The 71,374-nt window shown below is 39.1% G+C and overlaps 5 protein-coding genes across 6 annotated transcripts in view; 2 read left to right on the top strand and 3 right to left on the bottom strand.

Annotated features, from left to right (window-relative positions):
* The window catches only part of rab5b (RAB5B, member RAS oncogene family), a 14,653-nt gene extending 852 nt beyond the window's left edge, over positions 1-13,801 (bottom strand). The window contains exons 1-6 of one of the 2 annotated variants that reach the window (XM_059342673.1): positions 13,271-13,798; positions 10,329-10,622; positions 10,072-10,223; positions 8,305-8,427; positions 5,233-5,326; positions 1-1,660 (exon numbers count right to left, since the gene is read on the bottom strand). The exon at positions 1-1,660 is cut by the window's left edge and continues 852 nt beyond it. In XM_059342673.1, coding sequence (XP_059198656.1) covers positions 1,545-1,660; positions 5,233-5,326; positions 8,305-8,427; positions 10,072-10,223; positions 10,329-10,494 — 651 coding nt within the window. In that variant the 5' untranslated portion in view covers positions 10,495-10,622; positions 13,271-13,798 and the 3' untranslated portion in view covers positions 1-1,544. Of the gene's footprint in view, positions 1,661-1,728; positions 2,007-5,232; positions 5,327-8,304; positions 8,428-10,071; positions 10,224-10,328; positions 10,623-13,270 lie in introns of those variants that run through there. The other variant, XM_059342672.1, reaches the window with a different exon arrangement.
* Positions 13,802-14,044: 243 nt separating this feature from the next.
* Positions 14,045-24,860, top strand: lcmt2 (leucine carboxyl methyltransferase 2). The gene is made up of 14 exons (XM_059343053.1): positions 14,045-14,197; positions 15,379-15,503; positions 16,093-16,174; positions 16,961-17,141; positions 17,895-18,051; positions 18,376-18,565; positions 19,558-19,665; positions 19,771-19,858; positions 20,528-20,755; positions 21,932-22,177; positions 22,260-22,357; positions 22,964-23,151; positions 23,249-23,384; positions 23,917-24,860. Exons 1-14 carry the CDS (start codon positions 14,156-14,158, stop codon positions 24,079-24,081), a joined length of 2,034 nt encoding a protein of 677 aa, XP_059199036.1. The 5' UTR covers positions 14,045-14,155; the 3' UTR covers positions 24,082-24,860.
* A 160-nt stretch (positions 24,861-25,020) lies between these two features.
* On the bottom strand, positions 25,021-28,559 carry crygs2 (crystallin, gamma S2). The gene is made up of 3 exons (XM_059343172.1): positions 28,551-28,559; positions 28,046-28,288; positions 25,021-25,293 (listed from the first exon to the last, which is right to left on the bottom strand). The coding sequence occupies exons 1-3, from the start codon at positions 28,557-28,559 to the stop codon at positions 25,021-25,023; spliced, it is 525 nt and encodes a 174-aa protein (XP_059199155.1).
* A 3,383-nt stretch (positions 28,560-31,942) lies between these two features.
* On the bottom strand, positions 31,943-46,104 carry tbccd1 (TBCC domain containing 1). The gene is made up of 9 exons (XM_059342724.1): positions 45,850-46,104; positions 42,717-42,781; positions 42,361-42,627; positions 41,327-41,485; positions 39,967-40,083; positions 38,924-39,173; positions 38,357-38,543; positions 36,921-37,451; positions 31,943-34,048 (listed from the first exon to the last, which is right to left on the bottom strand). The coding sequence occupies exons 2-9, from the start codon at positions 42,777-42,779 to the stop codon at positions 33,835-33,837; spliced, it is 1,788 nt and encodes a 595-aa protein (XP_059198707.1). The 5' UTR covers positions 42,780-42,781; positions 45,850-46,104; the 3' UTR covers positions 31,943-33,834.
* Positions 46,105-49,861: 3,757 nt separating this feature from the next.
* Positions 49,862-67,076, top strand: dnajb11 (DnaJ heat shock protein family (Hsp40) member B11). The gene is made up of 10 exons (XM_059342727.1): positions 49,862-50,037; positions 50,901-51,057; positions 52,743-52,840; positions 53,396-53,528; positions 54,262-54,404; positions 56,586-56,668; positions 57,209-57,266; positions 57,353-57,464; positions 58,400-58,559; positions 65,995-67,076. The coding sequence occupies exons 1-10, from the start codon at positions 49,964-49,966 to the stop codon at positions 66,057-66,059; spliced, it is 1,083 nt and encodes a 360-aa protein (XP_059198710.1). The 5' UTR covers positions 49,862-49,963; the 3' UTR covers positions 66,060-67,076.
* The last annotated feature ends 4,298 nt before the right edge of the window (positions 67,077-71,374 follow it).

The following is a 71,374-nucleotide window of genomic DNA, read 5'->3' as shown; positions in this document are numbered from 1 at the left end:
TTCTATTGCATACTACAAATGAAGCTTTGAATGTCTGTTGTCATATTTTATGATTTAGTCAACAAAAAGAAAAAAGAAATCCAGAAAAAAACAACTCAATTTGTGTCCAGTAAGTGGGAGAGAAAACACTGTTTGACTGCAATATTATGTTAATTAATCATATTTTGAAGGTAGGGAATATGCTCAAATTTGAATATACTCCTTTAAAAAATTAAAAAAATACCTAATATTCAACATTATCTTGTGTTTTATCTTAACGTGAACCAAAAATATTTGAATATTTGAAATTAAACAATCCAGTTGCAGCATTTGTTAGCTAGATAACAACTTGGAAATTCACAAGCAATAAATAACTATGTTCAAAACATAAATTCAAAGTCTGGAGTGCCAATATAAATGGATTGCTGTGGGTATAAATAAATTCTGTACATTTTATTTTTCAAAGTTGCATTTATGGTAATAATTTAAATGTGATGTTAAAGGCTCCAGGAGTCTGGTGGAAAATGCTTGAATTTCACTTTTACATTTCTTTAACTGAATATTAATGTAACCTAATCTGAATCTGCAGCTGCACTGTGCAGCAATGCAACGTTTAAGCCGAATGAACAGACATGCACACACATGAAAAAAAGCATAATTTGAATTCAACGTTATGAATGAATACTTGAAGTACTCGGTACAGCCCTACATTTTCTTTTGACCACTCAGGCAAGGCATTAAAAATCCAAAATGTTTCATGAACACGGCACTTCAGCAATCCTTCATTAAATAAGCAAGTCTGTTTTATCGAGAAACACAAAGTTAAATCAGCAATCTCATAACTGTTTCACCCACATGATGAGTTTCTATCTGGACAAGAGGAGTCAAAAACACACAATAAATACGTACACATGGACTCATGTCGGGCAAACTGTGTCTAATCTAATGTGCGCCTGGACAGAACAGTGACACCAAAGGAGGTCAGGCAGGACAGGGAGGGATTACAAACCATGGGATCATTCCAGGAGTACAATATGTGGCATCATTTACAGCATTGGTTCAGGTCTAGGAGGCAAAGCAAGCGGGCGCCAGCTCTGACAAAGGGAGAAGAAGAAAGCAGTCCCAACCTAAGCATGTGGCTTCTTTGTTTTAACCCTTTTTTCTCCTTTCCTTTCTTGGCCCCGTCTGCTGCTCATTTTGTGCACGTTTTTTTTACGCAATCAGGGCTGTGACTGAAATGATGCAAGGCAGAAAGAAAAACGAACAAAAAAATTTCACAATTAGTGCTAAATACTACAACAGGCTTGCCACTGTCTTCCACATTCTTTATTTTCCTCCTCTCATTCTCAGTTTACCTCCCCGTGTACTGCTGTTGGTCAAGAGACGCAGATGAATGTGTCTTCCTTTTTCTCTTATTCTCTCCTTTTGTATTTCTGTCTGCTCTGACAGGAGGATGAATGGAGGGGAAGGGGGGTCAACCCCTGTAAGTTGGTAGAAGGAGACGGGGTGGTTGACGGGCTGTGGTGGTGGGTGGATGGTGGCGTACTGGTGGGAGTGGTGGAGGTCTAGTTCCCACCGCAGCAGGCTCGGGTGGAGTGGGCGTCTGGGTCCTGCAGGTTCACGCCCCGGTGTCGCGCTGCATGTGTCGGGTTCTGGGTGTCTGTTTTTGGCATCTTTTTTGCTGCATTAGGGAGAGAAAGAAGTATTTTAGCAGACAAGCTCAGTTAAAAAAAAAAAATATCAAAATCAGGGATGTTCTAATCCAATTTCTAATTGAATTTAATGCACAGTTAAAAATAAGGCTGTGATTAATTGCAATTAATCACTTTTTTTTCCTCTTTAGACCAATGGATATTTTTCTGTAAAGAGGAGACTCGAGGGTACCCATATAACCCATTTTCATTCGGATATCTTGAGGTCAGAGGTCAAGGGACCCTGCAGAAAATGCCAGTTTTCCCCAAAATTTAGCCTAACTTGTCGCGCTGCATGTGTCGGGTTTTGGGTGTCTGTTTTTGGCATCTTTTTTGCTGCATTAGGGAGAGAAAGAAGTATTTTAGCAGATAAAGCTCAGTTTTTTTTTTAAATCAAAATCAGGGATGTTCTTTTTTTACATTTTTTATTTTTATTTTGTGAGAGCATTATCATACAGTGCTTACTTTCAGACAATATACAATAGTATTTCTGCCACTAGGGCTGGGCGATATGGCCCTAAAAGAATATCACGATATTTCAGGCTATTTTTGCGATAACGATATTCTTGACGATATTAGGAAATACTTAAAAATATATAGAAAATATGATTTATTTATTTTTTAGTCTGTATAAATAAATAAAAATCTAAAATGTAGTGTGAAGTGCAAATCTCAACAGTTGCCAATTACAAAAACGTTTACTCTTGACTCTTGAGTATGAGCAAATAATAAAAAAAATAACCATTTAGGGGTTCCGGGGGCATATTTTAATGACATTTTGTAAAGGAGAATAAAGGTTCTTGTATGTTTTATTTAAGGCATCTTATTTTGACAGTCTTCTTGTAAGTTCTGTGGTGGATTCTGTTAACACACTGTGCTCTTATTTTGAAAGCTGCATGTGTTTAGCGACAGGGACTAAGTAGCTTTTTGTGATTAAAACAACTTTAATTGTTAGCTAATGTTAGCTCGTGGCTAACGAACGGCATAATGCAGCAGCTCGGTACATTCAGTTGTGTCACCCTTACGCCACTACATCAAGAAGTAGAAATGTTGCCAATATCATGATATGCATTTTTTTTAACCATTAAAAAAATATACCGATATTATCGTGAACGATACGATATGGCACACCCCTATCTGCCACTCACAATCAAGGTTTTTTTGTTTACAAAACAAACAAGATACAGAAAGTTAAGAGTTTTACATTTGAGAACTTTGAACAAACTGGGAAAGGTAGACATACACTACCGGTGAAAAGTTTTAGAACACCCCAATTTTTCCAGTTTTTTATTGAAATTCAAGCAGTTCAAGTCAAATGAACAGCTTGAAAGGGTCCAAAGGTAAGTGGTGAACTGCCAGAGGTAAATAAAAAAAGGTAAGCTTAACCAAAACTGGAAAATAATGTACATTTCAGAATTATACAAGTAGGCCTTTTTCAGGGAACAAGAAGTGGGTTAACAACTTAACTCTCTGGAGTCTTGGGCTATTTTGTTCATTTTTTTTATTATTTTCATGTCTTTGTAAGTCATTTTGTGTCTTTTGGTGTCTTTTTTTGTCATTTTGTGTCTTTTTTTGGTCATTTTGTGTCTTTTTTTAGTCCTTTAGTTCAACATAAAATGTGATTTTGAATCTTTTTTTTTATTTTCAAAACACTATCATGCTCAATAAAGAATTTTAAATGTTGCAAATATGCATTAATTTCAGAGTACACTGAGACATTAAACTGCATCATTTTCAATTCAATTTTGGAAAAGTTGGTGTGTTCTAAAACTTTCGACCAGTAGTGTATGTAAAAGAGCAAATAGAAAAAAGACAAAAGAAATTATCCACCATGGAGTTTCAAAATGGTATATAAGTAATACAAACTAATCATTAGACCCAATAAAACATAGTACAATGTTACAGTACAAAACAGCATTACAGGGTCATCCTTACAGTACTTCTGTCTGTTCCACATTAACATATTCAACCCACTTGGACCACAGTTTAACACATTTATCTTTGTGAAGGCGAAGGGAGAAGGTAATCCTCTCCATAAGATAAATGTCATTTACTATACCGATCCACTCCTGCACCGTTAGGTGGCTCAGGGAGCAACCAGCGCCTTGTGAGTGCTTTTTTACCAGCAGTTATCAAAATACCAAATAAATATTCATCAGCTTGCCTGACGTGTAAATCTAAATTTCCTAAAAATAATATAGAAAACTGAAAATCAGGGATGTTCTAATCCAATCTCTAATTAAATGTAATGCACAGTTAAAAATAAGGCTGTGATTAATTGCAATTAATCACTTTTTTTTTCTTTAGACTGATGGATATTTTTCTGTAAAGAGGAGACTCGTGTGTACCCATATAAGCCATTTTCATTCAGATATCTTGAGGTCAGAGGTCAAGGGACCCTGCAGAAAATGCCAGTTTTTCCCAAAATTTAGCCTAACTTTGGAGCATTATTTTTGCCCTGTTTCCAACAAGAAAGGTAGCAATAAATTCCTTAAATATTCTAGTTTTATATGATGCAAATATCTTCTCTATATCTTTAACACCCAGTCCTTTATTTTGCGTTTAATGTTTTTAAAAGCGAAAAATAATTAAATGATTGCAGATTACGATGTTTAAATATGTTGATATTGTTAAGAAACAATTGTTAATCCCTGCATCCACATGTGAATATAGATCCATAACCAAAAAGAAATGAATAATCATGGCTACATACACCAGATTTTTATAAACTAAGGATATCAAATACAATTTGGCTTGAACTGTAAATCCTGAATCCACACCCGAATTTGGAATTCCAAAGTCCACATTGTGAATTAGCATTCATGATGTACGGGTGACTCACTTTTATGAGTCATTTCTTTAGATGGTAATACTTGTTTTGTTGTTGTTTTTTAATCTTCATATATCTCAGTGTCTGGTAATACTTTGAGTATTTTTTGGATTTTGAAAAGCATCAAAAATAGAATTACTTGTTCATTGGCCTTTGGCTTAACTTCACTGTAAAAAATGTTTGTAGAAATAACAGTAAAACTCTGTCAAATACATCAGAAATAGGGCGTAAAATTAAAAATTGTACATCACCGTAATAGACACTTTTAATTACCACAAATCAAAGAATAGCACAAAACTTTTACTTTTTTCTGTCATAAACTGGAAGAAACACACAGTTTTGCTGTAAAAATATAACATTTTCATCCAAAATGTATGGAGAAATACCATGATGTGTGAATGAATGACCCAATTACCCTAAAAATAACGGGAATATTCAGTCTAAATTAAAGTTTTTGCTGATATTTACATTTAAATTTAGAATAGAAAATCCACTCACTGTCATTTTTACGGTGAAGTTCTGGCAACCAGAGCTGCCGGTATTTTTCCGTAAATTAAACAGAGTATTTTTTTACAGTGTTCCCAGCAAATATCTGTTTAATCTGAGCAGATTTTAACATGCTGTTATTAACACACACAAAAAAAACAGAACCATACATATAATATTTAATGGCTCCTGTGGCTTAAATCTCTTCCAAAGTAAAAAGTAATTTCTTAGTTGAAGTACACTCACCAATCGCCAGGAAGAGCTCATTGACGTTCATGGCTGTCTTAGCAGACGTCTCCATAAAGAGCAGGCCAGTGTCTTCAGCATACGTCTGGGCCTCCTGATTCACACAACACAAACAAAGAAACATCAACAGTCATTTCAAGAAACATAAAAGATAATAAAAGAGCCTCAAGCTGGAAAGAACTACACAGTTTCTTCTCTATCAGCAGCACTGACACAAATCTCTGAGTGGTGATGTGAAGCCTCTGCAGCATGTTTTTTATTGTCACATAGCTGCTGACTCAGGTGGACTTTATCACCAGTATTTGAATGCAGCCAAATAGGTATGAATGTGCAGCATTCTCTACTGCTTTTGTAAAATTGTGCACACAGGTAACACTTTATATTAAGGTCCTTGTAATAACCATTAATTAACAAGTAATAAGGCCCTTGTAAGTCCTTACATGATGCTTATTGACATTATTGTGTGTTTATAAGTGTTAATAATGGCATTACAAACACCCATGACCCACCCATTATGTCTTTGCCATGCCTTTATTAATCTTATTTTGTTTGCTTATTGATATTAAAATATACTTTATTGCTCATCTATTGCAAATTAACTATAAGTTAACTATGCTTTTTGCAACTACCGGATCTAAAGCGAGAACAATGCCTTATTACTTGTTAATTAATGGTTATTAAGGACCTTATTATAAAGCGTTACCTGCACACCCTGATGTTAATATAAATGTTCTTAATGTCAACATCTTGACCATTAAAATATCACTGAAAACAACTGCAATTTATTATCCAACATCACAAACACTAGCAGGCTTACACATGACTATAGCTGTTTCCACTGTATGGAACAGTTCCCATGTTGTGATACACTCCCAAGACAAACACTTTTTGTATTTCTACTGCAGGCAATTTCAACACTTTCTATTCATTTCCTATGGAGAGCAGGAGAGGCAGTCTCTGTGAGTATTTGCATGAAGTAGAGAAGTAGAAGTAGAAAAGACCTCAACTTTATGCAAACACGTCTGTCCAGCATGGCACACCTGAGACACCAGAGATATTAAGACCTTTGGTAATAATCAGATCTAATATGTGTCCTCTGTTATGTGTTGGTTCTGTGCCAAAGTTATCCAGAATATTTAAAAGTTCTTTAGCACACCCATCTTTAGGATTATCAACATGAATGTTAAAATCACCAACTAAAACAACACAGTCAAAATCCATGCACACAACAGACAGCAGTTTGGCAAAGTCATCAAAAAACCTTGCATCATATTTGGGGGGTCTGTAGATGTTCAAATAGATTGCTCTATAGGGGGATTTTAACTGAATGGCAACATATTCAAAGGAGTCAAACTGGCCATAAGACATGTTCTTGCATTGGAAGCTGTCCTTGTCCTTGCTTCACTGAAGAAAGTAAAGTTTGGGGGGGTTGACTCAATAAGAACTGCTGACTTAACCAAGTTTCAGTTAAAAACATAAAATCACGTTTGTGCTTATGAATAAAATCATTGATTAAGAAAGATTTGCCAAGCAGAGATCTGACATTTAAAAGAGCTAAATGTAAATCCTTAACAGGAGACGCTGGTGAGTTTGGAGGATGACATACTATACTCAGTAGATTGGCAGATTTAACTGAACTCTTTTTATTTCTCACCAGTTTGATCCCTTTTCTGTTACCTATTATCACAGGGATTGAGAAAGCTGACTGAACTCCATGGGCCCCTGACTGCTGCTGGAACAGAGCAATCTTGATATTGATATCAGGTCCTGCCGGGACTCGGTGAGACTTCCCTCGTTGGGATGTTGGGGCTGGTGGAGACTCCATTTCTTGGGGAGAGGATGATGACTCTGTCCTCCATGGTCGGTCCTTATCATAGCGCCCTCACCACAGCGACGTCTTATCCGTTGTTTGGGAACGTCTTGCCTCGTGTCCTTGACACAGGCTGCTTGTGTGACGCAAATTATAAAAAATGTTGGAGCTTAGCAGCTGTACTCCTGCCTTGTTAAGGCGAAACCCATCTGCCTTAAAGAGGTGTCTGCGTCCCCAAAAGATGATGAAATTGTCAATAAAGTTCATTGATTGAGCGGCACACATATCTTTGAGCCATCTGTTTAGCATCATCAGCCTGCTGAATCTCTCATCCCCTTGCCGAACTCCTGGTAGAGGTCCACTGAAAAACATCAAACTTTGTTGATCAGATCAGTGAAGTTTTGCTTTAATACCTCTGATTGTTGCTTCACAGCATCGAGGGCTCCTGTGTGTATGATGAGAGCATTAGCTGTTGGATGCTCAGCAGCAATGTTCAGGATCTTCTTTGAGATATCAGACACCATGTCGTTGGTAGAACAGAGTACTTTGGTGTTCTTGCTGCAAGAGCGTTTTATCTCATTCACAGCTCCGTCACCCACTATCAGAGTTTGGGGCCCAGTGGTTAGCTCTTTCTGTAGCCTTTTAGCATATGAATTAGCCTCATACCTTTCTCTGGAGCTGGAAGATGAGCCCACTTTCGGGGAGTCAGGATTCTGAGAGAGTGGAGCAAATCTGTTCTTCCGTAGAATTCCTGTGTCTTGGGGCAATTTGCTCTTCGTTTTTGTTGTAACCTTGGTCCATGGTTGCTTTCTCTTTGGTACTGGGGTTAAAGCGACATTCCTGTATGATGGTAGTGCAGGCCACTCGGTGTCATCATAAGTCTCCAGGTGCTGGGTTCTGCCTGATAGCCGTCTTCCCAAAACTGAGGGAGGTGATTTGTAGTGCTTTGGCTTTGCACCAAGAGAGTTCCAGGGAGGACTTGTTGGTTTATTGCCATTTACACCCAGCTCCTGCTGCGTCTTGGTGGTGCTAGTTAGCTTTTCTTAGCTTCTTCTTGGCTTCTTAGCTATTCCCGGAGTCAGGATTCTGAGAGAGTGGAGCAAATCTGTTCTTCTGTAGAATTCCTGTGTCTTGGGACAATTTGCTTTATATAGTGCCAATAACATGAATTCATTCATATCACATTAGCAGGGATTACCATCCATCTTCCCTCCTGATTAAGATTCGGTTTATTGCCCACAAACAGGCTGGACGTGTCTTACCTCGTACTCTACTAGTCTCCTCTCTGCCAGGTCGGCCTTGTTCCCGGCCAGAGCAATAACAATGTTGGGACTGGCCTGCCTCTGCAGCTCCTTCACCCAGGCCTTGGCTCTCTCAAAGGTCTCCTGCACAAACACACAGCAGCAAGGTCAGATAAAGCACCAACACACATGTAAAAATGACAGAGGTCATGGAAGCTATGCATGGATTAATATCAGTTACCTGGAATGTGATGCAGGTACAGTTGAGTAAAAATCATTTCTTATTATTGTCTGACAAACACTTGCAGCCTTAGTTATTACCCTGAATCATATTTGGGAAACATTTTGTGACATTGCCCTGTTTTACAGAACTAATGACTTGAGTTTGGGGACTGTAGTCATGTGAGGACACTGAAATGTAGAATGTTGTGTGTCATCGGCATAAGTATGATAGGAGATGTTGTGATGTTCCATAATCTGAGCTAGCGGTAGCATATAGATGTTGAATAGAAGCGGCCCGAGAATGGACCCTTGAGGAACCCCACATGTGATCTTAGTTCGCTCAGACTCACGGTTTCCAATTGACACAAAAAAATCCCTATCTTGTAAGTAAGATTTGAACCATTATAGCACAGTGCCGGTGAGCCCCACCCACTGTTCCAGTCTGTTGACTAGTATGTTATGATCAACTGTGTCAAATGCAGCACTGAGATCCAGTAAAACCAGAACAGAGGATTTGCCTGCATCAGTGTTCAGATGAATATCATTTAAGACAGCAGTGTCAAACTCAAATACACAATGGGCCAAAATTTAAAACTTGAATAAAATCGCGGGCCAAAATTGAACAAATAAACCTTTTAATATATACCAAACATGTTTTGCTTTAACATTAAACATGGAACCAGCAACGCTTATAAACATACAATATATAACTAAATAGTGCAGACATGCAAAATCAAATTTCAAATAAAAAACACATCAATGTCATTCATTTATTAAATAAAAATTAAATAAAAATCGTATGCCTCTTTTCTATTTGCATCCTTCTGATTTAAATATCAAAATAAAGTTTTTCAACAGGTTAATACATTTAAAAATAAAATAACAATAATAAATCTAGTATTAGCGGTAAATGCGCCGTATAATACCGGCAGGTCAGCTTTTATAGTACAATAATAATATAATAATTTGGTATTGCCACTGGCCAGAGTTTGACACCCCTGATTTAAGACTTTGATAAGTACCGTCTCAGTGCTGTGGTGACGCCACAACCTCAGAGATATTAAGACCTTTGGTAATAATCAGATCTAATATGTGACCTCGGTTATGTGTTGGTTCTGTGACATGCTGAGAAAGCCAAAAGTTATCCAGAATATTTAAAAGTTCTTTAGCACACCCATCTTTAGGATTATCAACATGAATGTTAAAATCACCTACTAAAACAACACAGCTCAACTAATGACTTGAGTTTGTTAATGTTACTATTAAAGAACTATAGGGGGAAAGTGTTACTCCGGTTAGGGAATAAGGACACCGTTTTGACCTTTTCTTCTTTATATTAAACTTTTCAGCAGCACCTCAGTACACACACATTTTTCAACACATGCTGATTCTAAAGACCCCGAACGTAAACATAGCTGCCCTGTAAACTGCCCGACTCAAACAGACTGAACTAAAAAGTGCCTAAATATAAATATTAACCTGTTTAAATCAACAATATCAATATAGTCAAATTAACAGATTAATAGGGTGTATTTGCTGGTCAAAAAGGGAATTTATAACAGTTACCGGCTTGGTGATGTCAAAGACAACAATGGCGGCCTGAGCGCCGCGGTAGTACATGGGGGCCAGGCTGTGGTATCGCTCCTGTCCTGCGGTGTCCCAGATCTCAAACTTCACCGTGGTGTCATCTAAACACACCGACTGAGCTAGGAACGCAGCTGGACATTAAAGAGAGGAAAAAATGACAGGTTAGCAGGCGCTCTGAAAACCTACTTTTAAAAATAACCTGATTAGCATTTCAAACCTCGTCCACGCTGACTCACCTCCGATGGTCGTCTCCTGGAACTCATCAAACTGGCCCTTGACGAAGCGGAGCACCAGGCTGGACTTGCCCACCGCCATGTCGCCCAGCAGCACCAGCTTGAACTGGCAGATCTTGGTTTGTGGTAGTGTGCCGTTGGTGCGGCCTCCACTCCCTCTGGAGCTCATACTGGCCCACGTAGGAAACGGCAGGGGGGCTGCGCCTCCTCCCTGGGGTGGAGAAAGATTGCTTCTGGGGAGTCAGTCAGTCACCTGCGCTGCCTTCCAGAGTGTTGACCTCTCTTCACTCCTTTTATCTGAACAAAAAAAGTGAAAGGATTTGTTTTGGTGCAAGATTACATCATGCTTTATCTCACAAACACTTGTTTATTTCTCAAGACAACAACGCCTCCTTCAGTGCATCTATAAAGTCAGAGATTTAAAGAATTATCAGAGGACTACAGGTCTGACATGAACTCAATGAGACAAGTTTGCAAAAAAAAAAAACAGGCCTGTCAAGATAACTATTTTTATCAGATGATTTATTGTCCCAGAAATTAGAATGATAAAGGACCAATTTACGCCACCGATATACTGATAATATAATTATAAAGCAAGTACAGCCTTTCATAGAGCGATTCACTTTTAATTCCTAAGAATATTCACACAATGTGAATTTTTAAAAAAATCTTTAGTTTTATTTCTGTTCCCTGTGAAAACATGCTTAGGCGCTGTGTCCAGGTGTTATAACAGTCTGTAAAACCTGCTGTCTGTCAAACATCATGTTGGCTGCAGTGTTGAAGACATTACTAGGTAAACCAACCTGCAGGAAACACAACAGACCATGTTGAGTTCAGGCACAATTATCCTGCCCATGTCCAGATATCATACCATAAATCCAGGTTATAATTATCGTGACAGACCTAATCACAACTGTATTACTGCTGTGTTGGTTAATGTGGATCTCTGTTAGCCACTATGAAGGTAGAAACTACTCATCCATATAATGTATTATTACATCACAATATAAAAAAACTATATATAAGTTAAAATACAAGGCAAGAAACAAAAGACAAGCTGCAAAACCAAAAAATAAATCAATAAAACTTCTGATGACAATAATAACAATGACTTCAACACCTAACCACAGTATATCTAAAATAGTAAAAGCAGCCTAACTAGTGGCTGTAAATTAATTTCTCACTGATGATCATATAGACTGATATTATGCAGCAGGAGATGCCTATTTAAAGAGGGCTTTATTTCACCTTAAATGTGTGACATCTGCTAGCAAAACATTCTATATTTATATTCCTCCCAACATAACATTGCCTTTCATTTGCTTTTGAAACAGGAATTACAAAACATATTGATGCATGCCTGGTATTGAAATTATGACCATTACTACTTTATTAAAGTTGATAGTACAGGAGACTTGGGGATTGTATTTATTTCTCAGAAAACAAATCTGAGAAATAACCATCCTATCCTTCATAAACTTAAGGTGACGATCTATTCTAGCTCTTTAGTTGCAAACCTGCAGCTCTATTCTGAAGTAACTGCAGTTTTTACAGGTCTTTATGTGACCACACTACTCAGTAATTCAAATGACCCCATGTGAGAGATTCATTGATGTGGTAAAAAACAAAATAGCACATCTCTTAATAGCTGCGACAGTCTTTTCTATCTGCTTTGACCACATCAATCTATTATTACTGTTTCACACATTACTTTGCCTTGAATTCACTTTTTAATTCCAAAAGGCAACAAACTCTCTCACAGGCTGCTCCAGCTCCGCTGTCATCGGGACAGATATAAAAAATCTTTCCTTCCACATGCCATCACACTGTACAATAACAAATAATAACCTGGTTCATTACATACTGTCTATGCACTTTATGTGTTTTTTATGCACACTGTTCATTGCACCTTATTTGTTTCATAGCACCAACATTTTTATACTGTATATTCATATTTATTCTGCACTGGAATTCTATTCTACTCCTTAATACATACTCTTCTTTAGACACTTTATTTTTTATTGTATTTTATTGTTTTTTTATATTTTATTGCTTGAAGTATGCCTAGGTTGTTCTTTTTATTTAATTGTGTTGTCATTGTCTCTGTGTGTAATGCTGCTGCTACACTGTAAATGCCAAAGACTACTACATTTACATTAACATTTAGTCATTTAGCAGACCCTTTTATCCAAAGTAACTTACAGGAAGAATAAAAACAAACAATCAAGGTATAGTGCAATAAGAGCTATTTTTTTAATTGTATTTTTATATTTTATTGCTTAGGTTGTTCTTATTTAATTGTGTTGTTATTGTCTCTGTGTGTAATGCTGCTGCTACACTGTAATTTCCCAGCTTGGGATAAATAAAGTATATCTATCTATCTATCTATCTATCTATCTATCTATGTATCTAAACGCTTCTTTAGGGTAAAAAAAACCATCAGGATTTTGTAAGAGAGGGTGGAGATTTCCTTGGCAGGAATAGACAGTTTGCATTGTAACTGCATTGCTAAACAGTTGTCAGTCCCTGAATGTGTCCTCTGTGTCCACTGATTCAGAGTCATGTTTGGGAATATTCCCCGTTGCCAGCTGTGTCCCATTATCCTGCAGTGAGCCTCATAACAGAGAGGTGCTGCGCCTCAGATTATTGTCTCCCACCTCACAGACATCCATCACTGCAGCAAATCATTAATCTGAAACATTACTCAGCGTGTCATTGTGAAGTGTGCAGCATTCCTGCACTGTTGGGGTTCCTCCCTCTGTCACTAAACGTTATCTCATCAGCAGCTCTCCTTATCTGGCGTTAAATGCTAACGGGACACCGCTTCAGGTCGGACCAGACAGCCCGCAATTTATATTTCGACGGGCATTTAAACACACAAATACAAGCTGTTTGTCTATATAACACAAAGCCACTGAGAGGAAAGTATAAAAAATATTATTCACCGTATTTTCTGTCGTTTCAGCGGCGCAGCTATTGCAGTCTCGACTGTTGACAATTTGGCGATATCAGCTGGTAAAAGAAAATGTTAACACTTCCTGTAAAGTTGCGCATGCGCAGTAAGTGCCGCATTGTCAAAGCTGTAAAAGAAGAACCGCATTCCCCAACGGTCCCTTCAGTGACTTCACAGTTTTGCGATCCTAAATGTCGACAAAATACTAATATGGACCCACATGTATGATCTTTTTATAAGCCGAAGACAAATTCATTCTAATTTACAACGATAAATACAGTCACCAATGTTCACCCAAACATATTATCACCGCACCCACAATATTCCCGTTAAACTGTAAATAATGTGAATGGGCTTTTGAACGGCATTCGTAGACGGAGCGTTTCGCCAGTGTGGCCTCCAGGCCGCAGGGGGCGCTTGTGCCGCTTTGTCAAAGCCGTAGAAGAAGAACCGCATTCCCAACGGTCCGTTCAGTGACTTCACATTTTTACCATCTAAATTTCGCCAAAATTACTAATATGGACGCAAGTTTGTCTTTGTTTTATCAGCCGATGTCAAGATCATTTTCATTAACAACAACACGTATAGTGACGCAAGTCTATTTAAACTTATTGTTACCGCATTCAAATAAAACCCTTAAAGTGTAAATATTCTGAATGGGCTTTTGAACGGCATTCGTTTTGCCAGTGTGGCCTCCAGGCCGCAGGGGGCGCTAACACGTCAAAACAAAGGCACTCAGCCGGAAGTCTTCAACACATGAAGGATGTTATTGTTTTTTGTGAACTCCTCAATAATGATAACTTTCACACTCATTTTAAACACTTTATAATGTTTGTTGGAGTTTATTTGCGAAGTTGTGTGACAGCTTACTGATAAAATGCCAACGACAAACCGGAAGAAGCAGGGGAAGGACATCGCGGTAAAAATCATTTTTATTTTTATTTTCTTTTACTGTAATTTAGCTAACAAAACCTAAGAAAGTATATAAAAATCACTTTAACCAGTGGCGGTTCTAGACCAGTTTTACTGTGGGGGCCAAGCAGGGGCCAGTGTTTAATCAGAGGGGCACATTAAAAAACGACGACATGATATTTAGGCATTCAAAACCTTTATTTTAGTTTATTTAAAAATATCATTTAAGTATATTTGGAAGATACAAATACACTGATTGAAACAATGAGACTTACCAACAATAATTATTTTTGTATGACAATGACATTTCTCATTTTTGTGCACAATTACTTAATTTTTATTTTGAAAGTGCAGTCCAGTGAGAATGATCTTCTTTTATATACACAAGCTTTTATTGCACAATTAAACTATTATACAATGGACACATTCTGGGTTCCTTTTGTGCACAATGAGATATTGTTTGAACAAAAAATAGGTAGGAATTGTTCCGTTGTTCATCGTTATACATTGATCATTTAAATATTAATTTGACCCACCGCCACTGACTTTAATTAATTACTGTACTTGATAAACGTGTACGATACGTACGTGTTCCTATTGAATGGAATGTTAAAAATCTTTTTACAATCAGTGTACATCTCTGTATCTTATTTCTTGATAATATGCATATATGTTTTAACACTGCATTCCCGTTTACATTCAGTTTAACATTATACCTTAACAGGTGTAGTAATTGCACAGTGAATATTCACTGTGATTTGTGATACTGGGCTTTTTTTAAATAGTATTGACTTCACTTCCTCCACCAGTGAAAAATAAATCAAACTGGTAGTAGCACTTATTGATGCACTAATAGATAGATAGATAGATAGATAGATAGATAGATAGATAGATAGATAGATAGATATACTTTATTTATCCCAAGCTGGGAAATTACAGTGTAGCAGCAGCATTACACACAGAGACAATAACAACACAATTAAATAAGAACAACCTAAGCAATAAAATATAAAAATACAATAAAAAATAGCTCTTATTGCACTATACCTTGATTGTTTGTTTGTATTCTTCCTGTAAGTCGCTTTAGATAAAAGCGTCTGCTAAATGACTGAATGTAAATGTAAATGTAGTAGGCTTTGGCATTTACAGTTATGATGGCTCTGTGATTATTTTCTTTTTTTGATTCAGGTTCAGGGGACCAACGACAGCAGTGTGGTGAGCAAGGTGTCTGCTGCAGCGCAGGGCTACTTCCATGATGTTTTCCTCCAACACTTTGTGTGCAAAGCAGCTAGGAGAGCCCCGCTCATCAACAGGTCAGCAGGGGTTGTAAATGATGTTGTGCTAAATCATTGATCTTTGTGTTTCATATTTTTATTGATGTGTTTACAAAAAAAAACAGAGGGACATACCTACATCAGGGTACATTGGTGTCGACATTAAACATGTTGTACACATCATTAGATTTAAATTGTATGATTTTAAGAACAAACAACAGTCACACAAAACGAAACCAAATAGACTATACAGTATTTAGATATTTCGACATAGTCTGTATAAAATGAATAAACTGACCACATAAACATAACAGATAAAATACATAAATAATTATAAAAGAGAGAGGGGAAAGAGGAGGAAGTAAAATATATATATATATATATATATATATATATATATATAATAAAATAAATAAATAAATAAAAAGGGACAAAGAAAAGAAAGGAGTGTGGGGGGGGTTACATCGTCACAAAAAAGTCCATAAACGGTTGCCATTTATCGTAGAATTCAATCATTTATCTTTGACAAAGAAGCACCACATACAGGAGTCATAGTGGTAAACTGGGGAACTCACTGCCTATGGTGTTTTGTACAAATAAAAGTCTGAAGTGTATTTGTGTGTTTCAGGGGTTACTATGTGCGTTGGAGAGCTGTGGATAGCTGTTTGAAGAAGTTCCTACACATCACAGAAAACTGTCCCAAGAGACAGGCAAGTTAGCAGCATACTGACGAACTGTTTTATAAAGAAAGTGGGAAAGTGTTGCATGTTCTAGATCAGCGGTTCCCAAACGTTTTTAGCCTCCCACCCCCTTCTACGTCCCAACTGTGTTGACGCACCCCCAATCCCCCACACCTTCAAAAAAAACAAAATGCAATAAGCTTTTTTATCGCCATATTAAAGGCGGCATGTTTAATCATGCTCAAATGAGAACACACATATAATAAAATAATCACCATCACAACAATGAGCTCTCGCATTTGAATTAACCTGAACACAGTTTCAATATAATGCAACAAAGTTATGAACAAGCTTCCACTTTTAAGAGCAAAGAGGATGATGAAGGCTCAGGATCAGAGGCAGAAAGAACATAAGTTGGAAAATGTTATAATATTTTTAGCCGCGTTGAACAAAAATTGCAGCAAGTTTAAATGAGCGTGGAGCTAAACAACCCGTCATCATAACACAGGCTGGAAACATGGAAGAAGAGAACTTCTTCTACGCTTCATTTTAAGATGAAGTGCATTTTGAATAGCCTGCATTTATTAATTAATAAATATTACAGTTTTTTATTTTACATTTTACAAAGGAAATGTTTATTTACACTTCTTTATTGTGTGGGGGAAAAAAATGTAATTGTGTAATTATCAGACCGCCATTACATTTTTCATCTCGCGCACCCCAGGGGTCCACGCACCACACTTTGGGAACCCCTGTTCTAGATATATTCTTTTGCCTTTTTCACTCCTGCCATCTTTGTCCCTCTCCGTTTGTTAGATTCTGTCTCTGGGCGCCGGGTTCGACTCTACGTATTTTCGCCTCCGTGCAGAAGAAGCACTTGACAGGACGCTTGTGTTTGAGGTCGATTTTCCTGATGTGACGCGACGCAAAGCAGCCCTGATCAACTCTAACATCACACTGAGGGGGATGTTGGACCCCAGTTTACCTCCTCTTACAGGTTTGTCATTTCCAATCCACATTTCACTGAGATTCAACAGATTTTCTTTGTCATGTGTCACTTAACCCTCCTGTTGTCCTCGGGTCAAGGAAGGATGAAGAGGGAAGGACGCAAAGGGAAGTAAAAAAGGATGGAGGAAAGAAGGAAGGAAAGAAAGAAGGATGGAGGAAGGAAAGAAGAGAGGAGGAAAAGGAGAAAGAATGGAAATGAGAGGGAAAGGAAGGAGGATGGAGGAAAGAAAGGGGAGGAGGAGAAGAAAGGAAGGAAAAAATAAAGAAGGAAGGAGGGAGAAAAGGAGGGAGGCAGGAAGGAAAGAGGGCAGAAAGGAGGGAGGAAGGAAGGAAAGAGGGCAGAAAGGAAAGAGGAAGGAAAGAAAGAAAGAAAGGAGGGAAGGAAAGGGGGGTGAGGGAAGGGAAGAAGGAAGGAGGATAGAGGAAGGAATGGAGGCAGGAGGGATGAAAGAAGGAAGGAAGGAGGAAAGGAGAGGAAATCAGGAGGAAGGAAAGAAGAGAGAAAGGAAAGGAGATAGCGGAAGGAGGAAAGGGAAGGAGGGAGGAAAGGAAGGAAAGAAAGAAAGAAAGAAAGGAGGGGCGAGGGAAGGAAAGAAGGAAGGAAGGAGGAAAGAAGAGAGGAAGACAGGAGGAGGGAGGAAAGAAAGAATAGTCAAAACAGATTGGGTCAATTTGACCCGGAAGGACGACAGGAGGGTTAAGTTTAGATTTTTAAAGTGTTTTTCTTCCTCTGTGTGTCCAGGACCTGTGTATGTGTCCAGTGGTCAGTACCGTCTCCTGGGAGTGGACATTAGGGAGGAGTCCCAGGTGGAGGAGGCTCTGGGTGCAGCAGGGCTGGACTGGGATGCCCCCACTTTAATTCTCTCTGAAGTGGTGCTCACCTACATGGAAACAAAATGGTAAGAACTGCAGCTTAGTCTATTTACATAACGTATCACCCTTTTTCTGTATGCATAATATATAAGCCAGGACTTTAAAATAATGTACTGTATTAGGAATTACATTATCATATCATCTAGCAAAAGATTCTTGATTTATGATGTTAGCTATATAGCTTTAATGTAAGGTTGCTTTGATCTATTTATCTTGATTTAAATCTATTTAAAACCTACTTATTGTGTTGCATTAATAATTTACTGGCCAAATGGAAATCTGTCTCTATTGTCCATCAATTGCCTCTCATATGTTTTGCTGATCAGCCTGTTGTGTTGTGTCTCTTCAAGGTCAGATGATGTCATCAGTTGGGCAGCAAAGCTCCTCCCACAGTCACTCTTTGTTATGTATGAGCAGATACGACCACATGATCCCTTTGGTTGGATCATGCAACATCATTTTGTTAAACTAAATTCAACTCTGCATGCTCTTCAGCAATACCCCGACACTGCTGCACAGAGGCTCCGCTTCCTGCACAAGGCCAGTATGCAGAAAATATAAACATATTACTACATCATGTAACTGTTGCTGATTGTTTTTCTGTGAAGTGTGCACAAATTGTTAAAGTAGGAAGAATTAAAAAATAAATAAAACAATAATAATAATAATTAAAAATAAAACACAGTTATAATGCCAATAATCATAAAGTCCTCAGTTTGAATTAATTTCTGTTGTTTTTTGGGGGGTTTTTTACAAAAATTGGTGTCTTTATATACAAAGTTTTTCCAAGTCCCATCAAGTTTTAACAACATTGGGATACATTTTTTGCACCACATGCTTTACATATGTACAGTACAGGCCAAAAGTTTGGACACACCATCTCATTCAATGCATTTTTCTTTATTTTCATGACTATTTACATTGTAGATTCTCACTGAAGGCATCAAAACTATGAATGAACACATATGGAATTATGTACTTAACAAAAAAGTGTGAAATAACTGAAAACATGTCTTGTATTTTAGATTCCTCAAAGTAACCACCCTTTGCTTACTAGAATATAAGACATGTTTTCAGTTATTTACACTTTTTTGTTAAGTACATAATTCCACATGTGTTCATTAATAGTTTTGATGAATTTACAATGTCAATAGTCATGAAAATAAAGGAAACGCATTGAATGAGAAGGTGTGTCCAAACTTTTGGCCTGTACTGTACATATATATATATATTTTTTTAACAACATTGGGGAAAATGAGGCAGGCAGAATAAATTGATTTATCACAATATCTTTTTAATTTTAAGATTAGATTTGGTTCTTTTTCCTGAAGGAAGCCTTTGTCCCACTTTATCTGTTCAAGGACTGTCGTAAAGTATATAATCTGACAATAATTCCAGTTTTTTACACTTTCTGGTTGGGATATAAGGTATCATTTTGGCGACTGTTTTGAAGAAAATGAGCCTTTTAAATCTGCTGGCGGTTGCAGGTTCAGATGTTTAATCCAACAGTGTCACGGTGTTTGTGTGTCCAGGGCTGGCAGCAGTGTGTGTGTCTGGATATGAATGACTTTTACCTCCAGCTGCTCCCTGAGGAGGAGAGACGCAGAGTGGAGAGCCTGGAGCCTTTTGATGAATATGAGGTCAGCTGTTTACATGTGTTTGCATCTTCTGTTTTTTTTTTTATTACAACAATGTTCCCAGTGATCATGTTGAACAGAGTGACCATATATCTTCTGAACCCTCAGGAGTGGCATCAGAAATGTTCCCACTACTTCATCCTCACTGCGTCTCGAGGCTCTTTGATGGCTCAGGCTTTACTAACACACGCTCCAGGTGGCTATCTCTTTAGTTCCCTCTACGAAAAAACACCTTTCCTACTTCCATCTAAAGCAGATGTGTCAAACTCTGGCCCGTGGGCCAAATTTGGCCTGCAGTATAATTATATTTGGCCCGCGAGGAAATACCAAAATATAATACTACAAATCCCAGAATGCTCTGCTGGTGTTTTGGCTAGAACACAGTAGATCAGTGTGTAGCAAACTGAGCAACAATTAAAGTTGTCTTTATTGTTCTTGCTAGTCCAAGGCTTGAATGGTTGCACATTCATTGAAGGATATTATTATTAGTCATTTGGTTTATTATTGTTATTTTATTCTTACATTTATTTTTAGCCTGTGGAAAAAGATGACTGTTAAATTTAAATTTAAAGAAGGCCGCATATAAAATAAAGGGACATACGATTTTTATTTAAATTTTATTTAGGAAATGAATGCCATTGATGTGTTTGTTTGTTTTATTTGATATTCGATTTTGAACATTTGCAATATTAAGTTATATCAAGCTTTGCTTGTTCTGTTTCGTTTGAACTTGTTTAGGTCCATTTTTTCAATAAATATCAATGTTGGCCCGCGACTTTGTCCAAGTTTAAAATTTTGGCCCACTGTGTATTTGAGTTTGACACCCCTGATCTAAAGAATCTTTTGTTTGTTTGTTTTACCTCAGTATCTCCGGTGCCATTGGTCGGCCCATCCTGGAGCCCTGCAGCTCTGAGTGTGCAGACCGTACCGGCTTGTTTGGAGGGTCTGGGGATGGCTTCCACCCCGGTGAGCCCAGGTCAGGTCCTGCTGACCGGAGGCTGCAGCAAAGGAGGCAGGGGGGCTGAGTCCAGGATCCTCATCAGGGGCCAGGAGGGCTGGAGGTCTGTCAGTGTGGAGACACCAACAGAGCTGGGTGAGGGGGCGTGCTGCTTCTGATTGTTTTGGATAGATAGATAGATAGATAGATAGATAGATAGATAGATAGATAGATAGATAGATAGATAGATAGATAGATAGATAGATTCTTTAAATGCAACAATTTTTTTTGTTGTCAAGGGAAAGAAAATGAAGCAGCAACTATTTCAATAATGGATCAATTGTTTTGTTTTTGTTTTCATTGGAAAATGCCAAAGATTCTCTGGTTGCAGTTTTTTTAAACATGTAGATTTTTATTTATGTCATAATAACAGAAAATCTAACATTTCAATTTTAGACTTTTGGTCGTAGAAAAAACACAAATTGACGGTATCCACATGGGGGCATTTTGTCAACAAAAATAAAAAAATCAATAGATTAAATGATTAATTGTGAAAAGATAGATGGATAGATAGATGGATAGATAGATAGATAGATAGATAGATAGATAGATAGATAGATAGATAGATAGATAGATAGATAGATAGATAGCTAGATAGATAGATAGCTAGATAGATAGATAGATAGATAGATAGATAGATAGATAGATAGATAGATTCTTTAAATGCAACAATTTTTTTTGTTGTCACGGGAAAGAAAATCAAGCAGAAACTATGTCAATAATGGATAGTTGTTTTGTTTTTGTTTTTATTGAAAAATGCCAAAGATTCTCTGGTTGCAGTTTTTTAAATATGTAGATTTTTATTTGTCATAATAACAGAAAATCTAACATTTACATTTTAGACTTTTGGTCGTAGAAAAAACACAAATTGACGGTATCCACATGGGGGCATTTTGTCAACAAAAATAAAAAAATCAATAGATTAAATGATTAATTGTGAATACACAGACAGACAGACAGACAGACAGACAGACAGACAGACAGATAGATAGATAGATAGATAGATAGATAGATAGATAGATAGATAGATAGATAGATAGATAGATAGATTGATTGATTGATTGATTGATTCATCCCCAAAGGGAAATTAGTAGTAAAATAGTCCTTTCTAGCTAATTATGCTCCATCAGATTACTTCCAGAGCACTTCCTCTGAGCATCAAATAACACAATAAATAAAAAGCACATAGTGATAATACTCCAATACTTTCTTTCTCTAGTCATGTGATCAATATTGTGCAAGTAAAATAAAAGTTGTGTTGCCTTCTTCCAGGAGTTCGACTCTACCACACGGCCTCCTCTCTCCCTGGAGGAGGTGTTCTGGTCTACGGTGGTCGCTCCTCTCCGCTCAACCCGATCAGAAGCCTTTACAGAGTAACGCTGGGCTCCGGGGGTCCTCCTGGTCCTCTGGACTCAGAGGAAGGAGACACAGAGAAGCTTAGTGTGGAGCAGATGGTGTGTACGGGGGATCCTCCACCGCTGAGATGGAGGCACACTGCTACTGCTGTCAAACACAAAGGTGACACGTCTTATCTCATTTCTCCTTCATTTTCATTTGTACTTATTTTGTAAACAATTAAATCTTCTTATACTTCCTGCAGGTAAAGACTTTCTGTTTGTGTTCGGTGGAAAGAACGAATCAGAGGCAGCTCTGGGTGGAGGCTACTTCCTGTGTCTGGAGCAGCAGCGCTGGACTCAGGTCAGTTGATCACAATGTTTTATCTTTATAAATATTTCTATTTATTGCACACATGCTGTGAGCACTTAAATTAGTTTCTGTTTCTTCTTTAAAATGCATTGGGTGACATGTAGATGCTAAGCAAAGTGCTACTGTAGACGGAAGCAGCAGCGAAACATGTTTTATACACCTAAATATGTTTTTAAAAGACTATATTTAGAATATTGTCACTGCTCAACCATGCTGTAAAATAGTCCTTTCTTTTTTTTTTTTTTTGGCCCACCACCACCCCCCCACTTTTGGAGGACAACTTTATTTTTATTTACATAACAAAAAAAGGTCAAACAACTTGAACAGAAAATAAGGTAAATAATTTAAAAAATAAAAATAAAGAGTAGATATTTACAACACCAGTTGTTGTTTACGTTGATTTCTGACAGTTAGTAGGTATGAGGAGGGTTATTGTGTGGCCATACATATATGCTGATAAGCAAATCAGCAGACGGACAGACAGACAGACAGACAGACAGACAGACAGATAAAATAGTCCTTTCTGATGTAAACAAGTAATGACATAATAGAAAAAGTGTGTGTGTGTGTGTGTGTGTGTGTGTGTGTTAATCCCAGATCCCAGTAGAGGGTGCTACACCAGAGCCCCGTCACACCAGCTCAGCGTGTCCGTATCGGGGCGGTGTGGTGGTGTTTGGAGGACTGGACCGATGGGGGGTCCCACTGGGGGACACGGTGGTGTTACGGCCCACTGACGGAGGCTTCTGCTGGGAGAGAATAGAGCTGCAGCCCCCTCCTGTTCCCAGGTCTGTGGTTTATACATCATTGGTTTCCTTTCGAAACAAAACTCCATGTTCTAAAGTTTCTATTGATGAAAAACAACCACTGTTGACTTTGTTTCAGGTACTCTCACTCTGCCCATGTGATCGGTGAGAAGCTGGTTGTGGTTGGAGGAGTTTGGCTGCATTCAGACGGAGTTCCAGGTGTCGTTATTATCGACCTCAGCACCTGCAGCAGTGTGGAGTTCAGGCTGGACACGGTCAGTCAGGCTGCTTTAATAAATGATAATGATATGTTGCTGCATTTTAGTTTTTGTTCACACTGACTTTTACAAACATGAGGAGGAGTAAACATGACAGAAGTTGATGCTGCACGTCAATACTTCTGATGTGATTATTTATGTTTTTTGGTGTTGGACAGAGCTTGCCAAGAAGCGTTACTGAAATGATTAGACTGAATGTCTATATAGTGTTTTTTCTGAGCGATGGTTTGAATGTTTGGTGCATATGAGCTGACCATGAAAACAGTTTGTCTTAACCAAACCAAACAAGCTTTCTTACTTTATCGGACCAAGTGGACACAGATGTAGAGCAATAGTTTTTTTTTAATTAAGTGGCTTTTACTGTATTTTACCTCCTGGATTTAGGGCATCAAGTGCTCCATAAAAAGCAATTTGTTAACAATGCATTTTAATTTATTATGTAACCTCAGAATAAACCTTTGAGACAACAAACTGATAGTAAGTTAAAAGATAAATCACTGTGATCACTGTTCTGTTCTGCCATCTTCAGACCTCCGTTCCCTGGCCACTGATGCTCCACTCCTTCTGTTCTGAGCTGAGTGATCCAGAAGAGGAGGAGCTGCTGCTGATAGGAGGAGGAGGAAACTGTTTCTCTTTTGGGACTCACTTCAATCTTCAGCCTGTCACTGTGGACCTCAGACCTGCGCTGGGATGAAGTCTGTGAAACTGTTAAGCCGTTGAAATCAATGACTGGACAGAGTTGATCCAAACTCCAACACCTCTAACATCTGGGACAGGAGGAGACTGATGAACTTGAATTCTCTGGAGCAGTTTGAACTTCAGATACACTACCGGTCAAAAGTTTTAGAACACCCCAATTTTTCCATTTTTTATTGAAATTCAAGCAGTTCAAGTCAAATGAACAGCTTGAAAGGGTACAAAGGTAAGTGGTGAACTGCCAGAGGTAAATAAAAAAAGGTAAGCTTAACCAAAACTGGAAAATAATGTACATTTCCGAATTATACAAGTAGGCCTTTTTCAGGGAACAAGAAATGGGTTAACAACTTAACTCTATGGAGTCTTGGGCTATTTTGTCCATTTTTGAATTCTTTTCATGTCTTTGTAAGTCATTTTGTGTCTTTTTTGAGTCATTTTGTGTCTTTTTGTGTCTTTTTTAAGTCTTTTGGTGTCTTTTTTTAGTCATTTTGTTTCTTTTTTTGCTCATTTTGTGTCTTTTTTTAGTCCTTTAGTTCAACATAAAATGTGATTTTGAATCTTTTTTTTTATTTTCAAAACACTATCATGCTCAATAAAGAATTTTAAATGTTGCAAATGTGCATTAATTTCAGAGTACACTGAGACATTAAACTGCATCATTTTCAATTAAATTCTGGGAAAGTTGGTGTGTTCTAAAACTTTTGACCAGTAGTGTATTTGTTACTGATGTTGGTTGTGGATGTCTTATTAAGTATGCAAGCGCACAAAAAGGTTCAAAAGACATTAAACAACATGTAAAATCAAGAAAGAAACGTCCTCCGTCTGCTTACTGGACAGGCTTTTATTCGTGAGACCTCAGTTCAAAATCACAATAATCAAAAATCATAGTCAAGTATCAACTTATTGGGCCGTTTTTAGGTTTTGGATGGAGGTGAAATCATTCGGTGAAGCGCCTGAAGGACTGGACCGCAGGACTGTTGGCTCCCCAGTCGCCAGGCTTGCGGTACTCTCCCTTCTCCAGGAAGTACTGGCGTCCACGGTAGTTAGGGTGCTCGTAGAAAACCCACCAGCCATCGAAGATCTTGCAGGAGTTGACCTCCCTCCAGCGGAACTTCTCCAGCAGAGAGGGGCAGTCCTCTGTGGCCTCGAAGGCCTGGCCCCCGAAGTCTGCCTTCTCATACAGCTGCATCTTGTACTGAGTCCCACTGGTCTGCAAGGGTACGGGAGGAGGCGGGGTCAGTGACAGGGGGGGGAGAGGTGGTTAGTGCAGGGGGTTGGGGAAGAACAGGGAGGGGATGTGGGGTAAGAGAAAAGGGGAAGGGGGGATATGTAGGGAGATGAGATTTACATCTAAGGCCCCGTTTACACCAGGACGCTCGCGGGTGAAAACGACAAAATATTTTATGTGAAGTGCCTTTCGTTTAGACGGTGACGGCGTTTTTGGGGCTTAAAGACGCAAAAATCTGAAACCACCCTCCAAAGTGTAAAAGTGTAATCCTCTCCTCCGTAGCGTGTCGTCTACACTGACAAGACACAAAACTCTGATCTGATCTGCTCACGTCACGTATGTGTTTACGTCACATACATGCTCCAGGACAGGAAATAAAGAAACGTGGGATTATTTCCATGGTGGGACCTTCAAGCTGCTCTGGCAGCTCTAATAAACTTACAGGAGTCTTTCCACCAAATGTCCAGGATATGTACAGATAGTATTAGTGAACAGAGAAGGATCTGGAATTACCTCCATCACATTCTGGATGCAGCGATTGGTGGGAGGAGCCAGACGGCTGTGAACGAGACCTGGGAGATCTAGTGATGGAGGAGAACTTTGTGGAAGGAGTAGCTGATGAAAATGTGTGGCGTGAAAACTTCTGCATGCCCAAAGATGCTCTTATGGCTTTAAGTGATGCCGCCTGGCTGCATACAATCACATTTCACACACTTTTGCGTCACCGTATGCAGCAGATTTCCTCCTGAAAACGCTCGACTAAACGAGGAATAAAAAGTGAAGACGCGACGCCACTTTTGCATCTTCTGTTCAGACCGTCCTCGTGTGAACGGGGCCTAACACTAGAAAAATGTTTGTAGCTCTGCATATAAAATGAGGCTCATCATCATCCACCGCAGCAATAAGACAACTCCTCCCTTCTGTTTCCTGCCTTTATAAACAGCTCAAAACTTCAGCTTGTACAAACTCTATTGATTTTTGTATGAAAGTGGTGTCCCTGGATCTGCCTGCAGAATGTGGGTCAGTTGGGCCGAGGCCTGATCATACGAGCAGATCGAGCCACGTATTGGTCTCCATCGACCAATACCAATACGCCCTGCAGCCACGCAGAGAGTCACCACCAGAGCACGACCTCTCATCCCTTAGTTTTACTCTCCTCTGCACTCACTGTGGCTGTTATTATGGAAGAATTATCCTATCTTTATTCAAGAGCGTAGATTTTCAGTTTGAGAGCATAATTTGTCTTTCTCGTGCTCAGATTTGTTCTCCTCATGCTCACATTTTGCGCTCGCACTCAGATTTCTGCTGCTTTCTTTCAAAATGTGTGCGTGCACTTAAAAATCACATGCTTGTGCTCACATTTCTTCTTCTTGGACACAAACATTTCGCTCGCACTCAAATATGTCCTGTGCGCGCTCAAATCTAAAGTCTACGCGCTCAGATCTCAAGGTATATCTCGGGTATATGGTCTGTTTGTAAAACTGCTTCTCTCTTAAATTTACACCAATTGACCATATTAGCCAGCTATTTGAATCATCACCTATTTAAGACGCAGCATATTTCTGTAGAATTAATCTTAAGTAGTCCTAAAAAGAGTTATCGTAGCTTAGATTATATATATATATATATATATATATATATATATATATATATATATATAGGCATGAGCATGAGGAGAACAAATCTGAGCACGAGAAAGACAAATTATGCTCTCAAACTGAAAATCTACGCTCTTGAATAAAGATAGGATAATTCTTCCATATGTTATTAGTGAAAACAACTTCTGACTGTCTGAAGCTCAAGTTTATAACCATAGCCTGTTGATTAGAAGTAAATGTAGCCACTGTGATGTGGACTAACTGTTTGAAGCCCTGATTGTGTATCGCATGGCATGATCCGCCATGCATAGTAGTCTAATTGGTCAGGAGATGGGACCTGAACAAAAAATTGGGTACTGGTACCTCTTCTGAGCATGGAGGTCTTGTCAGTCTTAGCACTTTAATGCTACGCAGGGTGGGCAAAGAAAAGAAGTGGGATCCATAATAACACATTTTGAAGCCTCAACTTTGGGCCTGATTATGACTCCTACTCCTTATCTGGACTAGAGCCACCCTGTGCAGCAGCCGGTTGGTTAAGGTTAGCCATTGACTTCAGTGGTTAAGGCAAGTATGGACGCCTGTCTAATTCAAGCGTTTGATTGCTACACAGGTTGGGTCTTACCAAGAAAAGCAGTGGGATCCATAATAATGGGGTTTTAAGCCTCAAGTTTGGCATTTTGGCCATCGCCATCTTGTTTTTTTGGAGCCAGAAGTGACCATATTTGGACTTTCTTACACACGTGAAAGGGTCAAAGTTCTAAGACCAAAACAGAAAGTTTATTTGACCCTAAATGGGACTATAATTTACTAAATAACCATCATACTGTTTTGAAGATGACCTGAAACTAATGATTGAGAGCATAAAGTCATTATGAGAATGTTTACTGAGGTCAAAAAAGGGTCATTTTCCTTTAGACTTCTATGTGATCTGACTTCTTTTTGCAGCCAGTGGAGTCGCCCCCTGCTGGACGTTAGAAGTAATGCAGGTTTAAGGCTCTTCTGCATTGGCTAACCTACAGAGTGAGGCTCCTCTGCTTCACAGCTGAGGTAAACCCTACTAGGAGTCACATTTGAACAGGTTAGTGGTGAATTAAGAGGCCGTACTGTGCAGCAGATCAGATCACAGGCTGACTTACAAAGTGGACCATCTTGCAGGAGCTGAGGCGGTCATTGAGGCCCATCCAGCGCTGGTACTCTGGGTACTCCCCCCTGGTCAGGACGTACTGGTAGCCCATGTAGTTGGGACGTTCGTACACCACCCAGGCCCCACTCTCCACCCGGATGGAGTTGCAGCGGCTCAGGTAGGCGTGGAAGTCAGAGCAGTCGCTGTCGCACTCGTAGCGACGGCCCTGGAAATTCTTGTCCTCGAAGAAGACAATCTTGGGGGGAAAACATGCAAAAAAATCTGACTGAAAAGCATTCTTTTGGCAGTTTCGTTTCAATGGAAAGTGCAGCTTTAACGTCTAAATCTAGCCACACCTAGTACTGCACTTTTCTCAGATGTAAACCAAATAAAAGCAGGTTCAAACCCCCAAAATCCCTCCAGAAAGGGCGCACACTCAGCCTTAAAGCCTCATATTGATGCTTCACCTGCATGCCACAGTGTTACCTGACTCTGAGTCCCATTAAGTGTGAACTCACCCTGCCCATCTTGGATGTACTGTGAGGGATATCCTTGGTGATGTTAAGTGATCGTGGCGTTGGTTCCCCTGAGGTCTCGATGTTGCTCTGGCTTCTCCCCCGTCCCTTTTATATCCCCGCGTTCCCACGTTCATAAACAGCAACAGTGGAGGCAAAAGGGGAACAATCGCTTTGTCATGAAAATGAGATCCAAAAATTGAGTCAGTGATTCTAGTGCTATTCAGTTTTTCCAGAAAAGCGAGGAAGGATTACGGCATAATGGCCGGGCATGGTGAGCGTCCATTGACCCCACTTCTCTACTGGCTGGCTCCAGTGCCCACCCCCCCGCTCACCATGTTACACATGCCAGCTCCACCAGCTTGCCCCCACCTGCCAACTCATGACTTATTTCTATTCTTCCTTATGGATGGATCCAGATAGAGCAGGGACCAGTGATGGAGGAATAATTAAATATCATTAAATAGAAAAGAAATTCACTTAAATGAGAATATTGCATTTTTATCTGCAATATATACACTACCGGTCAAAAGTTTTAGAACACCCCAATTTTTCCAGTTTTTTATTGAAATTCAAGCAGTTCAAGTCAAATGAACAGCTTGAAAGGGTCCAAAGGTAAGTGGTGAACTGCCAGAGGTAAATAAAAAAAGGTAAGCTTAACCAAAACTGGAAAATAATGTACATTTCAAAATTATACAAGTAGGCCTTTTTCAGGGAACAAGAAATGGGTTAACAACTTAACTCTATGGAGTCTTGGGCTATTTTGTCCATTTTTGAATTCTTTTCATGTCTTTGTAAGTCATTTTGTGTCTTTTTTTGGTCATTTTGTGTCTTTTTTTAGTCATTTTGTGTCTTTTGGTGTCTTTGTTGTCATTTTGTGTCTTTTTCTTGTCATTTTGTGTCTTTTTTTAGTCCTTTAGTCCAACATAAAATGTGATTTTGAATCTTTTTTTTTACTTTCAAAACACTATCATGCTCAATAAAGAATTTTAAATGTGCATTAATTTCAGAGTACACTGAGACATTAAACTGCATCATTTTCAATTAAATTCTGGAAAAGTTGGTGTGTTGTAAAACTTTTGACCAGTAGTGTACTTAAAATATCAAAAGTAGAAGTACTCATGCAGAAAAGCGCCACTGTTAATTGTCTATAAACAGGCACAAAATGGGATTACTGAAGTAAAATAGTTTTTACCCAGTGGTGGAGGAAGTATTAAGGTCTTTAACTTAGGTAAAAGTGGTGATCCTACGGTGTAAAAGTAATGTTACAAGTAAAAGTCTTTAAGAACAGGTAATTTTAGCATCAAAATATACTTAAATTTGGAAAAAAAGGACTCATGCACAATTACTTCAAAGTCATTATAGTCCTGAATTATATTTTATTCCTGGATTATAATTAGGTAAAAGGTAGAGTTAACTTTGTATACTGCTGAGTGGCTTAATCGAAAACAAAACAGTGGCATTATGTAAACCAACTACGATATTTAAAGGGTCAAAATTCTCAAAATGAAAAAAATATTTATGATCAAGAATTAAGTTAATTTAAAAAAAAAATTGAAAATACATTTTTAATTGAAAATATTAATATATAGTATTTTTATAGCAGTTTTAGTGAGATGTAATATTTGTCCCGACAAATATGCACAAAAAATAAAATACATCAAAATCAGTGTTGCTAATTGACATATCACAGTTGAGAAAATATAATTTCCCCCTTTTAGCATTTTTTTTAGCATTTAGCATACAAAAAAATAAACTTTCATCAGAAAAATCCTGAAAATGAATTAATATTTGGCAGTTATGATCAAGATTTATCCCTGTGAACATGTAAAATAATAATTTTCTGGCAATTTTCTTTTTTGACAGACATTATTGTACGTATTGACGTCAGAGCAACCTTCTTTTTTAAAGCTCTAATAATCTAAATTTGTAGCTAAAGCTGCCAGATGACAGTAGTGCAGTAAAAAGTACATAATTAGCCTCTGAGATGTAGTGAAATAGTTCTAAGTATAAAGCAGCATAAAAAACAAATAGTCATAAAGTACAAGTACCTCAAAACTGTACTTAAACACGTAACTAGGTAGGTAACTAAAAGTACTTTCATGCATTTCAGTGCATTTCTTTATAAAACTCAGACATGAAAGATTCAAATTCTTCCATATCTGGAGCGTATATGGCTGCAGTCAAAGATCACAAAGCAAAACACAGACTCATTTTAGTCAAAACTTTATTCATTTTTAGTTTTAAACATTCAAAAACTATATTGTGCTCTTCGTATAGTAGCTGCATAGAGGTGTATGTTCAAATGGAAGGGGATGTTTTCAGCAGTAAGGCAGTTTATAATGTGATCACATGAGACAAATCCAGCATTTTGAACCTTTACAGTAATATTCTCTAATGTGTAACAGCTTTTTAATTTTAACAGTACTTTTTAAATTCTATTTCCCCTTAACTTCCTTTCTTAGTAACTAAAATGCAGAAGTTTTTATATGATGTCCCAATCTGGAGAAAAGGTCGATTTATGAAAAATTATCTAACTATAATGCTAAAATATATAATGTATTCTTCATTCTACTGGGGAATTAATACAAAAATAAACATAGATTTAGACAACATCTTGTTCTGCATTTCATTTTGGCAGCTGGTGAAAACAACAACAGTGAGATCAATAATTAGAGTTTATTAGAGACTCAACCCATAGAGAGCACTGAAGTACTGTTGAATTTCACTCGACCTACATAAAATATAAAATGTTTGGAGGGTACCGATAATAAATTATAAATATTCCTTCCTTTTTCCCCCATAATGGTAAACACTTAATCCCTATATTTTATATTCTATTAATGCATATAAATACTATGACCTGAGCTAGTTACTGTGCACTAACATGTCTTTAATACCCAAAGTGCTACATTTATTCACCATCTACATTCTCCATCTTAAATGCATGTTTTTACAGAAAATAGCAGGTAGTTAATGTGGATCCAGCAGTCAGGGATCTCCAGGAACCACAGCTTCCACTACAGCTGAGACCAATCACTAAAATTATGTCTCTGAAACATCAGATTATGCTCAGTGAAGTATGATTGTATGAGGTTTTTATCCGTTATCAGCGTATTAACTACAGTAAAATGTATTTTAGCTACCTAAAAGAAAAGGAAAAAAACAATTTCAGTTTATATTTTAATCATTTTACCTTGCAATCAGACCAAGGTTATAATAGTTTTGGATTTTTCATTAGTTTTAGTTTTAATTTTGTGGTGAATTTTTGTTTTCAAATTCAGTTAGTTTTAGTTAGTTTTTAGAGTGAGTTTGCTAGTTTTAGTTTAGTTTTTATTTTTTGAAAATGCTTAGTTTTAGTTTAGTTTTTATTAGTTTTAGTGTTGATTTTAGTTTTTTTTGTAATGGGGTATTTGTTGGGTGCGTGATTCAAAGTGGTCATAATAAATGTTTCCTTTATTTCCTTTGGTTTATCATCTCAGCCCCAATAAGGTTATTAACTCTTACAGTTCTGGGTGTTTTGTATTTTGGTTCTAGTGTAAACATCCCAGTCTCAGTAAACATATTCACCATGTGTTGCATGTTCAAATAGAAACACTGAATTATGAATGAAAAAAGTTGACAAAAACGAAAACTAAGGACATTTTCACTATCATTTTAGTTAGTTTTAGTTAGTTTTGTAACCACAAAATACAGTTTTAGTTAGTTATCGTTTTTTAAAAACTCTAGTTTTTATTTTTATTTCAGTTAACGAAAATGTTTTTTCAATTCTAGTTTTCGTTATTTTGTTAGTTTTCGTTAACTATAATAACCTTGAATCAGACAGCCCTGTTTAAGTTTACGAGGTGGGAACTCAAGCCGTTATCTGCTCTCTTAAAAGTCACCAGACAAAACAGTCATTTTACCTCACAGAACACAAGAGTTGCTGGTCTACTGCTGCCTCAATTGGTTAGTTTGTTTGTTTTATTTGGAGACGTTGAGTTAGTTCACATTCACCAAAGTCTCAATAACACAGAAAAACTAATCCATCAAGGCAGCAAAGGCCAGCAACTCCAATGTTCTGTGAGTGAAAAGTAACATTTTTGGCAATGGAGTCTTGGCTGTGAAGAGAGCACAAATAATGGCTTCTGCAAGACCGAGTGAAGAAGATATTCTACATATGATGTTTACTTCAACTGACTGACTAGAATACATTTATCTGCTGCTGCCATCCACAGCAGTACATTGTTTATCTTCTGTATCCAACCTGGTCTCACAGAAATCCGTGAAATAGCCACGGATTCGCTTAACTCAAAATCCGTGGAATAGTCACGGAATCACTCAAATTTCCGTGAAACTGACACGGATTTCGCCACAATGCAAGTTAATGACAGTCATATCCCGTGGCTATTCCAACAGACAAAGTGATTATGTACATTCACTGAGTGAATATTTAGAAAATAAAACATATTTCTCGCTAGAAATGTGATCAAAATCCATTTTTATGCAGAAACTAAGTCAAAATATTGATTTTTTCACTAAAAATGAGAGAACTGTCCGCCATGTTTTTTGTTCTGACCGCCGGGACCTTGAAAGTCACGTGACTTGGAACAAACCAATAGGAACAAATATCCATGGAATAGCCGCGGGATATGACTGTCATTAACTTGCATTGTAGCGAAATCTGTGTCAGTTTCACGGAAATTTGAGTGATTCCGTGGCTATTCCACGGATTTTGAGTTAAGCGAATCCGTGGCTATTTCACGGATTCCTGTGAGACCAGGTTCTCTGTATCAGTACTGCTGCCTGTTTCTCCAAACTGGAGGCATCTCCTGTTGATAATACACTGGCTGTGGATAAATACCTCATAACCACACTTCAAAAAATACAAACCATTTCTTTAAAGAGCTATCAATGCTTTAAGAGAACACATTTTAGCACATGACTGACTTTGTCCCTCCTTAGAACCCTGCTGTCTTTACAGATGCTCCTCCCATGTTTTTTTGTGTTTATTTAGCTCTCACCAGACGAGTGATGCTTGTCATGTTGTTTGACAACATGCCAACCCACTCCCTGCTTGACTCACATGTTAAAAACTTAGCTGCCTTTTCTTTAGAAGGACTCGTAAAGCCACCAGTACCAGCCTTCCACTCCACAACGAGTGGGATATAAGATGCACTTAAAGCTGGTTCAACAGCTCCACAAACATACATTACTATAATACCTACAGTAAACATACTGAGCTGTCTGTTAGCAGCTGACAGGAGCTCCAAACATCTGGATGTGACCTGTTGGACCACCTTAATGTTCAACAAGCCATCGGGGACGGTCCCACCGGCCGTCCATTCCTAATCGGTTTGTTCTCATTAGCTCGGGGAGTATCCGTTTCAGTCCCGTTGGAGTCCTTTAAAGACGCCATGGTGGGCGGGATGAGGCTGTCCAGTTCCTGCCTGTGCCCCGTTTCCAGGAGCCACTCATGGAACTTGACCTCCACCAGCTCCTGGAACTGACGCTTCTGCTCCCTGAAACCAGAATGAGAACTCAGTGACAACAAATAAACAGAACAGGAGCACAGAGTTGGGAGGATGTGGAAGAAAAAACTGTTGATATAGAAAAGGATTTTTCCTTCATGTAAAAGCATCTATGTCAGGGGTGTCAAACTCTGGCGAGGCAATACCAAATTATTATATTATTATTGTACTATAAAAGCTGACCCGCCGGTATTATACGGCGCATTTACCGCTAATACTAGATTTATTATTGTTATTTTATTTTTAAATGTATTTACCTGTTGAAAAACTTTATTTTGATATTTAAATCAGAAGGATGCAAATAGAAATCATTCTTTCCAGCTGCCATAAGACTGTACAACACCAACACAACCTGAACATTTTTGCATAAATCTGCATTCTGCACATTTCTCCACTTAAATTTGCACTAAGTTGTATATAGTATATTATTATTATTATTATTATTGTATATTTGTATATTGTTAAATGTCTTTTCTTAGATTGTTTATTTTTTATCTTTATCTTAAAAATTGTGTGAAACTTTGCAGCTGTAACAAAGAAATTTCCCCACTGTGGGATTAATAAAGTCAAATCTGAATCTGAAAAGAGGCATACGATTTTTATTTAATTTTTATTTAATAAATTAATGACATTGATGTGTTTTTTATTTGAAATTTGATTTTGCATGTCTGCACTATTTAGTTACATATTGTATGTTTATAAGCGTTGCTGGTTCCATATTTAATGTTAAAGCAAAACATGTTTGGTATATATTAAAAGGTTTATTTGTTCAATGTTGGCCCGCGATTTTATTCAAGTTTTACATTTTGGCCCATTGTGTATTTGAGTTTGACCCCCCTGGTCTGTGTTGTTCCCAGTGTGGTCGGGGTCAGGTGGAGTGTAGAGCCTCCAGCAGCTTTCTGCCTCCATCACTGACCTCCATCATATCAGCAGCTGAGTGGCTGCCTCACTTTCTGATTGATTTTTGGAATGACTGTTCTGTTACAACTTTCCACTGATTAAAACAGCATGCTCACGCATAGACACGTTTTTATTGGATGGTTTTATCAAATTATTCCAAGTGGCAAGAAAACAATTTTTTGCTTTGACCTACCATTATGAGGTCAGGTTGATTGCACGATGTAATGGCTTTAGAATAATGACATCATCAATGTTTAAATAGGTTCTACAGAAGTCTAACTTTCACTAAGCTTTTCTGTCCGACCCTGGGTAAAACCTCCAAAGAAACTCAAAGCTCCAATGACGGCAAAAAGTGAGGCAACTACTGTGCAATCAAAACAAGAAGACGATACTGCTTTTGTTATACTACTTATGAAAAGGTAATCCAATAATAACATGGAGGCTCTGTAGTCTGAACCAAGACAGCAAACTTTTTTGCCCCCCACATCGTCAACGGTGGCACACAGCTTCACTCCTTCCATTCTTACATTTCACAATAAAAGCCTTAGCCAACTTAACCCAGAAAAAAATAAACATTGTATGTGTGACTACTGTCAAAATAATTGCAATTATATTTTTTTCCCCCAAAATTGTGCAGTTATAATACTCATTAATAATACCTGTTGTTTTACTCTGCCTTAATCAGAGCACTGGGATCTGGGTTTTTAGTTTAGATTAGGTCTCTTATGCTTGTTTCTTGCTTTGACAGTAGCCAGGCTGTGGGCAGTAGAGAAGTTAACGCTACCCCCAAGAAAAACCCAAAACCAGGAACAGCTAGAAACATCTATGTTTCTTCACAGAAATTTGATAATAAATATGGTGCATCCTGTGTTTGTGGCAGTTTCTAGGCTCTGAGGAACAGTGGCGGTTCTAGACTAATTTTCCTGTGGGGGCCAGTGTTTAATCAGAGGGGCACATAATGAAAAACGGTAAAGATGATATTTAAGCATTCAAAACCCTTATTTTAGCGTATTTCAAAATCTCTTAATTTACAAATGAATTGATTGAAACAATGAGATTTACCAACAATAACATTAATTACAATTAAACTATTACACAATGTACACATTCTGGGTTCCTTTTGTGTACAATAACAAAAAATAGATAAGAATTGTTCAGTCGTTCTTAGTTATAAATTGATTTTTATGTATTATTAGTTTGACACAGGGGCCACAGCAGGGGCCAAGGGCTTCTTCACAGGGGCAGTGGCCCCTGGAGGCCCCTGTGGAGAACCACCACTGCTGAGGAAAATGGAAAGTGATCCAGCTGTCTTTGAGACAGAAGCACCTAGAGCAGGGGTGTCAAACTCAAATACACAATGGGCCAAAATTTAAAACTTGAATAAAATCTAAACCTTTTAATATATACCAAACATGTTTTGCTTTAACATTAAATATGGAACCAGCAACGCTTATAAACATACAATATATAACTAAATAATGCAGACATGCAAAATCAAATTTCAAATAAAAAACACATCGTCATTAATTTATTAAATAAAAAATAAATAAAAATCGTATGCCTCTTTTCTATTTGCATCCTTCTGATTTAAATATCAAAACAAACTTTTTCAGCAGGTTAATAAATTCTGCCTTTCTTTTCTCCATTTTTGGGAAGGGGTAGCTGGGAGACAGCTCTAGCTTGAGGTTGCTATGACGACTGTCACAGAGGAGCGTTTCTGGGTCCTGTCCTGATTGACGCGCCAAAACAACAGCAGGGCATTGTGGGATTTGTAGTATTAGCTGTAAATGCGTCGTATAATACCGGTGGGTCAGCTTTTATAGTACAATAATAAGATAATAATTTGGTATTGCCTCGCGGGCCAAATAAAATTACACTGCAGGCCAAATTTTGACACCCCTGACCTAGAGTAAAACAGCAGAAAACAGTTTACAGTGTAAACAGGAAGTTATTTGTCACTCACTTGTTGAGCCTTGCGTCCATCACAGTCTTCTGCCAGTTCTGTATCCTCTTCTGCTTCTGATCCAGTGCTTCCTGATACGGAGGAGGTAATCCACCCGGCACCTCACACGTGTCCCCCTCCATCTTGAAAGGCACAACCAGCGTGTGAAACTCTGCAGGGGGCAGCAGGCGGAAACAGGCCGCGTCTCTGCTGGACGACGTGTTGAGCGAGGCGCCGACCAGGCCTTCGGTCCCGAGGAGCAAAGGCTGATCCCAGGCATTGGGGACCACGGCCAGACCCACGCTGGCCATGTGGTCCTCCAGGGTGGGGTAGAAAGTGTGGAAAGGCCCCAGTGTAATGTCTGTGTTCCCAGGTAGCAGCAGAGGGCGGGTGGGCGTCAGGACGTTGATCTCGCAGCGCGAGGAGACTCCGACGGCGATCCTGCCCGCCACACACACCACCCGCAGGTTCTGGCTGCCGTGGATGTGGACGCTGGTCTCAACAGGACCCAGAACCACAGTGCAGTCACGGCATTTGTCCACACTGACTGACCTGAAGGAGCAACATTACTCATGAGATATGAACATTTTCCCCAAAGAAATCCGAAACAAAGCCGATATCAATGGAAACTAGCCGTCCTTGGCTTTCTTTTTTACCCTTTTATTTGTCTTTTTATCTCTAACACTGTTTTGGATTGAGTTTTTATTACTATTTTATTCTATTTTACTTTATTGTTTTTACTGTTTTTAGTATTTTATTGTTTTCATTGTTTTTATTTATACCTACTTGTGTATGATTTATTCTATTTTAATAACTGTACAGCACTTTGGTCAACTGAGGTTGTTTTTAAATGTGCTCTATAAATAAACTTTGACTTGACTTGACTTGTACCTGAGAGTAGGGGTGTGCCATATCGTATCGTTCACGATAATATCGGTATATTTTTTTTTACGGTAAAAAAAAAAAATGCATATCATGATATTGGCAACATTCCTACTTCTTGATGTAGTGGCGTAAGGCAAACAATTAAAGTTGTTTTAATCACAAAAAGCTACTTAGTCTCTGTCGCTAAACACATGCAGCTTTCAAAATAAGAGCACGGTGTGTTAACAGAATCCACCACAGAACTTACAAGAAGACTGTCTAAATAAGATGCCTTAAATAAAACATACAAGAACCTTTATTCTCCTTTACAAAATGCCCCCGAAACCCCTAAATGGTTATTTTTTTATTATTTGCTCATACTCAAGAGTCAAGAGTCAACGTTTTTGTATTTGGCAACTGTTGAGATTTGCACTTCACACTACATTTTAGATTTTTATTAATTTATACAGACAAAAAAAACATATTTTCTATATCTTTTTAAGTATTTCGTAATATTGTGAAGAATAATCGTTATCGCAAAAATATCCTGAAATATCGTGATATTCTTCTAGGGCCATATTGCCCAGCCCTACCTGAGAGGTGACAGGAGGTATATGAAGGAGTCTGAGCATCTGTGGATTTTGATGTTAGCACCAGTCAGCTTGTCGGAGGTTTTAGCCAGAGTCTGTTTGAAGACCTGCGACATCAGCACCATCTTACTGCCAGGTGGAGCCATGTGGGTGTTTCGGGCTATTTTGGCTCTCTTCATGGCCCCCTCCACTAAAATAACAAGCAAAGGCAAAGAAATGTAGACGTACAGGTAGTTAGAATGTGATGACTGCAAAGAAGCACTTAACACTAGGGGTGTGCATTGGCACTGCCCTCACAATTCGATTCAATTCACCAGGTAACAATTCGATTCGATTCGATTCTACGATGCATTGCGATGCATCACAATTATACTGCACACAACATGGCTCATTTGAATATTCAAATTAGCCATGTGTTGATGCACACATAATCGATTATGGCACTTTGCCGCATCGATGCTGAATGGTGCATGCCCCGCATTGCGATGCATCGCCGAATCGATTATTGTTGACACCACTACTTAACACTGACTTTTAATGCAATAGAAACCTCATTCCAGGAGCTTTTACCTTGTTGAGCCCAGGCCAGTTTCTTGCCCGAGCGCAGGCAGGCGGTCATCCCAAACGGGTTGAGTGTGAGGCTGTGCTGGAGGCAGGCCAGCAGCTTGTGCAGGGGGAAGGAGCGGCTCAGTGTGGAGTAGCCGGCTTGTGTCTGCAGCAGACCTTTGGTTAGCAGCCGGTGGACCGGCTGAACTACTCTGCTGTGACTGACTGAACCCTCCAGCAGCAGGCCGAGGCTCCGCACAGCCTCCAGAGAGATCTGGAAATACACGTAAAATCAGCTACAGTGCACCAGAAGACGTGTTTGTGTTAGAAGTTTGTGTAAAATGAGCTGCAGCTTCAACTCTCTGTAGTTTCAGCGCTACAAGCGATTCCATTCAGTCATTTATTTCAATGCATATGTGTTTTTTTGTTTGTTTTTCAGTCAAATTATATTTAAAATCAAAGAAAATTCACCATTGTGTTAAATAATCGGCATCTACAGTACAGGCCAAAAGTTTGGACACACCTTCTCATTCAATGCGTTTCCTTTATTTTCATGACTATTGACATTGTAGATTCATCAAAACTATTAATGAACACATGTGGAATTATGTACTTAACAAAAAAGTGTGAAATAACTGAAAACATGTCTTATATTCTAGTAAGCAAAGGGTGGTTACTTTGAGGAATCTAAAATACAAGACATGTTTTCAGTTATTTCACACTTTTTTGTTAAGTACATAATTCCATATGTGTTCATTCATAGTTTTGATGCCTTCAGTGAGAATCTACAATGGAAATAGTCATGAAAATAAAGAAAAACGCATTGAATGAGAAGGTGTGTCCAAACTTTTGGCCTGTACTGTATTTTTTTGTTTGTTTTTCAGTCAAATTATATTTAAAATCAAAGAAAATTCACCATTGTGTTAAATAATCGGCATCTATATCATCTTATATCAACCAAAATAACCAAAAAATTCTAATTTTATCCCATAAATGTGAAAAATATGGACTATAGCTGCTCTAAGTTGGTTGTAAAGTAACACAAGGTGTGTGGACTGTTGACAGACCTGGCAGTCTCTGAGGGCCTGTCCAGACTGGGACAGTTGTCCCGGCTCCACCAGCAGCTCCAGGATCTCTCCCAGATGGCTTTGCACAAACAACAGGTGAGCCTGATCATCCCAGTTCTGCAGAACCAAACAGAAACCAAAAAAAAACGACTTAGTGGCACACCACGAAGAAAGGAGGGGTTGACTGTAACATTCACACTTTAACCCATTTAAGCTGAGAAAGCTTTACCGCATTTCTAACCGGTAGCGCTGCTGCGTTATCTACCATTAAAGCCGGGAAAGCGGATATGTCGTTTTGTAGTATTTATAGTTTTTTTCCACCTATTTTCGGTCTCTTTGCCAATGAAATGCATCAGAATACACGTGGGAGTGTCGCAATGCATCATGGGACTTTTCCAGAACTTGAAATCATGGAGGAAGACGACTATAGTGGAGGAGCTCAGCAGTAAGTGACGGAAGAGATCTTGATGAAAACAGCACCGATGATTTAATTTCTGATCCGGAATTTGAACCCTCGGAACCAATCGACCAGATTTATGGATGAGGAATATGTTTTTAGACGACATGTTTACGCCGATGAACAGACAGATTTGTGGCCATCTGGGGATAATAACAATAATAATACTAATTGATTGTGATGAGGATATAAGAAATCATGACTGTTTATGTCTTATATTACTTTATGCATCGTTGAGTACCCTGAAAAGTGCAATATAGATCAAATGTATTATTATTTTTTATTATTATTATTTTTTTTATTACAGTAGACTAATGAGAACTATGTCTACTTCTTCCAATGGTCATATCATATTTACATCTTGCTAATGGGCGTGAATTAATATTATGCATAGGATTTTTATTCAGGCATCATCACATACAACTGTAAACAAAATAGTGCTGCTCAGTTAGCAGAGCACCTGCCATGTGTTGAGGCTGTAGTTATTATAATTATAGTTCTCACTGCCATTTCCTGTTTCTTTCAACTCTCCTGTTCAATAAAAGGCGAAAAGGCCTTTTTTTCTCTATTTGCTGAGATTGTTGATTTTTTAAAAAACTTTATTGAAGGTTTGGACAAATAAACTACTCAACTTCTCATGAAAGCCATGGGTATAAGCTCTCAAATACTTTTTGAATTTCATTTCTATCTGCTACAGAGGCTGATAAATCTATTATTTAGTAGAAGCGTTGACACTTCAGTTGAATTTACAGAAAAACTTCAGGTTTTAGGGGCTGATTTTAAAACCGCCCAGAGGTTTTACAGGCGCTTTAGGCCCAAATGGGTTTAAGATAATCTTGTTGATGCTAAGCACTTGTCAATTGGTAGTAACCACAATAATAATGTTATCAGTATTTCTTTGACCTTATTCTGGGAGCTGGTCTTGGCCTCTCGGTCTGAGGGAGAGGGGGACCGGGTGCGGTGACTGGGCCACTCTTCACCAATCAGAGAGGTGCGCAGAGACACTCGGTTCAGCTGCTGGATGTAGAGGAAGAGGAGGAACTGCAGCGTGTCCACAGACAACTACAGCAAGAAAGGAGAAGAAGAAACACGGTGTGCTTATCAATGTCCTTTGTAAGAATTGCCACTAACTCTTCTTATTTAGCCCCAACTAAACCATTATTTAAACAATTGCAACTACTTACAATTTATGAGGTCAATAAGTATCAAACAGGGGTTCTTATGTATAAAGTCATTTGCCTTCCTGCATCTTTACCTAACTTTTTCCATAGTTACTTTGAGTTTAATTCTCGTTATCATGCACATCTTACAAGAAGAAAGAATTATTTACATATTCCTTTCTGTAGGACCTCTGTTGACAAATTCTCATTTGTTTATCAAGGTGCTGTGGAATGACATAAAACATCTAACAGAATCATGTTCCTCTTAAATACTTTTAAGACCAAGCTCAAAAAATCCCTATAGATGTTCTACACCTTTGTATTTGTTTTGTTTAAATTTTGTTTGTTTGTATTTTTTTATTTTCATCTAGCTATGTAATTTAAGTAAAGTATAGTTATAGAAAGTTATAGGTTTAAGAGGGAGGGTCGCGTATATATAAGTCCTTTGGGCTTTTTGATCTTTCCTGCATTTTATTTTACTGTTTCTTGTACTGTTATTTCCTAACGATTGTATGTTTTTTAAGTGCAACAATGCACTTAATGTTTTTTAATGTGCAAACAATTTTAAGTGCACAACAATAAAAAAATAAAAATAAAAAAAAATGTGTAGCTATTTGCTTGAATTTGAGAGCATTGTTACAACAACAGTAGCCTCTGCTTGGGGCAAAACACAGCAACACAATAAAAGAGTCAGACATGGAACAAAAGAAACAGCATCAGGTTCTCAGGTAAACTGAGCAATTTGCACAAATGTAGTCCACCCCTTTAGTTTCTTACCTTGTTTCTTTGTTGGTCCAGCTCACTTTTGGAGGAGCACTGTGAGAGACACTCTGCCCACTCCAGCCTCTCCTCTGGAGGGTGGCCTATCAGAAGGTCAAAGGTCTCAAAGTAGAGCCATGCTAGATCTTCTGGGAGCTGGAGCTTCCCACAGGCGATATGCCTCCACATGGGCCAGGCCAGAATGGGGAAGCAGCCGTCCCGTGTCCGCACGTAGATCGCCATCTTGCGAAGGTAGTGCAGGCTGAGCTTGGAGGGCGGAGCCACCTGCGACAGTATTTACTCCAGTTATTTCACAAGATTTGCATCCAATGAGCAATAACATTACATTTAATGGGTAAGAAGAGTGTATTAACCTGCAAGGCGCCCAGTAAGAAGGGCTCCATGCGCGGCCATATGCTCACACTGTCGGCCTCCATGTCTGAAGAGAAAGGAACAAAAAGACACATGATTAGCTGGTATGCAAGAGTTTGTATACAGAAAAGAAAAACATGCAGATACAGACACTGCTACACAGTCCTGAGTGATGATTTAGAAGTATTTATTATAAATGTATGAGGTATACCTTATTTCTGAGTAAAAGCCTATTCATTTTTACTTTAAAAATGAATAATAATTTAACTATAAATATGAATATACACTACCGGTCAAAAGTTTTAGATCACCCCAATTTTTCCAGTTTTTTATTGAAATTCAAGCAGTTCAAGTCAAATGAACAGCTTGAAAGGGTCCAAAGGTAAGTGGTGAACTGCCAGAGGTAAATAAAAAAAGGTAAGCTTAACCAAAACTGGAAAATAATGTACATTTCAGAATTATACAAGTAGGCCTTTTTCAGGGAACAAGAAATGGGATAACAACTTAACTCTATGGAGTCTTGGGCTATTTTGTCCATTTTTGAATTCTTTTCATGTCTTTGTAAGTCATTTTGTGTCTTTTTTCGTCATTTTGTGTCTTTTTTTAGTCATTTTGTGTCTTTTGGTGTCTTTATTGTCATTTTGTGTCTTTTTTTTAGTCCTTTAGTACAACATAAAATGTGATTTTGAATCCTTTTTTTTACTTTCAAAACACTATCATGCTCAATAAAGAATTTTAAATGTTGCAAATGTGCATTCATTTCAGAGTACACTGAGACATTAAACTGCATCATTTTCAATTAAATTCTGGAAAAGTTGGTGTGTTCTAAAACTTTTGATCAGTAGTGTATATAAACAACATAGACAAAAAATATATAAAACAACAACTAGCCCAGTCGTAATAATTATTTTATTGTCTTTTCAAGCTCAGCAAATATTATTAAGATCATAAGACTTGGGTGCAGCACCTAAGATGAATGAATAGAAAAACTATGCTGGCATCACCAAAGGTCCTAACCAGTGAGGAACTGGATCGGCAGCATATATCACCTGCTAAGGGGTGAATGATTCTCTGGACCTCTCGGCTTATGGTTTAATATTTACTTTAGTTCAATATTTGTGAACAGAGCCTGGGTCTTGTTTATTTAGGATATCTAAAAGTGCACTGTCCTTTCAAAAGGATGTACTTGCATTATTATGCCATTATGTCAGAAACAATAACATGGTATTAAAATGACAATATCTTTGACAATATCCATTTTGAGGTACTATTACTTTACTTCAGTATTTCCATTTATGTAACTCTATACTTATACTCCACCACATATAAGAGTCACAGAGAGGAGAGGCTGGAAAAATATAAATAGTTCACTATGTATAACAGGCTATGTGGAGACGCATTTCCCCCCCAATATTTACGACACTTGTGGGCACACAGAAAAGTGTTGTTTATATAGATTATATTTTATTCCAATTACAATATACACTACTGGTCAAAAGTTTTAGAACACACCAACTTTTCCAGAATTTAATTGAAAATGATTCAGTTTAATGTCTCAGTGTCCTCTGAAATTAATGCACATTTGCAACATTTAAAATTCTTTGAGTATGATAGTGTTTTGAAAGTAAAAAAAGATTCAAAATCACATTTTATGTTGGACTAAAGGACTAAAAAAAGACACAAAATTACATAAAAAGACACCAAAAGACACAAAATGACTAAAAAAAGACACAAAATGACTTACAAAGACATTCAAAAATTGATAATATAGCCCAAGACTCCATAGAGTTAAGTTGTTAACCCATTTCTTGTTCCCTGAAAAAATGCCTACTTGTATAATTCTGAAATGTACATTATTTTCCAGTTTTGGTTAAGCTTACCTTTTTTTATTTACCTCTGGCAGTTCACCACTTACCTTTGTACCCTTTCAAGCTGTTCATTTGACCTGAACTGCTTGAATTTCAATTTAAAAAAATGGAAAAATTGGTGTGTTCTAAAACTTTTGACCGGTAGTGTATATCCATTTATCAAAGAAATTCAAGCCATACATATGCCGATTCAATAGAGCTGCAGAACTTATAGATATTATATATTGCAGTGAAGCACAAGGCGACTGGAGAAAACCCCCTGAAACTGTTTGAGGTCGGGAGGATTAAAGGACTCTTCCTAAGGTAAATGTCTCCTCTCAGGTCCTCTTGACCAGTAGTTCTCAACCTTTTTGAGTCGCGACCCCCAATTTAACATGCATGTTGTCCACGACCCCCACTCACTGAACACAATCTCACACGCACAGTTCAGATCAACAAAAAAAAGAAACAAAATTACCAAAAAAGACACAAATTAACCACAAAATGACCAAAAAAAGACTCAAAATGACCAAAAAAGACACAGAATGACCAAAAAAGGAAACAAAATGACCAAAAAAAGACACAAAATGACCAAAAAAAAGACACAAAATGACTATAAAAAAGACACAACAGGACCAAAAAAAGGAAACAAAATGACCAAAAAAGACACAAAAGGACCAAAAAAGACACAAAATGACTAAAAAAAAAGACACAAAATGACAAAAAAAGACACAAATTGACCAAAAAAAGACACAAAATGACAAAAAAAGACACAAATTGACCACAAAATTATCAAAAAAAGACATAAAATGACCTAAAAAGACACAAAATGAACAAAAAAAGACATTAAGTGACCAAAAAGACTAAAACACATGAACACTTTAACACAGTGGAGACAGAGCTGACTTCCAAAATGATTTGGCGACCCCCAGAAATCATCTCGCGACCCCAATTGGGGTCCCGACCCCAAGGTTGAGAACAGCTGCTCTTGACACCTTGATGCTCCCATAACAACCTGCAGGCTGCTGCTGTCATAAACACTCACCTGTCCGCATCATCACACCAGTTAAATCTAATCCAGCTGGTCAGACAGCAAACAAATACACACTTAACACACTTCTTCTTACTGTGGCGACATATTAAAGTCAGATTCTCCACTGAAGGAATGAGTGATGTCAGAGTTTACGTCATCAAACTGAGGCTCGCCTGCTAACTTGCTGGCTACCGTTAGCGAGCGATGCTAACCATCCGGAGAAGAAGACCGGAGACAACCGCTTTTTGCTCTTACTTTTCGGCTTTGTCTTGGTCCAGACCCCGCGGTGCTCCGTCCCGATGGGTCACTCATAAGTGAAGAATAAAGAGGAGAGCGGGTCCGGTCCGTTTCTTGCGGTTTGTTGTGGTTAGAGTCACATAAACACATCTGTTCTTCTTCCTATTTGGCGCCCTCCTCTTTTAGCTGACATCTGTTGCGCGCAATTCGCGGGGGCGCGCTTTCAACCTGAGTTGACTGCTGCGCGCATCTCGAAGGTGCACATGCACATGCCTGATTTAATTATTCTTCTTCTTCGGTTTTTATTGGCAGTTGGCATCATTTTCGTTGCATTTACCGCCATCTGCTGGGCTTAGCTTATTTCATACTTTCCTTCTGTTATATTCTTTGAATTAGTCCAGTTGTGGAAAGAAATCTCAGAAGGATTTTCCTCCCTTCTCTAGATTTTCCCCCTTCTAATATATATATATATATATATATATATATATATATATATATATATATATATATATATATATATATATATATATATATACATATATATATACATATATATATACATATATGTATATATATATGTATATATACATATATATGTATATATATGCATATATATATATGTATATATATGCATATATATGTATATATACATATATATGTAATATATATAATTCCCTTTCATACTCAGGACACACTGTTACCACATATTCTACCGTCTCCCTCTCCCCACAGTTACACTCACCAGTTGCATGTTTTCCTATTATATACATGCCTGATTTATGATGATTAAATGCATTTTAAGACAAAAATCACATAGTTTTTCTCATGCACTGTTTTTGTCTACTTGAATATTTGTGCATACTGGCGTCCTGAAACAGTTTGCATAAATTAAATAAATACATTGCATGAGTTGGGTATGAAAGTGGAGACTCCTGTGGGTTGATCCCAATTTTAGTAGGTGTGATTATGTTAGTCCACATATCATTTTTTGGAAATCGACCCTCTTGACCCATTTTTTGCCAACTGTATTTGATTATTTCTGCATACTGGGGTCCCTAAACAGTCTGTGAGTTGCATAAATTGGAAAGCTGAGGCTGAGCATGCCCATTTTCAATTTCCATGATAATCCCATGCAGTTTTTAGCTTACACCTTTCAAATGATGTAGACCACTTCAATGTGGCATCAATTACTACAACGACATACAACAACCTATTTAACATGCCACAATTTATTTTCTCCAGTGTGCAATACCTGTCCAATACAAAATACGCTCAGGGGGGAAAAAAAACATATTTGCAATATTAACAATAATGTTCGATAGCAGCCATGTAAGTACTTTATGTATATAATGTGTCAGATACAAGACAAGATATAATATTTCTTTATTAGTCCCACAACGGGAAATGTCCAGTGTTGCAGCAGCAAAAATAGAAAGAAGCATCAATTAAATAACAATAAATAGAGAGAAGCAATATCAAAAAGAAATGTATGGCAAGAAGAAATGTAAAATATACATACATATGTGTGTGTGTATGTGTGTGTGTGTGTGTGTGTGCGCGCGCAAAAAGAAGTATTAAAAATTGGAACAATGCGAAATATAAAATAAGGAACAATATTTACTGTATAGACAGACTCAACATATACATACAATGTTTGTATATTTATGCATGCACGTATATAATGTCTTATTCTTTTATTTTTATACAGGTGCATCTCAATAAATTAGAATATCATAGAAAAGTTTATTTATGTCAGCAATTCAATTCAAAAAGTGGAAATAACACATTATATAGATCCATTTAACATTTCATGTCTCAATTTATTTAATTTCTTCTAATTATAATGATTATGGCTTACATTTAATGAAGACCTAAAATTCAGGTGTCTCAAAAAATGTAATATTACAAAAGACCATTTTTAAAAAGTATGTTTAACCCTTTGATGCACAACAAGTTTTTATATTCTATATCTTTGCAATAAATGAATTTCATCATCCAGTATTCCAGGTTTTCCTCAATTAACTTGTTTTTTGATCATCATACATCCTAATTTTTTGTTTTAATTTCTTAGTTTTTGAATAAAAACCCTTTTTGTATCTAATGCACAAGGTCATTTTGACCACCCATGTGTGTAAATATTAGATTAGATAAGATTCAACTTTATTGTCATTGAACAGAGTAAAGGTACTTATACAACAAAATGCAGTTTAGCATCTAACCAGAAATGCATTACGTATAGTAATATATGTAAATGTCACATGAATAAATACAATAGGGTTTGAGGTTTTGTTCTTTTGTTTTGTGAACTTGATGTAATAATAAAAAAAACTATTTTTCTCCATAAAGTATGAAAGGAAAAATAGATATGATGATCTGTTTTAATAATAATGAAAAACAATATTCAAACACACAGCCAGCATGAAATAACATGGGAAATTTTGACCCATGTTGCGCATTAGAAGGTGTTTATATGTTGTGCATCAAAGGGTTAATATGGAAATGTTGGCCTCTGAAAAGTATGTCCATCTATATGACTCAATACTTGGTTGGGGCTATTTGACTTGAACTACTGGAAATTGACTTTTACATCATATTCTAACTTATTGAGATGCACCTGCATACAGTACAGGCCAAAAGTTTGGACACACCTTCTCATTCAATGCGTTTCCTTTATTTTCATGACTATTTACATTGTAAATTCATCAAAACTATGAATGAACACATGTGGAATTATGTACTTAACAAAAAGGTGTGAAATAACTGAAAACATGTCTTATATTCTAGTAAGCAAAGGGTGGTTACTTTGAGGAATCTAAAATACAAGACATGTTTTCAGTTATTTCACTTTTTTTTTTTCAAGTAAATAATTCCATATGTGTTCATTCATAGTTTTGATGCCTTCAGTGAGAATCTACAATGTAAATAGTCATGGAAATAAAGAAAAACTCATTGAATGAGAAGGTGTGTGTCCAAACGTTTGGCCTGTACTGTATCTATCAGGGATAAATAAAGTATTATCTTATCTATTGTTGACCTGCTATCTCCCCCTAAATATCGACTGTTCACCACCGCCAATTCTCAATAAAAGCCGGCAAATGATAAAGGGTTCCTCCAGCATTTAAGCTGCCCATCCCTGCTGTAGGTGTATATTGTATATTGTATGGTGTATATGTAGGTGCACCTTATTTGTTTCATAGCACCAACATTTTTATACTGTATATTCATATTTATTCTGCACTGGAATTCTATTCTACTCCTTAATACATACTCCTTCTTTACACACTTTATTTTTTATTGTATTTTATTGTATTTTTATATTTTATTGCTTGAAGTATGCCTAGGTTGTTCTTTTTATTTAATTGTGTTGTTATTGTCTCTGTGTGTAATGCTGCTGCTACACTGTAATTTCCCAGCTTGGGATAAATAAAGTACATCTATCTATCTATCTATCTATCTATCTGTCTATCTATCTATCTATCTATCTATCTATCTATCTATCTATCTATCTATCCATCTATCCATCTATCTATCTATCTATCTATCTATCTATCTATCTATCTGTTTTTTCTACGACCAAAAGTCTAAAATTTAAATGTTAGATTTTCTGTTATTATGTTTAAAAAGCTGCAACCAGAGAATCTTTGGCATTTTTCAATGAAAACAAAAACAAAACAATTGATCCATTATTGAAATAGTTGCTGCTTCATTTTCTTTCCCTTGACAACAAAAAAAAGTGTTGCATTTAAAGAATTTATCTATCTATCTATCTATCTATCTATCTATCTATCTATCTATCTATCTATCTATCTATCTATCTATCTATCCATCTATCTATCTATCTATCTATCTATCTATCTATTTATCTATCTATCTATCTATCTATCTATCTATCTATCTATCTATCTATCTATCTATCTATCTATATTTCTGCACCTTGAAGAATCTGTGCTGTGTTTAAAGCGGGATGTCTCTTTAAGAGGGGGCGGGGCTTGTGGCTGAGGGGGCGGGGCTTGTGGCTGGCTCTGTCTGACAGGAGGAAGACGCTTGTGACTGGTAGCCGGGATCCAACCTTCAAAAGCCGGCTCTTTCTTTTTGCTGCTTCCCTTATTTTCTTTTTAAAAACACGGGATCTATGGCGACCAAAGGGATGAACCTCTGCCATGTGTGCTGCCTGCTCCTCTACGTGGTGACGGCGGTGCTGGCGGGGTGAGTAGCTGGTGGAGCAGCATCTCCAGGTGGGACACATGTTCCACTGTGATTGGTCCACACCACCACCACAGCTACATGTGTGGAATTACTGAAGCTACCTGCTACACCCAGCTCACCTGATAATAACTGTCGTGTTTTTTTTAATGTTATCTAGCTATCTGATAATGTTTAGAAACCAGGAGCTGGAGCGGCTATGTTTTGAATGAAGAGCTAGCTTAGTTAGCTTAGCTTGGAGCTAACTTTCATAGCAATGAAGCTACACCGGCTTCCTTGCTTCCCTAGCTAGCTAGATAGATAGCTAGATAGATAGATGGATAGATGGATAGATGGATAGATAGATAGATAGATAGATAGATATACTTTATTTATCCCAAGCTGGGAAATTACAGTGTAGCAGCAGCATTACACACAGAGACAATAACAACACAATTAAATAGAAAGAACAACCTAGGCATACTTCAAGCAATAAAATATAAAAATACAATAAAAATAAAGTGTCTAAAGAAGGACTATGTATTAAGGAGTGGAATAGAATTCCAGTGCAGAATAAATATGAATATACAGTATAAAAATGTTGGTGCTATGAAACAAATAAGGTGCAATGAACAGTGTGCATAAAAAACACATAAAGTGCATAGACAGTATGTAATGAACCAGGTTATTATTTGTTATTGTACAGTGTGAACCAGGTTATTATTTGTTATTGTACAGTGAAAGTTGGCTAGTTGGCTGTAATCAAAATAAATCACCCCAACAGTGTTCTCTCACTGCAGGCTTTCTTTTCTTTTACATTTAGCTTTCTCTGTCTCTCTTTTTCTGAAGCTCATAGTCTTTGTTACCCTTGTTTTTCTCACTTGTAGGCGAGATTTCTATAAGATCCTGGGGGTGAGCAAGACTGCATCAATCAGGGACATCAAGAAGGCCTACAGAAAGCTGGCTCTGCAGTTACACCCCGACAGAAATCAAGACGACCCGAAAGCTCAGGACAAATTTGCAGACTTAGGAGCAGCTTATGAGGTGGGTGCATGCAGTTATTGTTGTGTTTATAATGCTATTGATCGCTGAAGAGGCTATAGCCAACTTATTGACACACAAATGGGTGAATGTATGTGTAACTGTGTATGTGGAGTCTTTATTTTGTCTGAAAATTTGAGACACTGTGCGGAAGAGCCTGAGGCACAAACACAAAAGTCTTTTGTACGTTAGCTATTTGGTTGTTGTTGGAAACTGAAGGCTCGCTGTGATTGGTCGACTAGACCGTGTGGCTGCTTCTGATTGGCTGCTCGGCAGCACAGCTGGCAGTCAGTAAAGCCCGACGTGGATAAAAAGGAGCGGAGTCAGATAAGGTCTGCAGGTGTTTTCATATCAAAGTCTCTCATTGCTGTTAAAAATAACCCTTATTCATAGTGTGGTTTGATAAACAAGGAGTGGAATCAATAAGGGATATCTGGTTATTTACAGGTGCATCTCAATAAATTAGAATATCATAGAAAAGTTTATTTATGTCAGTAATTAAATTCAAAAAGTAGAAATAACACGCATAGATCCATTACACACAGAATGAAACATTTCATGTCTTAATTTATTTAATTTCTTCTAATTAGAATGATTATGGCTTACATTTAATGAAGACCTAAAATTCAGTGTCTCAAAAAAAAAAAAAAAAAATATATATATATATATATATATATATATATATATATATATATAATACAAAAGACCAATTTTAAAAAGTATGTTGGTCTCTGCAAAGTATGTCCATCTGTATGAATCAATACTTGGTTGGGGCTGTTTGACTTGAACTACTAGAAATTGACTTTTCTATGATATCCTAATTTATTGAGATGCACCTGTATATTTTTATTCAGGCCTATCACAATAACTGCTGTTGTTGGATGACATATTATTGTGCCAGAAATAATTGCAATAAATGGCATGTAAGTAATTTTAAGACTTTTTTATGCCACTGAGTTAATGATAAAATAAAATAGTATGATATTGCAGCATACTTAATTTATTTTTCAAGAATATTCAGACATTGGAATTGGGATGTCGAAAAACATTTCTAAATATCCTAATGAAACATAATAAAACATAAATTAAAATAAAGCCACGCAACCAAAATATTTTTTTTTAACCGAAAAAAAAAAAAAATGTTTTAACCGGTACTAAAGTTTTAATTATATTAAATTATATTAAAATATTTTAATTATATTTTAATTATATTAGTATATATTTTTGTATATTTATTTATCTCGTTTTTTTTACATTTGTTTTTTTATTTGTTTTTCAGTGGAATTAAATTTATAAATTCAAGAAAATCCACGACAGACAAGTCAACGAGTAATCGTGTTGCATAACGTGATTATTTTGATTAATATTTAGATCACAATGATGATTTTTCCAAAAGTCTAGCAGTCTTACTCTTTATATTTTCACCCTTTCTTGCCTTGTACTGCAGAAGCTGCACAACCCTTGGCAGGATAAATATAGCTCTCTTATCATCTTTGAGCTCAGTGTGCAAACAATAATACTGCTTTTGTAAATATTCTAAGAAACAAGTTCCGTGAAGGTGTTGATGCTGTTTGAGGTTTTGTTCTGTAATGTATAGGATGATATTATGGTTCCACATACTTTATGAAATGTGAATAAAAACAGTGTAGAGTTGTTTGTTCTGTGACTGACAGCTTGTGTATCTGTAGGTGCTCTCAGACGAGGAGAAAAGGAAACAGTATGACGCGTACGGAGAAGACGGACTTAAAGAAGGTCACCACAGCTCTCACAACGACATCTTCTCCAGGTGGGTTTCATGAGCTCAGCTGGGTTTTTATTCAGACCAAGGAGATCTTATTGTATGCAGCAAAAAGCCAATTTAATGTCAAAAGATAAAAAGGATTTCTGACTTGTTCCTAGTACACATTTTCCCACACTTTCTTGTTTGTTGTGCTCACAGCATTGAATTATTCAGCAGCAATATGTTTTTCCAGAAACGACCTCATAGTTAATCTGGATAATCCACTGAACAGTTTACACTGGAGCTAAATTGTTTGGGTTTTTTTTTACTGAAAAAATAGGTCATACAAAACTGCAGAGATTGTGTGGATTATGAAATATAAATGGTCATCCTGACTCTGTTGTATATTTTTTTCTTGAAAATGAGATTTTTTTTTCTCTTGAAAATGAGAATAATGCAAAAAAAAAAAATTGTCATTCCCTCCAATATCATGCCAAAAATATCAGTCAAATATAATTGCAGTTCCAGATTTTTTTGCAAATTATGCTGCCCTAATTATTAGATAGATAGATAAAAATGAAATGACAGAATAAACTGTGTTCTTGTCTCTTCCTCCTGCAGCTTCTTTGGAGATTTTGGCTTCATGTTTGGAGGAAACCGACAGCAGCAGGACAGGAACATCCCCAGAGGAAATGACATCATACTAGACCTGGAGGTCACACTTGAAGAGGTGTACTCTGGGAATTTTGTGGAGGTGAGAAGGAAATCTTGTTCACTAAACCAGCTATTCTCAACCTTGGGGTCAGGACCCCAATTGGGGTCGCGAGATGATTTCTGGGGGTCGCCAAATCATTCTGGAAGTCAGCTCTGTCTCCACTGTGTTAAAGTGTTCATGTGTTTTAGTCTTTTTTTTTGTCTTTTTTGTGTGTTTTTTTTGTCATTTTGTGCCTTTTTTTATCATTTTGTTTCTTTTTTTGGTAATTTTGTTTCTTTTTTGGTCATTTTGTGTCTTTTTTTGGTCATTTTGTGTCTTTTTTTGGTAATTTTGTTTCATTTTTGGTCATATTGTGTCTTTTTTTTAGTCATATTGTGTCTTTTTTTGGTCATTTTGTTTCTTTTTTGGTCATATTGTGTCTTTTTTTTAGTCATTTTGTGTCTTTTTTTAGTCATTTTGTGTCTTTTTTGGTCATTTTGTGTCTTTTTTGATCATTTTGTGGTCAATTTGTGTCTTTTTTGGTCATTTTGTTTCCTTATTTAGGTCATTTTGTTTCTTTTTTGGGTGATCTGAACTGTGTGTTCAGTGAGCGGGGGTCGCGGACAACATGCATGTTAAATTGGGGGTCGCAACTCAAAAAGGTTGAGAACTACTGCTCTAAACAACCTTTGTGTTTGATTAACAAACTCAGACTGAATCTTGCAGCTGTCACACTGCAACATGCACTGATTCATCATCTGATTGACTGAATGTTCTTGTTTTCGTTGCGCAGGTTATACGTAACAAGCCTGTGGCTAAGGAAGCTCCTGGCAAGAGGAAGTGTAACTGCAGACAGGAGATGAGGACGACGCAGCTCGGACCGGGACGCTTCCAGATGACGCAGGAGATGGTGTGTGATGAGTGTCCCAATGTCAAGTAAGTTTGTTTGTTTAAGGAGTTTTTTCAAAGCAGATATTTGAAAATGCCATGCTTCCCCCGGAGGAAAGGAGGGTAAAATGCAAAGTGCAACTGTCGCTGGATGTTGGAGAATTATTGCAGACATGCTAGAAGTAAACCAAGCTATTCTATGATCGTGTGCTACCATTGAGCCTTTTGTCAGGTACAGACCAAGGTTATAATAGTTTTGGATTTTTCATTAGTTTTAGTTTTAATTTCGTTGTGAATTTTTGTTTTCAAATTCAATTAGTTTTAGTTAGTTTTTAGAGTGAGTTTTCTAGTTTTAGTTTAGTTTTTATTTTTTGGAAATGCTTAGTTTTAGTTTAGTTTTTATTAGTTTTAGTGTTAGTTTTAGTTTTTTTGTAATGGGCTATGTGTCGGGTGCCAGATTCAAAGAGGTCATAATAAATTTTGCCTTTATTTCCTTTGGTTTATCCATCTTAGCCCCAATAAGGTTATTAACTGTTTTGAATTTTGGTTCTAGTGTAAACATCCCAGTCTCAGTAAACATATTCATGTTTGTTTATTATTTTAGTTAGTTTTGTAACCACACAATACAGTTTCAGTTAGTTATCGTTTTTTTAAAAACTCTAGTTTTTATTTTTATTTCAGTTAACGAAAATGTTTTTTCAATTCTAGTTTTCGTTATTTCGTTAGTTTTCGTTAACTATAATAACCTTGGTACAGACCATATTTTACTGTGCATGTGTTGAACACAGTATTATTATGATATTACGCCATTTCACCCGGTGACTTCTCCTGTTTTTACCCTCCTTGGCTCATTAGGAAGGTTAAACGTTTAAAAACACACACATTGCACACATCAGGAGCAATTTTCTTTGTAATAACAGTAATACAGGTACATCTCAAAAAATTAGAATATCATGAAAAAGTTCAATATTTTTTGTCAATTATTTCAGACAGTGAAACTCATACATTATATAGATTCGTTAGGCGTAGAGTGAAATATTTCAAGCTGTTTTTCTTGTAATTTTGATGATTCTGGCTTAGAGATAATGAAAACACAAAACTCAGTGTCTCAGAAAATTAGAATATTGTGAAAAAGTTCAGATTGATCTCCTCCATGCCACGCTGTATTAATGCAGTAATTCATGTAAAAGGAGCCCAACCAAGTACTGAGTGTATAGAAATTAAAATACTTTTCAGAAGCATGACATTTGAGTTTAAAATATCCTTTTTTTAATTGAACTTATGTAATATTCTAACTTTCTGAGACACTTGAGTTTTGTGTTTTCTTTATCTCTAAGCCAGAATCATGAAAATACTAAGAAATACAGGCTTGAAATATTTCACTCTGTGTAATGAATCTATATAATATACGAGTTTCACTTTCTGAAGTAATTGACAAAAAATATTAAAAACATTTCATGATATTGTAACTTTTCCACATGTACCTGTACTTTGCTGAACAGTGCAACCAATCCTCCAAAAGTATCAAACAGTTAAATCAACACTAGTCTCATCAAAACCTGACCACTATAAGCTTCATAATGTAAGGAATGTTTGCAGCAAGGTTATTATAGTTAACGAAAACTAACAAAATAACGAAAACTAAAATTGAAAAAACATTTTCGTTAACTGAGATAAAAATAAAAACTAGTTTTTTAAAAAACGATAACTAACTGAAACTGTATTTTGTGGTTACAAAACTAACGACAACTAACTAAAATTATGGTGAAAATGTCCTTAGTTTTCGTTTTTGTCAACTTTTTTCATTCATAATTCAGTGTTTCTATTTGAACATGCAACACATGGTGAATATGTTTACTGAGACTGGGATGTTTACACTAGAACCAAAATACAGAACACCCAGAACTGTAAGAGTAAATAACCTTATTGGGGCTAAGATGGATAAACCAAAGGACAAAAAAACTAAAACTAATAAAAACTAAACTAAAACTAAGCATTTTCTAAAAACTAAACTAAAACTAGCAAACTCGCTCTAAAAACTAACTAAAACTAACTGAATTTGAAAACAAAAATTCACAACAAAATTAAAACTAATGAAAAAACTAATGAAAAATCCAAAACTATTATAACCTTGGTTTGCAGGACTCCAGCTGATATCAGAGGTGTAATAACAGTAAGGTAAGAAGCTGAACAAGCCTCATATAACAACATGTTTTCTGTTTTCTTCAGGCTGGTTAATGAAGAGAGAACCTTGGAGGTAGAAATTGAACAGGGAGTGAGAGATGAGATGGAGTACCCCTTCATTGGAGAAGGTAAATTTACTGAATATAAATGGGTTGTTGGTCTTTTATATGCCACATGCCATCACACTGTACAATAACAAATAATAGTCTGGTTCATTACATACTGTCTATGCACTTTATGTGTTTTTTATGCACACTGTTCATTGCACCTTATTTGTTTCATAGCACCAACATTTTTATACTGCATATTCATATTTATTCTGCACTGGAATTCTATTCTACTCCTTCTTTAGACACTTTATTTTTTATTATATTTTATTGTATTTTTATATTTTATTGCTTGAAGTATGCCTAGGTTGTTCTTTTTATTTAATTGTGTTGTTATTGTCTCTGTGTGTAATGCTGCTGCTACACTGTAATTTCCCAGCTTGGGATAAATAAAGTATATCTATCTATCTATCTATCTATCTATCTATCTATCTATCTATCTATCTATCTATCTATCTATCTATCTATCTATCTATCTATCTATCTATCTATCTATATATCTATATATCTATATATCTATATCTCTATTATCTGTTGTTAATGTCTGATGTGTGACCACAGGGGAGCCTCACATCGACGGAGAACCTGGAGATTTACGCTTCCGCATCAAAGTGCTGAAGTAATGAGCTATTTTTACTGTTTTACTTCCCTAATATTAGACGAGTGGAACACAGTAACATGACGGTGGGATGCTTTTCTTTCCAGACATCCTGTGTTTGAGCGCAGAGGAGACGACCTGTACACTAACGTCACCATCTCCCTGGTGGAGGCTCTGGTGGGCTTTGAGATGGACATCGTACATTTGGATGGACACAAGGTTCTGTACACACATGATCTTTTATAAAGAACAGGCATTTTTTATCTACTGTGTCTAGGGTTGCAAAATTCCCAGAATTTTCAAAGACGGAAACTTTCCATGGGAATTTAATCCAATCCAATCCAATCCAATCCCCTTTATTTGTTTCGCACATTTAAACAACACAAACGTCTCCAAAGTGCTGTACATAAAATCAACAATAAAACAAACAATTCCATATACCAATCAGCAATAAATAATAAGTGTATAAATCTAAAATGATGCCATAAATAAAACAATACAATCAAACAGATAAACATAGTAAAATAAAATAAAAGACGCAGTTAAAAGTAGTAAAATAAATAAAAGACACAGAGGACCACAAAACTCACGCAGTGTTAAAAAGCCAAGGAATAAAAATGGGTCTTGAGACGAACCTTAAAACATTCCACTGTGGGGGCTTTTCGGACATGGAGGGGGAGGGCGTTCCAGAGTCTGGGGCCCATTTAAGGGAATTAACGGGAATTAATGGGAATTAACGGGAATTTATGGGAATAAACTGGGAATTTTTGAATGAGTGGGGTTAGGGGATGGGTGATATTGAACCCAACACTCCTGTTTTTGTTCATCCATGAAACAAGTAATTAGAACGTGTTCTACTCTACTTACAAATAAATCTGTTGAAATATCTGTTGAAAACATTTTGTATGGATGTTTTCTTATGACTTCTGCTTATATTTATGCTTGTATATAATATATTCCCAATTAGTTCTCCTAAATTCCCATTATTCCCATGGAAAGCTTCCAATATGGAATATTTCCAAAATTCCCAAGCTTAACTTCCCATGGAAATTTACCGGAAATGTTCCGCCCCTTTGCAACCCTAACTGTGTCTCATTTAAACATTTTAAAAGTTGGTTTGTAGTTGAATCTTTGCATCTGTGTTTGCCCATCAGGTCCATATAGTGAGAGATAAGATCACCAAGCCCGGTGCTCGCATGTGGAAGAAAGGAGAAGGTCTGCCCAACTTTGACAACATCAACATCCGAGGTTCCCTCATCATCACCTTCGACGTGGAGTTTCCTCAGACGCAGCTCGACGATCAGCAGAAAGATGGTGAGAATGAATGGAGGTGTTGGTTTACAGCAGGGGTGTCAAACTCAAATACACAATGGGCCAAAATGTAAAACTTGGACAAAGTCGCGGGCCAACATTGATATTTATTGATAAAAATTGACCTAAATGGAACAAGCAAAGCTTGATATAACTTAATATTGCAAACATGCAAAATCGAATATCAAATAAAACAAACAAACACATCAATGGCATTCATTTCTTAAATAAAATTAAATAAAAATCGTATGTCTCTTTATTTTATATGCGGCCTTCTTTAAATTTAAATTTAACAGTAATCTTTTTTTCCACAGGCTAAAAATAAATGTAAGAATAAAATAAAAATAATAAACCAAATGACTAATAATAATATCCTTCAATGAATGTGCAGCCATTCAAGCCTTGGACTAGCAAGAAAAAGTGCATAAAGACACTTTAATTGTTGCTCAGTTTGCTCCACACTGATCTACTGTGTTCAAGCCAGAACACCAGCAGAGCATTCTGGGATTTGTAGTATTATTTGCGCTGTATAATACCGGCGGGCCAGCTCTGGTTGTCATTTGGTATTTCCTCGCGGGCCAAATATAATTATACTGCGGGCCAAATTTGGCCCACGGGCCAGAGTTTGACACCTATGGTTTACAGTGTGTAATAGTTTCCAACATTATGATACGAGTATATGAAGTACATCCCCATGTCCAGTTATGTTTCACAATTTATTGCAGCTGTTTTTGGCCTGATACCAATCGTTACACACATTTCGTGCTAAATTTAACCATTTTCTAACTATTTGAGAATTGATAAAAACAAGTCGAAAAGCCCTTTAAATCCCACATTAAGACACCATGACCTCGAGGAACAACAGAGAAAAATCCATGCTGTTTTTCAAGCATGTTTTGTGTTTCAAAGATTTCTACAAGAAAATATATTCAACTCATGGACTGTTTAGGGACCCCAGTATATGGAGATATTTAAATAAAAATTAAAATAACACATTTCTGCTACAGGAGATTATCATAAAATGTGTATGTCACTAAAAGGGGAGACTTGTGGGTACCCATAGAACCAATTTCTATTTAGATAGCCTAAGTTCAGAGGTCAAGGGACCCCTTTTAAAATTGCTCATTTTTTTCCTTATCCCATTGACGCCTAAAACGCCTGTAAAACCTCTGGGGGATTTTAAAATCAGCCCCTAAAACCTGAAGTTTTTCTGGAAATTCAACAGAAGTGTCAACGCTTCTACTAAATAATAGATTTTTCAGCCTCTGTAGCAGATAGAAATGAAATTCAAAAAGTATTTGAAAGCTTATACAAATACTACAAAACTTTAGGTTATTTACATAACCCCGGTTCTCTGAGTAATATGAGTGAGATGTCTCACTATGGGATGCACGCCCCCGCTGCAGACCTCAGAAGCATTAATCTCAATACGCCAATCCTGATTGGCTGGTAAACGTGTCCGTCCGTCCGCCCGCGGTAGTCCCACCTCCTATAAGTACCGCCTGCGGACGGGAACACGTCATTCAAGATAAGCACCTCTTCTCACCCGCCCAAGCAAGAAGGGTTGTCTGGTGAGACATCTCACTCATATTACTCAGAGAACCGGGGTTATGTAAATAACCTAAAGTTCTCTTTCATAATATTTCGTTCGATGTCTCACTATGGGATATGGTTGCTCCCGTATTGCCAGACAAGCTTATCCAGCGTCCACCAACCCCCAGGGAAACCAATCTGTTCCAATCAGGACATCAATACCGCGCTTGCCACGCAAGGAGCGGAGACGTCCAACATATAAAAGCGGACAAAAGTGAGAGGCGAGGACCAACTCGCCGCCGCACAAATGTCCTGAACAGACACTCCCCTGAACAAGGCCCAGGATGTAGCCACGCCCCGAGTCGAGTGCGCTCGCAGACCCACAGGTGGCTGCAAACCCTGACCCGCATAGGCCAAAGCAATCGCCTCCACCACCCAGTGGGACAGGCGCTGCTTCGTAATAGGCTTCCCTCTATGAGGACTAGCCCAGGAGACGAACAGCTGATCGCTCCTCCTGAACCCCCCAGTCCTATCCACATAGGTGCGCACAGCACGGACTGGACATAACGCATGCGACCGCAGCTCACCAGATGAGGCAGCAAAGGCCACAAGGTCAATAGGAGAACATGAGCCCACCACCTTAGGCACAAAAGCCGGGTTGGGCCTCAAGGTCATCCTCACATCCCCCGGGAAGAACTGAGTGCACGACGGGTGCACCGAGAGCGCATGAATGTCACTAACCCGCTTCGCCGAAGCCAGAGCCAGTAACAACACCGCCTTGAGAGACACGTGTTTCAAGTCGGCCCCCTCCAGTGGTTCAAACGGAGGGCCCTTGAGCCCCTCCAAAACCACAGCCAGGTCCCAAGGCGGCACCAGCGGCCTGGACACGGGGAGAAGCCTGCGCGCCCCCTTCATAAAACGGCAAACGAGTGGGTGCTGGCCCACCGTCAGCCTCCCAAACCCCACGTGGCACGCGGCAATAGCCGCCAAGTACACCTTAACCGTGGAGAAAGCCTTCCGATTGTCAATCAGGTCCTGCAAGAATGACAAAATCACCCCCACCGGACACTGAAGAGGAACGTGGCCGTTACTGTGGCACCACTCCTCAAACACCCTCCACTTGCAGTCATACAGAGACCTAGTGGAGGCGGCTCGAGCACTCTGAATAGTGGAAATCACTCGCTGTGAGAGACCCCCAGCTGACAGATTGAGCCACTCAGGGGCCAAGCCCAGAGCGCCAGGCGCTCCGGGTGCGGATGGAAGACCATCCCCCCCCCTTGCGACAGCAGGTCCCTGCGCAGCGGGAGCTGCCAGGGTTGGGTGCACAGCAACCGATATATCTCCGCCAGCCAATGCATCGCAGGCCAATGCGGAGCCACCAGAATCAGCGCGTGGCCGTGCTCCCTCACTCTGGACAGAGTGGGGGGTATCAAGGCCAGGGGAGGGAACGCATAAAGAAGCTCGCGCGGCCAGGCGTGCGCTAACGCGTCTATGCCGAGGGGAGCATCCACGCCGCGCAGAGAGTAAAACAGCGCGCACTGCGCGTTCTCTCGCGACGCGAACAGATCCACCGCGGCCCGACCGTAACGGGACCACAACTGCTCCACAACCTCCGGGTGCAGAGTCCATTCCCCGTACACTGGCGCGCCCCTGGACAACAGGTCCGCGCCCGTGTTCAGGACTCCCGGAACATGCGTCGCTCTCAGAGAGAGGAGACGACCGCAGCTCCACAGGATCAGTCTGCGTGCCAACATGTGCAGCTGACGGGAGCGTAAACCCCCCTGACGGTTGATATACGCCACCGTCGTCGTATTGTCCGTCCTCACCAGGACATGATGACCCATGAGAGACGGAAGAAAATGTTTCAGGGAGAGGAACACCGCTGAAAGCTCCAGAAAATTTATGTGAGACCGCTGGAGGCCCACACTCCAGACGCCCCTCACAGACCGGCCCTCGTGAATCCCGCCCCATCCCGTCAGGCTGGCGTCCGTAGTGACCACCTTCCTGGACAGAACGGAGCCCATGGGTACCCCGCGGGTCAGAAAGGACGGGACTCGCCAGTGGCGCAGCGACCTGGCGCACCCCGGCGTGACCGGCACCATCCGTGCGCCATGACGCACGGGGTCCAGCCCACATGAGGCCACCCACAGCTGGAATTCCCTCATGTGGAGGCGACCGAGACGGACTACGAGAATGGCAGACGCCATCAACCCGAGTAACCGAAGACACAACCTGAATCGAACAGATTTCCTCGGACGAAAAAGCGCGAGACATGTCCTGAAGACCCTCACACGCTCCGCCGAGAGGCGCGCCGTGAAAGACACCGAGTCCAGGGATAATCCCAGAAAGATTATCTCCTGCGCCGGGGACAGCACGCTCTTTTCCGCGTTTATCACGAAACCCAGATCCACCAGGTGTTGCATGAGAATACGCGTGTGCGCTCTGGCCTCCTGCTCCGACTGTGCCAGCAGCAGCCAGTCGTCCAGATATGTGGCCAGGCGAATGCCCTGCCGTCTCAGCGGGGCTATCGCCGCTTCCGTGCACCGCACAAACACCCTCGGGCTTAAAGACAGGCCGAAGGGAAGTACGCGATACTCGTAGCAGATCCCCTGGAAAGCGAACCTCAGATACTTTCTGTGGGGAGGATAGATCGGGATGTGGAAATACGCGTCTTTCAGATCGACAGAAGTGAACCAATCGTTCTGCCGCACAAGGCGCAACAGGGATGCGTGTGTAAGCATCCTGAATTTGTATTTCCTGAGAAATTTGTTCAGAGCACGTAAATCCAGGATAGGGCGAATACCGGTCCCCCCCCGTTTGGGAACCAGAAAATACCTGGAGTAAAAACCGCTCTGACACTGTGCGGGGGGAACGACACAAATTGCTCTTTTGTTTAACAGCGAGAGGATTTCCTCCTGCAAAACACGAGCTGACTCCCCCCGAGCCTGAGAGTGTATTATACCGGCGAAACGCGGAGGAACGGCGGCGAACTGCAGCCTGTAACCCCGCGAAATCGTCCTCAACACCCAAGGCGGAGCCGCGAGTGCGGCCCATCTCTCCCACCTGAGGGAGAGAGTGGTCTCGCACCGCAGCCCCTCCACCACGAGAGGCCCCAGCCGCGGTGCGGTGGCGGCCTCCCGTGGTGGAACAGTGGCACGGCACCCGGACGGCACAGTGGACGGCCGTCCGGGTGGGCAGCGCGGCGGCCCCGCCGCCCCCGCCTCGGCTTTTACCCGAGGGGGAACAGCGAGCGTTGCCACCGCGCTGCTCATTGTGATTCTTTTGGCTTTTATTAGCTGCGCCCTCGGCACTCGGCCTGGATGCGGCAGCGGGACACATTTTATTTTCTTTGAGAAAATGTGTGTGTGTGTGCGTGCTTGTGGACGTAAGACAGGGGCAACCGCTGAACTCTCCGCCGTCAAACGTCCATCTCTCCCGGCTCGCTCTGGCGCAGGCCGTGGCGGCTGGGAGGCGGGGGCGTGGGGGGCCCCCGGGCACACGCTGAAAAGCCGAACAGGTGGGGCTGGAGAACGGGGAACGTCCAGCTGCATCACCGGTGGAGAGAGGGGCGGTCAGGCCGCTCTCTTCTTTTTCCTGGCCTGGCCGGTAGCTTGCGCGGGCGGGGCCGGCGGAGCCGCGGCCGGGACCGAGGGTTTTCTGGGCCAGCTGGGCCGACCTGGCTGGGAAGGCGGCGCAGGCTGGGGTCTTGGCTGCTTAGGCACTTTAAACCGTGAAACCTAGGAAGCAGCCTGTGTGAAGGTTTTACGCTGCGCAGGTGGAGAGGGCGCAGGGGGCTTACGGGGGAGGCAGAGCTGGAGAGCCTCATCCTCCTTCTTTTTGGCTTCACACCGCCGTTGCATTGAAGCCAACGCGGAGCCAAAAATCCCCTCCGGGACAATGGGCATGTCCAGGACGTCGTCCTTCTCCCTGTCCGACAGGTTGGCGAGGTTGAGCCACCGCGCCCGTTCCTGCAGGACCATGGTCCCCATCGCTTTCCCCGTGGCCTGGACCGCGCAGCGTTGGACACGGAGACACAGGTCGGTAATGACCGGGATCTCCTCCCACGCAGCCGGGTCCTGAGTTTGCACAAAATCCTCACACAACTCAGCCTGGTAGGCCGTGAGCAGGGAGAGGACATTGAGCGCTCTGGCCGAAAGCGCAGCTGCCTTGTAGGCCTTTTCAGTCAGGGCTGACTGAAAACGGTCCGACTTAGACGGCAGGCTGGGGCTCCGGGAGGACACCGCTGACAGCCGCGGGTGGAGGTGCGCCGCGACGAGTGGCTCCATCGGAGGCATACGGAGCAGGCCCAGGCTCTCCATCGCTTCACAGTCGAGGGACGAGGCACCGGGGACCGGGCTCCTGCTGCTGTAGGGGCGGTCTTTCCACGAGCGCGCCACCTCATCCAGCAGTTCTGGGAAGACGGGGAGAAGTTGCCTTGTCGCGCTCCTGGCCAGGGGCAATTTCTTCCCCTCGTAGCGGGACCTGGTGGTCTCAGCTACGACAGCAGGCCAGGGGATAGCCAGTCGGGCTGCAGCGCGTTTGCACACGTCGAGCATGTCCGAGCTGGGGAGGGGAGAGGCTGGTAAGCTACTCTCATCTCCATCCCGAAAGGCAACGGAGACCGCGGGCTTTGCAGCCCCGGCCGGAGTGATGAAGACGTCGTCCTCTTCTTCATCCTCTGATATGAGGAGTTCAGAGGCGCAGTCATCATCGTCCCCATAGTCCAATTCCAGGACGTCTTCCTCCTGCGTGGAGACCGTGGCGAGGTCAGCCTGGGAGCCCCAGCTGGCACAAGCCTCCGGTACCGCCACCGCAGCGACCCCCGTCTCCTCTCCGTCTCCGGCGGCGCCGTCGGATGGGAGATAGGGGTCGAAGCCAGACAAGCTAGCCTGGCGGGCTAGCCGTCGGCGGAGACTCTTGACCGTGAACACCGCGCAGTGTTGACACGAGCCGGGGACGTCGATAGCTAGCCGGGCGTGTTCCAGCCCTAGGCAGCCCGAGCAGACCTGGTGTGGATCCCTGCTCGCAATCTTGTTCCCACAGCGGCACGAGCGGGCCGCTGAGTCTCCGTGCCCTCTGGTGTGAGGGGTATTCACCTCCATTCCGTGCGAGCTGGTGTGCAGGCAGGGAATCGAGGACGGTTAGCTGGTGTGCTAACGCTAATTGCACCGAGGGACCGGCTGGTGTGCCGACACTCGGTACTCGAGCTGCCTGGTGTGGCGCCGAGGACAGTGCTGACCAACCGTGGTGGGGCTAGAAAGCACTGAAATCGATCTGGTATGATCGACGAAGCAATAAAATGTCCAAAAAACTAGCTAGCGCCCGGCGACAGAAGCTAAATAAGATCCGTCTACAGACAGTTAAGCTAGCCAGCCTTGGACGCAAGATATGCTCCGGGTGAGAAGAGGTGTTTGAATGACGTGTTCCCGTCCGCAGGCGGTACTTATAGGAGGTGGGACTACCGCGGGCGGACGGACGGACACGTTTACCAGCCAATCAGGATTGGCGTATTGAGATTAATGCTTCTGAGGTCTGCAGCGGGGGCGTGCATCCCATAGTGAGACATCGAACGAAATATTATGAAAGAGAACGACGTATCCGCTTTCCAGGCTTCAATGGGTTATTCAAATTTGGCTCAACTTTGGAGCATTATTTTACCCACTTCCTGCCAAGATATCATGGCATGGTTGGTAATAATGGATACCTAGGTAGCTAAAGAGTTTAAGTCATTATTGCATGCAGAATATTTTGGAGACATGGTCAGATCAGTAGCCAGTGGAATCATGGCACACTTCTGTGGCTTATCTGACATATGAAAGCCATATATTTATATTTATTGATTTATATAAATGTATTATTTATTTATTGTGTTGCTGTAGTTAAGAGTTTTCTATCTGTGTTGCAGGTATTCGGAGTCTTCTGAAGCAGGGCTCTGTACAGAAGGTTTATAATGGACTACAAGGATACTAACACAGCAACAGACAGCCTGGACTGAGTTATCTGTCACACACACACACACACACACACACACACAGATCCTTCAATCAACAGGACCGTGCTCCATAATTCTGGCCAGGGTGTATTTATTATTTTCAGATTGTTCTCAGGACGGCTTGAACCCAATTTGTTTTTAATGTTCTACATTTTGACAGCAGTGGCACAATTACAGATGTTTTATTTGAAGTGTATAAAAGGAAAGGACGTCTTTGTTATACCTTTTTTTGTTTTTTTTTGGCCCCACATGATATTGTAATACGTCCTTTTTTTTGGTTTTATTTTAAAAAAAGAGAATTGACTTATTTCTATCTGAAGTTAAACAAACACTGTCGACTAATAACGTGTCCACCTGTCTACGCACTTCATCTGCTGAAGGACCAGCTGCTGACAAACATCTGGAGAAGAAGAAGAAGAAAATCCAACTTTTGAACAACTTTCAACCTGTGCGAGACATTTTAAGAAAAAAAAAAAGTAAAAGTAGTTTTATGAATGTAACATCTGATGAAAAAAAAGAAATTCTGTTCTGGTCAGACTTGTGTAAATAGGGAAGAACAAAGCTCATCTGTTTGTTGTGTTTTAGTTTTCCTAATTTATGTTTATGCCTCCGTTTACAACAAAACTGTCCACATTGCACAACCCCCAGGTTCACAAGAGTTGACCTCTTCAGTGTATCAGTAAACTTTTAGGATTTTTTTTTTTGGAGGGGCTTGCACATGCTCCAGCACCACTCTAAGAAAGATTTGTTTCTCACCCCTGTGACACTCTCCATGTCTGGGCTGAACACCTGGAACTCAAGGAGCCCTCAGACCGCCGGGTGTTGCTGCTCCTGACTGTCGACAGTTTGGTTTATAAAACGCGGTTTTAGGATTTCTCTCCTCTCTGTTTTTACTGTTGACTGCAGCGCTGCCTCCCGATGTCACCAGAGTGTCAAGGCCTTAAGGTGACGATGTACTTTTGACTGATATAAATAAAGATTTCTACAAATTCTGATTAGATGTCATACCCCAGATTCACCAGCAGATGGCATCCGAGTCTAGTTAGAGGCCATTAGAGAGCAGTGGAGACAGTAGCTCAGTACTCTAGAGCAGTAGTTCTCAACCTTTTTGAGTCGCGACCCCCGCTCACTGAACACAATCTCACACGCACAGTTCAGATCACCCAAAAAAGAAACAGAATGACCCAAAAAAAGGAAACAAAATGACCAAAAAGACACAAATTGACCACAAAATGACGAAAAAAGACACAAAATGACCAAAAAAAGATACAAAATGACGAAAAAAGACACAAAATGACCAAAAAAGGAAACAAAATGACCAAAAAAGACACAAAATGACCAAAAAAGACACAAATTGACCCAAAAAAGAAAAAAATGACCAAAATAAGACACAAAATGACCAAAAAAAGGAAACAAAATGACCACAAAATGACCAAAAGAGACACAAAATGACCAGAAAAGACACAAAATGACCAAGAAATCACCAAAAATCACCAAAAAAAGATACAAAATGACGAAAAAAGACACAAAATGACCCAAAAAAGAAAAAAATTACCAAAAAAAGACACAAAATGACAAAAAAAGACACAAAATGACCAAAAAAAGGAAACAAAATGACAAAAAAAGACACAAATTGACCACAAAATGATAAAAAAAAGACATAAAAATGACCAAAAAAAGACACAAAATGACAAAAAAACAAACAAACACAAAATGACCAAAAGACATTAAGTGACCAAAAAGACTAAAATACATTAACACATGAACACTTTAACACAGTGGAGACAGAGCTGACTTCCAAAATGATTTGGCGACCCCCAGAAATCATCTCACGACCCCAATTGGGGTCGGGACCCCAAGGTTGAGAACAGCTGCTCTAGTAATGCACAAATACTAATTTGAACTATTTATACTTTACTTGAGTATTTTCTTTTCATGCCACTTAACACAGTTCAGACGGAAGTGTTGTACTTTTTACTCCACTGCATTTATCTGGTGGCCTAAGTTACTTTACAATTAAGATTTTTGCATACAATCCTATAAAAAGTTCATAAAATTATGGGTTTTTTTGTTATAAATTAACAGTTTACACAAATACAACTGAAGTAATAAGGTGATTTAATTATTTTAATGACAGAAAAATAATTGGCAACTTTTTTGAAGCCACACATTCCATGGTTCCACTTTCTCAAATGTGGATATTTTCTGCTTTCTTTTTTTTTTTTTTAATTATTGCAATTATACTTTATGTATTTGTCGAAAATATTGGCTTTTGGGAAAAACAAACATCGTGAATGTTTCACTTTGGGCTCTTGTAATTCTGTAATTTACAATCCACACCATCAATCAATGAATGCAGAAAATATTCAGCAGATTAATCCAAAAAAAATTAAAATCATTATTTAACAATACAAAATCAGCCCTCAAGAAACTACACTTAAAGCACAATTAATAATAATCTTATGTTTTAATATAACAGCACGGGACATTTTTATATTTATATTACTCATTGTACATTTTATTGATTATGCATACATACTTTTACTGAAGTAACATTTATAATGCAATTTTTACAGTGTGGTATTAATAAGTTCACTAAAGTAAAGGATCTAATTTATACTTAATAATTTATTTTAGCTCTATTTTGGTCTCCTCCGACTACTGGGGCACTAACATCAAATGCTCCACCTCATTAATCTGCTACTGCACAACTTTATCTGATAGCTATTCACGTTTCTTTTTTTCAGAAATCAGTGAAAGTGTGGGTCAGAAAAATAAAAAACAATTTGTTAAAATATATTAAAACAATCCATAAAAAGGAATTGCAAAGTGATGATAATTCTCTGTGGGTTTTGATAATTTTAGCAACTCATTTCCCATTACTTGTTGTCTATTTAAGCAAATAAAAACTCAGACAATCTCACTGTAAGCTGCCAAACAGCAGCTGGTAAACATATTGGAGCATTTAGCATGATAAGATATTGATTAATGCAGGTTTAGAGCTAGAGGATGGATTAGGTTTGTGTAAGTGTAAGTGTACAAATGTGTGTGTGTGTGTGTGTGTGTGTGTGTGAGTGTGTGAGTGTGTGTGAGAGAGAGAGAGAGTGTGTGTGTGTGTGTGTGTGTGTGAGTGTGTGAGTGTGTGAGAGAGAGAGAGAGAGAGTGTGTGTGTGTGAGTGTGTGTGTGTGTAAGAGAGAGAGAGAGAGAGAGAGTGTGTGTGTGTGTGCGTGTGTGTGTGTGTGTGTGTGTGAGAGTGAGTGAGTGAGTGAGTGAGTGAGTGAGTGAGTGAGTGTGTGTGTGTGTGTGAGTGTGAGTGAGTGTGTATGTGTGTGTGTGTGTGTGCGTGTGCGTGCGTGTGTGTGAGTGAGCGAGTGTGTGTGTGATCATGTGATAGTAGTCTGACCCTTTGACTTCTTCTGTGGTTTAACTTCTCTGTCTGTTTTACACTAACAGCTGCCATCTGAACACAAGTGGCTCAGTGTGTCACACACACACACACACACACACACACACACACACACACACACATGCACACACCTTGCGGGTGGAAGTCTGTTGGGGATCTGTCTGCCTGGGTGGAGCCGGGGATGTCCACAGAAACATATTCATGCTGGTGAGTTTATGGTGTGGTGAATGGTATAAACATCTGCCCACCAGTGTTCGTGTGTGTAATAATCTCCCACAATAGATATTGCATGTGTGCTTTTCTGTCAATGTGCTTATGAATAAGAGAGAGAGAGAGAGAGTGTGTGTGTGTGTGTGTGTGTGTGTGTGTGGCCAGTCTGTGTGTATAATGAACTCCCACAGAGATAGCAGGGCTGTGGTGAAGGGAGTTTCCTCCCGGCCCACCACACATCCCGGAGTCATATTTTCAGACTGAAGAGGCTCCGGAGAGGAGAAGAGAGGCTTTGTGATGGAGCTCAGATAAAACATCTCACTGTCTCACCTCACAGCTATTACACACTAATAGGACCCGGTAGGCTCAGAGCTCTTTAAGGCCACAATAACACACAGAGCTGCAGCTCTCAGCACTTGTGTCCACTGTTGGACTCTGTGCTCATAGAAAAATGCAGCAAAAGTGCTTCGTTAGATGCTCCAGTGGTGGATAAAACAAAATGCAGTGCCCTGTAGGGCAGTAGTTCTCAACCTTTTTGAGTCGTGACCCCCAATTTGATATGCATGTTGTCCGCGACCCCCGCTCACTGAACAGAATCTCATACGCACAGTTCAGATCACCCAAAAAAGAAACAAAATGACCAAAAAAAGGAAACAAAATTACCACAAAATTACCAAAAAAGACACAAAATGACCAGAAAAGACACAAAATGACCAAGAAGACACTAAATGACCAAAAAAAGATACAAAATGACGAAAAAAGACACAAAATGACCCAAAAAAGAAAAAAATTACCCAAAAAAAGACACAAATTCACCAAAAAAGACACAAAATGACCAAAAAAGAAACAAAATGACCAGAAAAGACACAAAATGACCAAAAAAAGACACAAATTCACCAAAAAAGACAGAAAATGACAAAAAACAAACACAAAATGACCAAAAAAGACATTAAATGACCAAAAAGACTAAAACTTTAACACAGTGGAGACAGAGCTGACTTCCAAAATGATTTGGCGACCCCCAGAAATCATCTTGCGACCCCAATTGGGACCGGGACCCCAAGGTTGAGAATAGCTGCTCTAGGGCAGTCGTTCCCAACCTTTTTCTTGAGGGACCCACATTTTATTGTCCATTGCTTCTATGAAGCCGAACTCAACGTGACTTTGATGGTTCGCTCTCTTTTTCTTTTTGAGATATTCAGCATTTTCGTCTCCCTGACACTTCACCATTTTTTTCCATTAGCTCTGAGTTTCTGTTGTTAGATGAGGTTACCGCTAGGTGAGGTTACCTCTAGGTGAGGTTACCTCTAGGTGAGGTTACCGCCAGGTGAGGTTACCGCTAGGTGAGGTTACCTGTGTATACTGCAGGAGGGATGTTACACTTGTCCTTATTATCGCAATATAGCCTTTATTTTTAAACTTTTCTATAGTGATATTTCTATTTAAATAAATGAAAAAATGTTTAATCCATCCCTTATTTAGTTGTTTTTGTCCCACTAATGAATTAAATGCTGACTCATCTATATTTAACACATTAGATTTATTACACTCCTTAAAATCAAGAGGGCTTCGCGACCCCCCGTGGATCTTTGGCGCCCCCCTGGGGGGGTTGGGACCCCCCGGTTGGGAATCACTGCTCTAGGGTGCCTTTCCAGTAAAGAAAACTAGATGCAGTG

This window comes from Centropristis striata, chromosome 10, assembly GCF_030273125.1.
Source record: "Centropristis striata isolate RG_2023a ecotype Rhode Island chromosome 10, C.striata_1.0, whole genome shotgun sequence".
Taxonomy (NCBI): Eukaryota; Metazoa; Chordata; class Actinopteri; order Perciformes; family Serranidae; genus Centropristis; species Centropristis striata.
Note: the sequence above shows the minus strand (reverse complement) of the source record. Positions and strands in the feature narration are given on the sequence as shown.

Coding starts and splice junctions, on each gene's coding strand:
- lcmt2 (XM_059343053.1), top strand. CDS start 14,156: ATGCCAACGACAAACCGGAAGAAGCAGGGGAAGGACATCGCG. Junction 18,566..19,557: donor GGCTCCGCTTCCTGCACAAG/GCCAGTATGCAG, acceptor TTGTGTGTCCAG/GGCTGGCAGCAGTGTGTGTG. Junction 20,756..21,931: donor GGAGACACCAACAGAGCTGG/GTGAGGGGGCGT, acceptor GCCTTCTTCCAG/GAGTTCGACTCTACCACACG.
- crygs2 (XM_059343172.1), bottom strand. Junction 25,294..28,045: donor CCTGCAAGATGGTCCACTTT/GTAAGTCAGCCT, acceptor GTACCCTTGCAG/ACCAGTGGGACTCAGTACAA.
- tbccd1 (XM_059342724.1), bottom strand. CDS start 42,779: ATGGAGGCCGACAGTGTGAGCATATGGCCGCGCATGGAGCCCTTCTTA. Junction 40,084..41,326: donor AGACCAGCTCCCAGAATAAG/GTCAAAGAAATA, acceptor TTGGTTCTGCAG/AACTGGGATGATCAGGCTCA. Junction 34,049..36,920: donor ATGGACGCAAGGCTCAACAA/GTGAGTGACAAA, acceptor TTCTGGTTTCAG/GGAGCAGAAGCGTCAGTTCC.
- dnajb11 (XM_059342727.1), top strand. CDS start 49,964: ATGGCGACCAAAGGGATGAACCTCTGCCATGTGTGCTGCCTGCTCCTC. Junction 54,405..56,585: donor GATGAGTGTCCCAATGTCAA/GTAAGTTTGTTT, acceptor TGTTTTCTTCAG/GCTGGTTAATGAAGAGAGAA. Junction 58,560..65,994: donor CGACGATCAGCAGAAAGATG/GTGAGAATGAAT, acceptor TCTGTGTTGCAG/GTATTCGGAGTCTTCTGAAG.